This window comes from Diorhabda carinulata, chromosome 2 (assembly GCF_026250575.1).
Source record: "Diorhabda carinulata isolate Delta chromosome 2, icDioCari1.1, whole genome shotgun sequence".
Classification (NCBI taxonomy): domain Eukaryota; kingdom Metazoa; phylum Arthropoda; class Insecta; order Coleoptera; family Chrysomelidae; genus Diorhabda; species Diorhabda carinulata.
In genome coordinates, this window is record NC_079461.1 from 15,020,643 (window position 1) to 15,092,731 (window position 72,089).

Here is a 72,089-nt window from a genome sequence, read left to right on the forward strand (position 1 = left end):
GCTTTCCTCTTAGGTATTTTCACGAACCAGTAAAAGGTCAACGCAAACATTTTCTTTTACATTTAGTTCAAGGCATCATTTCCTAGCATAATCTAACAAAAGTCGGACTTAGAAAAATGTGTCTGTAGTAGAGTTAAGTGCTTTTTCTAAATTCTTAACCAAATGCAGGTTTTTTCGTAACGAGTAAAAACAATGTCATGTTCTCTTAAAACAGTTGCATTCCCGAAATAGACTCCGAATACAATCGTATCCGTGGAAATTTGAGGCAACCGATAACAATGTGAGGCAAATAGCACTTTTGATTCCATTTTTATTAGTTGCTCAAGAGACTTCGCCTTGTTACATTGCATATAAATTAATATACTCTGCCATTTGTGGGAATAATGTTTTTGGAATATATCTTAAGAAATTTTTCACTGGATTACAGACTGGAGTGTTTCTAATCATAGTGCTAAATTGTAGGGTAGGGTCAGAACGTATTTCGCGATCAAGTTATTGATGCTTTATCCTTTTTATATTCGAGTGCTCCAGTACTTCCAATATTAACGTCGCTCTTAGGTATTTTCAGTCTCCTCAATCTCTTAATCTTTAGTCTCTTCAGTCTCTTGTTCTTCAGTTTCTATAGTCATTTGTTCAGTGGGTTCATCAATCACTTGCTCTTTATTCTCTTCATTCTCTTCGTCTATTTCAGTTTTACAAATAGTTTTTTAGAAATTTTATCTGGACCAACTCTGCTGGATCCAGTCCCAGTCTTCACTGCCTATTGTTTACGGTTGTCATTTTCATTATCTAAACAAAACTTATTTTTTTAGAGCCCATTCTAATGAATAACAAAAAGATATCATTAACAAAAGGTGTTTTTTGAAGAAAAAATAAATCGATAAACCATCAACTTTGAACTGAAGATAAGACGTGAAATTGTTGTGAAATAACAAAATACGTGTATGAAAAAGTTTTCTGCATGTTCTATTTCATGCGAACTTACACTTTCTATGAAGATTTTGCAATAGATATCGAAATAAATGGAATAAAATTGTACTTACCAGGACGTTATACACAAAGGTTATGTATATTATAAAACTTCAATAGTTCTCTAAAATTGAAATAGATGGCAGAAATATCTCTTTTGAGTGAAAAATAGATGTAAGATGTACAAATGTTACAAAAACCCATTAGGCGCAAACAACAAAATAAATTGAGTTTTATGTACATGGGTATGTGCTTCAGGTCTTAAGGGGTTAAGAAATTTTTAGATAAGATTTTTATTTGGATTAAACAATAACAAGATGTTATTATTGGCAATATAAACTGTTTAAAAATAACCTTTAGGCACTCATACGTGGAAGTTCTGTTTACTAGCTTGAAATTTCTAAATACTTATTAGAGATCATCGTTTATTCATCACTCATATTGGAACAGATAGAAGATTCGCTGATAAAAACTTATTATAATATAAAAATTATTGTTATCAAATGTCGCTAATCTATCAAATTCGAGGCTCTCAGTACTAGGCTTAGAAGACCCTCTGAGAAAGACCTACATGAAAGAATCAGTCTCGAGGTTAATAGGCTTTATAAGGGGAATGAGACTGAAGAATGTTCCAAGTAATCCAGATTTAGAGGACGCAGTGGAACTTGCCACATACCACTTCCATATAATCTGTAATCAATCGTTAAGAATATGAGCATTTCAAACATGTACCATACCATACCACATTACCACGTGGTTAGCGATTTTCAGGTATTCTCAAGATTTAGAAGGAAAATTGAACATTTGAATTGACAATACCTACCATTGTTTATATTCATACAGCTAAAGAAAAGCTGTTTTTTGATTTCAAAATTTCATAGTTTGAAAATTTTTTGAAAAAAACGTATGATATAAAATAAATTTGGCTATAATCGAATATTTGTAAAAACTAACATTTTCAACACTTATATTGTATAAAAACAAAAGAGATTATATACATCCAAATAATTCACGTCCTTTTTTTACGCAATCTATCTTGTGTTGGAGCTCAACAGATATTTCAGAGGTGACTGGTAAAAGGGCAATAAAACTGCTCCGAATCCCTGAATATGGTGAAACACAGGAGCAATGCACTCTTCGACTCTAGTTTTCCGTAAATAAACAAAAGATCTTAGAAATTGTTTCTATAGACACGTTAATGGAAATGACGTTCAGTAAAAGATTAAGTTCCGTTGAATTTTCATATATTCCAGCGCTTTGAATAGTTCTATTGGCCAAACCACCAAACTCTGGTGGGAAAAGAAAAACTAGATACACTGGAAGATTTAGCATTTAACATAAAATAAAAGGAAAGTACAGTGGGAACAATTTGGACTATTTCTACTACTGTTGGAAATAGTTTAACAGAACTTAATCCATTCAAAGAAGTAATCTCTGTTAATACTTGATATAAGCAAGCAAAATTACTGTAAAAATAAAAATACAAGGGCGATAAAAACCTTTTTGCCAATATATTTTGCAAATTTTATTGTATTTTATTTCATGACGGTGAAAAAAGTCTACAATGCTTATTAAACATTGTATAGTTATTGCAGTAAAAAGACACGTTATGAGAATGTTTGGGCTTCAGAAGATTGGAACTAGAAAACTCTGGAAGGGACTCGGGACTTAGGTCCTCTGACATTGAGATTACTCTCGAAATGTCTATAGAACAACTAAAAGGTTTGAAAAAGGTGAATGGGTAGGTTAATAATCATTCTATTTAGGAAGAAAATGGTTGAATGCACCTTCTTGTTCGAAATTTCGGGATGTCTCGTTATATTCACTTATTCGTCAATATTCTGGTAGCTGAATGATGTGGTAGAGTCTTTATAATGGTGTCAAGTTTCCACTGATTCCTAATATTGGTATAACTTCATTATCACTTTTCTTAGATACAGCTGACTAGAAAATTATTTGCTTTAGAAAAACTCATTAACTCTATATGAAATATCCCACAGTATCTTATTGTAATTGTAGATTGAGTATTTCTCACAAAAAAAAATTCAACCTAATTATAAGTCGATATTCGAATATATTTCCGCCAAAGTATACGAAAGAATGGTATAGCAAGCTTTATTAAATTTTTGTAACGAAGCTTCGTTACGGTCGACAATTCATAAAAAAACAGTATTCAGAAGCGGGTTTTTTATTCTTAAATTTTATATTCCATCCATTTGTATGTGCTGTGAAAACGGAAAGAAAATATCATAATTCATTAGTAACCCTATTATATTTTCAAAGATGTCGGAAGGTTTGTTACAAGGAACAACAAAAAACGTACTTATCTCATAAGGAGCTCAAATTCAAATATCAGAGAAATGTGTTAATAATATGGAAATTATGGAAACAATCATTATTTTGACTGAACTTTGTGAAAAAAAGAAATAATGAATGATGGAATGGATGATACGAAGTATCAGTAAATTAGTTACAGGATACAGAATCATTAAGCAAGCCTGCATAGTGAGATAATTGTTATTCACAATACTCTGATATTTTGTTAGCTCAACAAAGCTTTTTCATGTTTCTTTATTAGTGAGAAAAAATCCGATTTTCCAATTTTTTCCAGCAAAAATAATATGATTGATACATTTCACCAAATGACTATTCTGTCAGTTTGCATAGACGGAAAAACGAGGATACGAAAACAATGAGGTTTATATTTTTTCATATTTTTTTTGATTATCGATTAGACCTTGACTAAGAGCGATGTCGGAAAATTCTCATGAAAAAAGCGATATGGTACACGAACAACTTGTTTTGCCCATATTCTTTGGACATCGATTGCGCGATGGTAAAAACAATTTCATATCAAAACTATCGTATTGTTAATTGATTGATAATTGGTTTCATGCAGAACTCCAAACACCTATGTGTGATGAAATTTTATCCATACACTCCTTAGCATTTAGGAAAACGGTGAGGTAGTGTCAGAAAAGGATCAGATTGGAAAACCATCCGCAGAAGAAACTAAAATTTGAGAAAACCTCCAGTAGTCTAGACAACTAACAGTAATATATATATATATATATAAGCGGTTTCTCATTGGCAAGGAAACACCAAAGTGGACTAACTTTTATATATTTTCCGAGCTTTCGAATACTTATATATTCATCGTCTGGGACTGAAATTATGTTCAAATACAATATAAGACATATGTATGAATGTATAACAATAATAAAATTTTACTTACAATGATTAATTAAGATTTCATTAAATATATACATGCTTCAGTCCTTGAAGGCCGACCCATGGCTAGATTGTTTGGTATATTATTGGTGTAATAAGAAATTCTAGCATCTTATCATCTAATCCTTCGCATAGAATAACTCACGTAATACGTTAAACTATCTTATCTTAATTATTATATCCAATTCCATTTAACTCTTAACTCTCAATTCAATAAAAGGACATTGCCGTTCTCCTCAATGCTGTGGCTGTGATTAGTTGATTAGTTTACTAATTACCGACAAATTAGAAAAATCTACTGGAAGCGCATTTCTCTCTCATATTTTCACCCTATAAATTTACATAATTTCCATATATAATCTTCAATTTAAATTATTACCCTCTCCAGATTCCTTTTACGTCTACGTTTATTGATCCACGTTGGTAGAGAAATTTCTTTAATACACGTACGTGTTCATACATCCAAGATCCGCTATGAAATCCCACTGCTGAACCACTAATTGAAATAAAATGCTTGCGTGCTTACAGTGAACGTCATCACTAATTTCCTTTAGATAGAAAATGAAGTATAGAGATGCTATAAAGGAATAACGCTCCAATTTAGGATTATTCTCTTAAGATTTGCGCTAGAGAAATCAAGATAGTGACATGAGAAGTAAATTGCGATGATTTTGTCACGATTCTAGATTTTTAATTTTGATTACATCATAAAAGAATCTGGTATGTTCTAGATTTTTACAGAGCTGAAAATATTGTTCAGCCAGACGAAAATTTATAATTATGATAGTTATAATTTCTCGAATTATCGTTCTGAAAATATTTTCGTAAGATTTGAGACGACCCCTAACATTTTTCTACATTAGAAAGATACCACATGTTGTAATTATGGATTGAGTAACGGTGTATTGGTCGAATAATTGAAAAAGTAACCTATTGAAAGACAGAATTTTATTTAAAAATAGAGTTGTGGAAAAGGATTTTAACAACTCATGGATCTGCTTAAAATTATATTATTATGGTTATTCCTGCTATATTTTGTATCTATACAGTTTATAATACACTTAAATCATACTTGGTATTATGAATCGTGATTCGAGTACTTTTATCTTTACTTCAATAATATCCTTTCAAAACTCTCTAAAAGAACTTTCAAATAAAAATATAGTTAAAATACGAAATATACATATCTGAGAAGAAAAGGAATTTTGAACTAACCATGGTTCCAAATTTCTCTAATAATTTCTAAGAGATGGAGCCTCTACATTATATCTTCAAATAATATGATATAAAAGCTGGGAAATCTTTTATGGATGGGATCTATTATTTGGTTAACACACCATATAAGATCTTGAAAGTTTGCGAGGGTCCTCTGAAAAGTTTATGACTTCAGCCTGGAGTTGGATAATTCTTACTAAAATTTCAATTACTTTAGATGTGTAATTTCTGTTTGACAATCGTATAAGTGAGTCTTGATGAGGATAACCAATGCTAGTATGAAGGAGTGATAAAGATTTTAATAAAATTCCTGAAGTGGATTTATTTCCGTAGCATAAACTTTTCTTCAAACTGTGTAATCCAAGGGATTAAAATCGCATGACCGAGGAGGCCAATGATTCGGAGCTTCTGCACCTCTACCAATCCATCTAATCAGAAAATGGTTACTCAACCAATTACGACACCTTTCTATCAAAGTGCGGTTCAGCTCCATCGTGCTTAAAAAATAGAGATATCTGCTCATTTAGCGTTAAATCTTGGAATATCTTGAAAAACTGATTGTTTAAGAAATCCAGGTACATATCACTATTAAAATTTCCAGGTAGAATGTGATAACCTATTAATTTGTTACTCAAAGTTGCTACCCAAACATCAACTTCAAATGAATGTTGGTAATGTGATACCCTTCTGACATGTGGATTATCATTACACCAGTAGTGTACATTATGGGAATTGAACCTACCTTCTCGTGTGAAAGTGGCCTCGTCCTTTCTTGTAATGTTTGACAAACAGAACGTCTGGCAAGAACTCTTGGACTTAACTGTCTGTAATGCTTTAGATGTAGCTGTTGCTCTTTAAGTATTCTCCAAGTACTTGAGGAAGACTTATTTATTTGTCTTGCTACATTCCTTACGCTAACTGTTGGATTTTGATCAACTAAATTTAAAATCATATTTTCTATATTAATGATTTTTGTTGTTCTTTGCCTTCAAGGATTTATGTTTTTAGACCCCACATTTTCAGTTTCTCGACAACGTTGTTCAATGGATCTAGATGTATTTTTACTTGGTTAGTCAATTCGAGGAAACTTTTCTGCATAACCCGTTACAGCTGCACTAGAGTTTCCCAAACACTAGCCTAAGGTAAAAACATGTCAGTGTATTCAATATTTGAGTACATAAACAAGAATTTCAGAGTTATTATTGACTCAACGCTCAACTATCAATGAATGACAGTTTTCCATTGCAAACAGAAATGCCATGTGGAATAAAAAGTTAAATATTTATGAATACACAGCTATTGGAAGCCTTAGTATGAAACTAACAACAGTTTGAGTCGCAGAACCCCAATACATGATCATCAAATTGTTTCATTTGAGAAACAAGATCCTATACTGATTATACTGAATTTTTGTGAAACGTTACAAGAAACGTAAGCCCTCAGTCCTATGGTTCTTTAAATAAAACCGTTTAATCGATGGGGTCGTTATAAATTTATCAATGCTTTATAACAGCAACGGTTATTACTTCATAATTTTCAAATCAAAATATTCAGAAAACGGTACACTGCATCGAGTTTTGTTAGGAGTAACTTTTTGCTGTAAAATTAAATGATCTTTAAGTTCACTTAAAGTTTTTGTCAATAAATATTGAAAAAGTTTTGTTTATAGCTACTTAGTATGAACCGTGTAGCTATCTACACCTTCTACGAGAGTTAGACATAAAACAAATTCATTGGATGTATCAGCTTCCAAAACATATTCGTATGAAATTTCTATACAATGTTGTATGTAGTTGTCGCAAAATCGTGAAAATCTCACACTCCGTTGATCGGCTAAAATTCACGAATTGTACTTCTAATGAATTGAACATTTACCTTATTTACTACCTAACATTGAAATTTTCATCAGACGAGAAAGTTATCGTATATGTAAATGTCTATTTTGAGAGAAAAACGGCAACTATGGTTGAGAAGGATTAAAAAGGTTGGAGCATCGCTAGGTTAAATGTATAGATTGAAAAAAAGACTATGCTTATGTATAATGATTATGGAAACAATGTTATGTTTTTTTTATCGGAAACTTGTCAGATAAACGTCGTAAACACTAAACGTAACACTAGTAGAAAACGTAACTCATATGTGCATTGTTATCCTAATAAAAATAGCAAATTTGTTTGAATCTCGCACATATAACATACATTCTTACGATCCGTCTCCGATCCGATGCACCCCGAAAGCGGATTGGTACATATTGGAGTCGGATCGGTAGTGTGTATTATATTTGTGTCCCAGCCTTTACTGACCAATTTACTTCATTTCATGTACAGAATGTTTATCTGACACTTTATCGAATAAAATGCAAACGTATACTTACTCTATCCACTAACCTTATAAAAAGGATTCTGCTTTCAATTCAATCTAAGATTCTTGGCCATCACTTGGCTACCAAGTTCTGCTCAATAATTATCTAGTCTTCCCCGACGAATCTTTCACCAGTATTAAGTGATTTTGTTTAGGGCTAGGGAAATCTTCTACTAGTTTTTTTCAAGATTCTTGTATGAACAACCATAAATAGAAAAAAAAAAACAATAACGATTATCAGTGGTAAAGCACCTTAAAATTTGAGAAGCCATCAAGTGAAAAATAGAATCAGAGAAAAGAGAAATTCCTGTCCTCATCCAGCTCTCTGAGTTCTCTTAGTTGAGATCTGAGTCACGATACCTCTTCAACAGAAGATTCAGATAATTCTGCGGGGATATTGACTTTACATCTACGGCTGCAAGACTTCACAGTGTTTGGGTGGAAGCTAAAATCGATAACAACCATGAAACTGAGGAAACCGGATGACAGCTTCGGCAGCTTCACGGAAGGCGAAGAGGAGAAAGCATGTCTCTTGCTAAAGACTCACTTTCCGAGGAGCAGCAGTTCGAACTTGATCACACTTGATCCATAGATGCAGTCTAGAGTTGGGAAACAGTGGAGCGTAGGAGAAGGGCCACAATAGGAAAGAAAAATACCACTCATCACAAATCCCTTACAACTACACCAATCAGCCTTACATCATTTTCACTCCAATCGATGGAAAAAGTTGTGGATAACTACAATAGAATAGTGATACTGAAGTGGAAACCAGTCCATAATTGTCAATATGTATATCAAACAGGCAAATATACGGACACAGCATTGATACAAATGACAAACGGTGTTCAGAATGCTGAATAAGGGAAACGTGTTTCCTTAGACATAGAAGGCGGCTTTACCAATACCGTACGTGAGGCTCTCAAAACAGCATTAAATACGTAGAAGTAGATAAGACAATCTCCAGTTGGATTTTTACACTAGAACTGCAGATATGAAAGTAATGCAAAATACTATTTCGATTACTTCTTACAGGAGGTATCCATAAGGGGAAGTTGCATCCCCATTATGTGGAGCTCAGTAGTAAACAAACTCTTAGGTGGACTGATTCTAAGACTCACACTATATATTAAACTCATATGAAACAAACATTAAAACCAGTAAAGCCACGAAAACCCTGATGGTGTGTAGAAACTTAACAGGAATGAGTTGGAGTTTTAGCTCAAAGATCTCACTGTATGTACACGGCAATCGTGAGACCAATTATCATGAAAGAGGGAGAGGTTTGGGGTACGATAATTAGTCTAAATAGCATGAAGAACAATCTTTCGAAGTTACAAATATTGGCTCGTATATGTGCAACCAAGGCAATAAAATCATGCCCAACAGCTGCACGTGCAAGTGATTCTAAATCTCCCTTCTCTCCAAATAGTATTGAAAAGCGTGGCGGAAAAAAGAATTAACAAGGAAAAACCGTCCTTGCAAAATAACTAAACCTGGAATATCCATCAGGACAAAATACCAAAGAAGTTTGAGAGAAAATTCAACTCAACACTAAGCTTTAGCAGCAGACAGAACTGGAACCAAACATTCTGAATAAGGCCGAGCCGTACCGGGGGTGCAAGGGGTGCATGGCACCCGAGGCGGCACTAACACGGGGCGGCAAAAGGCAAAATGTCTCTAAAAAAAATAACAGAACCACAACATGCAAAAAATATTTAGTCGTGAATCGCAAAGTGCCTTTTTTTGATAACAGCATTTCTCCAAAATATTTTTTTCTTATTATTACAACAATACCAAAATAGTGAGTTGAGCGTTCGGGGGAATCGGGCGGAGTAAAAAAGATAATAAATATGTAATAATAAAGAATAAGCCGCTTGCCGCAAAAACGACAGAATATATTAATAGGTACTTTTCTATCCGACTGGACTAGAAATTTACCTCATATCTCGCCTCACTTATCAAATTTCAACTAATAGGGCGGCATATTTTGTTTTTGCACCCGGGCGGCGGATACCCTAGGCTCGGCCCTGATTCTGAACGTCTGGACAATACACCAAGCATTCTTCAAGCAGAAATAAGTGCAATTGAAAAATGTGTCCAGGTTAAATCATATAGAAACTATCTCAAACAAGAGATTAGCATCCTGTCAGTTAAACAAGCAGTCATTACAGATCTAAGCTTTACTATCTTAGAATCCAAACTAGTTTGGAAATGCCTGGACATGTTAAACGAACTAGTCACGGAAAATAAAGTTATGTAATGGATTACGAGAATTGTAGGCGAAAAAAAAAATGGAGTAACCTCAGCCTTAACCTCCTCTCTTCATGCTTCATTAACAGTCAATATAGTCGGATATCAAACAATCGAAGCACGCTATACTCGACTATAATTTCTAGATTTCGTGAATTAAAACATCCTTAAATGGCTAATTTTTCAAAAATTAAAGGTGTATTTTTGAACTGGAGAATTTTAATTATATCCAGGAAAAAGCTGATATATCTCAACCTGTAATAAATATGATTTCATCGAACATGAATGAATATATTTATAGTTCTACATACCTATTTTCAGGAAAATTCAAATTAAGATGTGAAGAACACAAATATTGAAGATATTTATCATTACATTGTATTTTCTTACCCAACATATTTCAGATTATCAAAGATTTTGTCTTCGAGATTATTTTTACCTTTATGCGTCATGAATTTTACTTGGACTTCCCGATTACTTCACCAATTTGTTTTCAATCCATATTTGTTAATTTAAGATGTGTTTTTTAAATTAATTATTTCCTTCAATAAAACGCTTATATGTTTAATCATATATTTTTATTGACAAATTTGAAAGGATATGTTATATATAATAATTTTTATATTGACCAAACAATTGAATAGTCTTAATTTTTCCCTATACCTAAGTAATATCACAAAGTTCTACTACTCTATAACACTTAACAAATAGGAGTATAATAACAATTATACAAATAATTATTTACAATATTTTCATTTAAATACAATTTCTAAATTCCAAGCCAATTAGAATCAATAGGAAAACGGAAACTTCAGGGTGTAATAACTTTTTTATGACTCTCATCACAATGATAACGGTTCAAAAACATCTCAAATTTCACAATTTTTAGTAAAAGTATGATATATTTGTATTATTGAAACTAAATGAATGCTGCTGGTCTTCTTTAGAGTACAATAATCAATCTTTTTTTTTTCTGAAACCTGTAATTACATCAGATTGTTTAATACGATTCATCACTATTTACAATGATATTCTAAATTTAAAAAAAATGTTCAAGAAAATCAACAATTTTAAGGCCTATAACTAGTTCACCAATTGGATGGTGATTCACCATTGGAAAATATCATGGAGACAAACCAATGACATATTAAAATCTGTAAAATGTTTAGTAAGAGAACACAGATTTATTGGTATTTTTGAACTACTTGAATCAGGTAGCATCTACAGCTGACATGGAGAATTCTTTTACTGAAATGGTATTTGCTCTCGATTATTTTTAATATTCGTCAAATTTTGTGCATTTATGTATGCCTTCTCTAAAGACAGTGCCATATACTAAAAAATACAATGGATAGGTACCTTATAAAAAGTTGGAGTATCCAGCATTCAGAACGGACATGCGTAAAGAAAGAAAATAGAAGATTATAATATTCGAAAAATTACAAAATAAACAAAACTATTATAAAGCTTTGTACCTCAAGATTTGCTCCAAAAAAATACTTTAAATACAGACACAGAAGCAGTTGTTATTAAAAATGAGCTTTGAATCAAATATTGGTGAATCTTGAATGACAAACTCCAGAGATATTCAGATATTTAACAAATATTCCATATTGCTTTCATAAATATTTCAATATAAGTATAAGAGTAGTTTGTCGAAGATTTTATCAAAAACATGCAGCTGTAGTTACATAACAAAGTACAAAAAATATTTGATGATATTGGTGCGATGTTAAAACACGTTATAAAAATCTATACTACGCATAGAAGAAATGAAAGTCAGAGACTCAACGTCTGGTATGACATATCAAACGAAATAGTTATTGTTATGGATGGTTAAATCGCAATAATAATCGATTTATTGGTCGCTCAGATTTCCAGACTAAATAATAATAAACTTTTTTCTATAGGGACTGATAAACAAAAACATTGACGTTACTTTGAATATCTTTTACACTACTAATAGTGGAGCCACAATACAACACAACAGTAAGTTTTCCAATTTTAACTTGTCATAGCTATGTTATAAATAGTATTTTAGAGTATAATTGGATAATAAGGTCTCACCGTAGATCTTGTGGTTTATAGCAGTTAGCAGTTATCCAACTACACTGAAATTGCTATTACAAACAATGAAAATAAGAACTGATGGAACAAAATGCTTACGTCGATATACCTATTGTTGCCATGAAAACTAAAAAAACCAGAATCCTGATTACTACTGCAATCATCATAAACCATAATTTGAAAAAAAAATACGAGAAGTTCATCACATGAAGCGAATGATAACAGATATAGATGAATGAGTAGTACTCAGTAACCTCTTATGAAAATGTCAGAGCAGTACGAGGCGTTACGTTTGTATGAGGTATATCTACTTGTATTCAAACAAGACGATTTGCGTAAGATTTTTTATTAGTATACCAGAAATGAAATGCTGATGTTTGAAAGTAAGCCTTTTGTAATATCTTTGGCTCCAGAAGAAGAAAACGTATTATTATCCTACCGTCCAAGAAAATAATGGCTGAACGTTTTACTAAATATTGCTCACAGTGATAAAGTTAATTTTGTGAGTTTGATGAAGGAGAATTGATTATCTAAGTTGAATTTTCTGGAGCCATATTCATACTCTTCACATACTGTTCACACTATCACAATACCAACACTCTTAATTAAACTATCTGACACGCGTTTAGAGGTTACCTTCAATTTCTGAAGACGATAACTTGGTTATCGAAGCGCACATCTGACAATGTATTTGTGAATGTTGGTGTGATGGTAGTGTGAATAGTGTATTTCAGTAGGTATTCATCATTATTAAGTCCTCAAAATATACGAACCGAGCCTTCTTACGATATAATTAGAGAAGTGCACCAACCAAGTGTTGGATATAAAACCCTATATCCCTTGCAAATTGCATCTTATTTCAGTTGCACTGTCAAATCAATTTGAGTCAACTACTACCACTTCACCAACACTCATGATTGAACTTTTATGTCTATTGTTTACCTCAGGTCTCTGAAGACGATAATTTGTCTTTCGAAACGCACATTAGGTACTGTAATTACGTGTGTTGATATAGTTGTAGCAGTGGACAACGTATTTAGTGTGGATGTCAATAACTGTTCCAAAAATTCCAAGTTACTTGTTAGATCAGTCATTAAAAATTTGATATTTACCTAGTATATTTATCTGGTTTTTGAATTTTCCGAAGAAATTTTCAGACATACGCGTTTTTTGAAATTTAATTGAATCACACAATCGGGGGACAGATTCGAATGAAAAAATAGGTGCTTATATATGACAATGAGAATAATGAAATTACAAGATAAGCATACAACATGTAAGCCACAAGGTTCGACTTGAAGAAAAATGAAGCCCTTGCTTATTATGTTGAAATCTACATGCTCTGAAATATGATTGAAAGTTGAAAAATTAGCTTCCTGAGTTGTTAAGAGTAAGATAATGATAAAGAAATCGGCTAAAGGGATATCTAGATAATCCATGTAATTCGACCATGTATTTTGTGAAAAATGTGAAAGATATATAATATGAAGATAATGAAATTACAAAATTTATGATTGAAACAAGTTAGTTGAGATGAGAATTTTAAGGTCCCTGCTTAAATACTAAAGATATGAGCTTGTTACCTGTAAATAGTCAAAAAATTGTCAATAAGCTGAGTTCCCAGATCCAATCATCCTCTTAGTTGGAAAGTTCGAGAGAAATATGAGTTAATAAATGAATTCGCTGGTGATAATAAATTGAAATTTCACACTACCATCAGTATTGATTTAATCAAGCCGTAGTATAAACGATTCTATGAAATATTCGCTTACGATTCAAAGTTACTGCTATTGAAGTTACTGGGAGATAAATTCTTAGAAATGAGATACTTCTTTAAATCATTTTCGAAGTTTTTGAAGTCGACGGAGTTTCCAATCGATTGGTTGGAATTTGGAGAGAGTGCTAAAGTTGTGGGTTTGTTGAAGAAAGACGTAGATGGTGCAAATGGAGGGGGAAGTTGTTTTTCTCTTTCCTGCAAAAAACAAATGAATTGAAAGATATAATATATAATATATTTGAACTTATGAAAATATTGACTTTTACTCGCTTTTTTCACAAAACTTCACTTTTCACAATTTGGAGAATATGTAATTATGAAACCATATGTTTTGAAAAAACATGATAATTTAATTAATAATTGATTCAGTTTTCATTCGTTTCAAATTGTGAAAGAAATCTCAAATAACGTAAAAAGTTCTATCCACAACATTAAACTGTCCCCAAAAACTTACAGCAATCAATTGCGGTCACTTAATAAAGTCCAAAAGCTTTGAAAAGGGGTTTAACGTGTTCAGCCAAAAACTATATTAATTTGGAGAGACCGACACATTGTTTAGATAAAAGCGAAACGCCTCGCCGTAAGACAAACCAAAGCAAGATAGGCAAGCGGAGTTGTAATGTTAAATGATTGTTGTGATTTTAAAGAAATTATTATTCTAATGAACCAACCTAATCAGTACTGGTTAAGTGTATAGTTTATAACTGGACCTTTGAAATGAGAACCTGCTTTGGTTAATCGCAAATGTGTAATTCTTTATAATAATAACACACGACTTTTCCCTCTGAATATTTTCCAATTCGATGACATTAGACTGAACTAGATGTCTATTGTCTAGAAGTGAACTTGCAACTTATAATTTGAAATTAATAGTATTACGGTTATAGTAGGTACCGATCGAGGATATGACTATCTTATTAGTAGATACTACAAAACAAAACTAATAAAGCATTACAAACACACTTTTTTGACATCGATCCATTGGAATTTAATTGAGATGATATACATATCTTAAACAAAGTAGAAGATCAAACATACAAACTGTAAAACCTTATTATGGTATATCATTTTCTTCTATCACATGACTTAAAATTTTCTTCCTTAGAAACCAGTAGTAGTCACCCATCATATTTTGGTTCCTAATGACTGCATGTGAATATCTTAAGTCCTAATGGCTCTATAGAATATTTCCACTTCTTAGTCACTAACAATAATAAGAATTTCTGAAAATAATCCAAATTATGTATATAAAAAGCGAATTTTACGTGATATTTGACACCACATGGCGCAATAGGACTTTAGAACCTTTTCTATTGAGATTTTGTAATATAATTTTCATTCTTCTTGTTTACTATGTCCTAAAAATAATTTCCAGATTGCCAATCTTTTTTAGTTTAGCGAAAATCAATTTATTCAAGTCATGTCCAATAAAAAGGCCTTCTGTTAAGTGCACGTCATTGTGGATAAAATTATTCTCTGATACTCATCTAAAGAAATTGAAATTGATAACTATCAAGCCTAAAAAATGTTATGTTTGGTGATCCATTTATATTTTTAATATTTATCTAAGCAATTTCTAGCGATGATGTGAATTTATACACACGGTGAATATAATGTACGGAAATTGTTTATACTAATACTAAATACACTAAACTATTCACTTACATACATATATATTTATAATTGGATAGGGCTTCATTGTTTTTCAAAACAAATGAAAATCTCCATTAAGATCAATACATTTTTGCATGCGTTCCATTTCTAGATAATTCGGGTCCAAAATATGAACAAACCAAAAAGGCCCCACTCAGAAATTGTCTCGATAAAAAAAGTCACATCACGATGTCAATATTCTATAAAAACGGGCACCGCTTTATAACTGGCACATTCTAGGAATTGCAGCCTGCACGTTCACCAAACTCCAGATTCCATCAACATAATCGAACAGGTCCGGCTTCAATGTGAGTTAGACAGTTCGTGAAAATATTTTGTAAACTCACATTGAAGATCTATTAATATGGCTATAATCGTCCAATCACCACAAACCTGTATACGTAAGTGCATCAAGAACAGTTACAATGGTTTAAATAATTTCCTTTCATAGAAACTAAGTATGTAAGTGGTATAAATGGTTTGTTGTTTCCATCGTGGAGTGATCAAATACAGATCAAAATAATGTACATTTCTTTTTTTACATTATTTCACTCTGCTTTTTGCTTCGGGACGTCCAGATTTCGTTCCAAATCATTGAGGTTATTTTGACGAATAAAATGGAGTCTTCTCGAAGTTTCAGGTCTAAAGTTATTGTTAATATTGTCTTCGAATGTGTCTGATTTACTTGCATCATCATTAACATAACCTCTTAAATGGCAATATTTTTTTTCAATTCATTGATTGAGTGGGAATCTGTGATCCTGCGCTTTCAGGTTCGGCTTCGAATGCACGTTATATATCAGTACATTCAATTTAATTTTCACTGATATGTTGAATTCACTAAGTGTTCTTATAAATGATGAGAAATATCTTTTAATCAATATTTGGGGACACTCTTTCTTTATTTCTGCACACAACGTATCCAAGAACCTGATGTAACACACCTTTGTTAGCTTTTGATATCCTTCTATGCTTCATTCAACTAACAATAAGTAGTAGTTCCAGGTATTGATGGGTAATATAATTTTTCAATTAAATTCCAACTAATATATTTAACAGAACAATTCAATCAACGATATAGTCGCGGATTCTTTTCCTCTTTGTCTAGCATTTTCACTAGTACTTTATACATTTCAATTGTAGCGATTCGTTTTGTTGACTTCAGTTAATAATGACTAATTTCTTTAAAATTCCAACAAACCTACAACATAACTTTTTTCGCGCACGAGAAAGGCTTTTCAACTTAAATAAACACATGATTCTGACAAGCAGCAAACAGCAAATTGCAGTAGCTTTCGGTTAATTTAAGTGGAACTTTTGAACCTTACCAAGTACCCGAAATTGATTGCTAATAGTTTTCAGGGATCAGCTCATGTCATATGAGGAATTTTAACCCAAGTTTTCACATGCAAAATAGTATGTTATTTTCTATAACCTCGCTATCTCATACAAATTAAATTTGCAATTGGTCAAAACTATTCTGTTGATTGTTTTGTTCTCTATTACAACCGAATAATTCGGCATAAAAAAGAATATTAAATCAATACAAAAAAAAGTATTTGTAATTTTTCTGAAAACAGCATTTAATTCTCGATCCAAACTGAATATCTTTGAATGAAATTTCAACACGTATTTTCCAAAGCCATCTACCCGCTAGACCCGTTCCTTATCATGTAATGTACTTCAGGTCAGTATTTTGATTCAACGTGGAGTCACTTTTCTTCTTTAATAAGACAAGCTTTCAAGCTACTCCAAACGAAAGTTACTTATTTCAGACTTATCAAAGAGTTTTAACTTCCAACTGTCAACAAATATGAGAAGTTTTATTGATTGGAATATTTCTTTCATAACTCCTAGAGGGAAACTTATTTTCATTAAACTGTAGTGCAGATTTTAAAAAGATCGAAATGAAATATTCAATCTCAGTCATACGAATATTGATTGTAATTATTCACAACTTTTTCTGAACGATGAACGCGGTGACAAAGGCGAGTCTCGAAATTTTGATAATATTACAATCGTCCTTTTCCTGTTGCAAGAGCTGCTGTTATTATTTTACTGTAATATCTAAGATAATTAGTCTAGTGATCTTAGCTCCCGACTCACGAAAATTAGTTATGTTTCCGAAGAACAGTTTCTTCGGAATGTCCTACCGACAGTTTGCGATAAGCAGTGGCGTTACTAAGTGAGATTCATTTAATTCATAAGTTTCTTTAAATAAATAGAAATATGGTGTTCTTTTGACCATGGGCAAATGAAGACAAAGAAATTGCACGGTGTAGTGAGAATAATTTAAACACAAAAAACTGAATAAACGGATGGCAATAACTGAATCGTCAAGGATCGTTCGATGGCGACGAGATTATTTGCGTCAGATAAAGACGAAATACCAATAGACATAATGTATCTAGATGAAATATGGTTTGGCAGTCACGGTGCAGTAGATGTCGGTTGAGTTGACAATAGTGAAAATTGCTGTTTGAATGGGCCATGTTCAAAAGGGAAACGCATTACGATAGTACACGATGGAAGCAAAGACGGTTTCGTGCCTAAGCTTTATTAAAATCCGCTAAAAAAATTAAGAACTGTTCAGTTGATAATCAGAAAGATATGACTGCAGAATTATTTGTAAAGTGGTTTAAATAACAGCTTTTACCTAACATTCCACCACAGTCAGTGGTGTAACCCCAAATCCCCGGCAGAAGGCTCTTCATTAGGAATTGGTATTCGTCCTTAGTTAAAGTATAAAAAACTGATACTTGGATGGGGTGAACAATTAATATTAAATTGGACGCCACCAGCTTTTTAACGAACGGCGTTAAAAATTAATAAAAAAGGCGGAAAATCTGGAAACAACTTATGAACTAAATTACAAATAAAAATTAAACAATTCTAAAACTATTCCCAGACACGATTATCCAAATTAATAGTTATTACTAAGAACAGTAAAAAAAGTTTCAGCAACCAATAAATTTATTGAAAAGATAATAAATTCGCATTGACTGCGTATCCAAAAGAAGACAACGAACAAAAGCAATTATAAATTAAAAAACAAATCAGACTCATTCATATATTAAAGAGAAGGCTGGGACTTATTTATGGAAACCCGGGATGGTTGCAACTCTCAATGGATTCCCAGATGTTAGAGTTGAGTTTGAGTTTGTAGTCTGGTGATTGTATCCATGCTGTGGTAACTGCCAACCTGGCAGTTGTAGTACAGCAAATATAAAGAATAAAATCACCACAAATCTATTGAAATTGACTTTTACTTGAAGTGTAGAGAGGTAGAGGAAGGATTGGAATCAATTCGAGGTTTTATTGAATTTCTCGAATGAAGTGGAAGGTCGATAAATTAATTTCTTCAAAACCTCAAAGTAAGAATAAATAAATCCTAAGTGACTACTGGGCCACAATAGGTGAACAAAGAAAGATTCAAAAATGTTTGAAGAAAAACGTAACAAGTCGTATGACATGTTACATCCCCTCTCCTCGGAGAAACAGAAAGAAATTCAAGGAATGTTAATCTATTGATAGCAAAATGCAGTAAATCGTATAACAATATTTATAATAGAAGTATATTCCCATTACTATACATAACATGTCAACCTTAAGATTAAGGTTGATCAGTTCCAATACTAAATTATGAAATAAAACATTGGAACGGTTGACATTATCAAAATATGAGATGTTAAACACTTCCACAAAATATACGGTATGGTGAGGAGAATATAATGAAATTTAACATTTCAACGATAAGATAAGATAAGAGAATATCTATAATAATTCTCAAAAAAAAATAATAATCACTAAGTGTGATATTCGCTACAATACTAACAAGAGTTATAAATATTAGAGACCGTTAATTGTATTAGAACAACCTCGCGAGTGGTCTTGATTTGTGCCGTGCTTAACTGTCCTCATAATCAACTTTCATATCAGTCCATAACATCCAAAGTGCAGGCCCATATGGGAACCAAGACACGTTTGCTTTCAGACAACGGCGCCCCATAGGTACGATACGTTCATGGAGTTATGATCCATCATGATACACTGCCGAAATTTTGTTCCACTTAAGGATATCACAAGACTAGTATAACATCTATCAAAGAATTAGGCCTTAACAAAAAAACAAAATCTCCGTGAGCATTTCTTAACAGGAAAGCGAAAACCTCTAAAAATTCCGTCATAGGAATGCTATTGCGAGAGATGGTTGAGATAGAAACACGGCCAGAGATTAAAATAATGAAATTTATCATGCAAGTGTAAAAAATATATAGGCTCACACATCACTATGTAAAGAAATATAAAAAATGAGAATATAACAAGGCAATGCCTTTCCTACCATTCCCTACAAGATAATTGAAAAATCAGAACATAACATAATAAATTGAAAACAAACATTTCGCTACAACTAATATAGATATCGTGAAGTGCGGTATTTAAAACCACATAGATAATAGATATCTTAATAAAATACGTTTGTCAACAACAGAGAAAAACAAGATTTATGCCGTAACAAAATACTAACTGATATACTCGTATCAAAACAAAAATGAAGCGTATACTGAGAACGAAAACCTAACCAAGCAAAAAGATTATTTCTCAGTACATACGTACTAAAAAGAAAAGGGACTACTACAAAATTAACTGAATCCAAGATTTACCTATAGCCAGAAATTTCAGAAAATATTTGAGCATAAGATTTGTTCCAAACTTGTTCCAAACTTGGAAATTTGTTCTCTACTGAACAAAATTTTTGGCGATTCAAAAAAAACCCAAAAACCAAAAGATACAAAATAATGTACTCACGATACCAACCAATAAATTATTTATACACGACAACTATATACGAGGATGAATTGATATCTAGTTGAGCTCCATGCAGAAACAAAATATTGCGTTACCATACCAACTAACAATAACTTATTAGAAGTGTCAGTGTAAAGTTTGACGTCAAAAAAGTAAGTCAGAGTTACACAAATGTATGTGACCGTGAAAAATTGGACTGCAAGCTTTGAAAGAGGTACATTTTCCATTGAAGATGATGACCGATCGGGAAGGCCAGTTTCTGTGTCAGTCCCCGAAAATATGCAGTTCATGATATGATTTTATCAGACCGTCTAATAGGGCTAAAACGTATATCTGAAACACTGAATATTTTATACGAACGCGTTCATCATATAGTTCACGTCAATTTGGAAATGAGAAAAATTGCTGCATAATGGATCCCCAAATGTTTGAATGTTAACCAAAAGCGTGCAAGGGTAGAAGCGTTGCGTTCGATCTGTGCTCGATTTGAAAACGATGTAGACTTCTTGAACCGAATTATTACTATGAATGAGACTTGGGTACATTTCTACGATCCAGAAACAAAGCAACAGTTCAGCTTTTTGGGATTGATTGATTTTTTGGATAAGGGTAGAACAATAACTGGAGATTACTATTCGACATTACTGATCACTCTACGGGAAAAAATTAAAGAGAAAAGTCGCGGAAAGCTATCCAAAAGTGTTTTGTTTTTGCAGAACAACTCTCCTGCATTCAAATCTCATGTTGCCATGTAAAAATTCGTGATTTAGGGTTTGAATTACTAGAATACTCCCCTTATTTACCAGATATAGCTCTTTCCGACTATCATCTCTTTCCTCAGCTGAAAAAAAGTTTAAAAGCTCGTAAATTTTTTTCCAACTAGGAGGTAATAAAAGCTGAAGAGGTCTGGTTTGCAGAGCAAAAAGAAACAATTTTTTTGAAAGGTCTAGGGACGTTGCAGGTTCGCTGTAATAAATGTATCCAATTAAGAGGAGAATATGTTGAGTAATAAAATATTTTGACATTGAGATTTTGTTTGGTTCTATAGTAGGCTAAGAATTTTTCAATATATACTCGTATATAACCTCGCACAAAGGTAATAAAAGATAAGCGGTAAAATGTAGAAGAATACATTCTACTAGATAAAAGCAAAAAAATGTTTTTATCCACAACCTAATATTGTTGTTGCCTAAAAAATAATAAGATACACGGAATACTCGTGAAACATGTCGATACTCAACCAAAAAAATTATCACGCAAGAATAATTATTCAAAAATCTAAATGAAAAACAAATTTCTGAACTGATCAGTATCACTCTCTGATCTGATTCGCAAATTATAATTATTGCTAGATAAGTCTGCAATACCAGAATGTTGATCTGAATGATCATTATCAGGAAGATTTTCATCAATCTGAAATATGCCAGTTACCTAGGTCTTCACCAGAAAGATCTTTTAAATCATAAACTAATTTAGAGATAACTTTGGTGACAAAACAAGGGATGTACTTAGGACCAAATTTAACTAAAAATTCATTAGATTTGGATGGAAGAACATAGTTCTTTCTCCATAACCTGTCACCAACATGAAATTGCAAATCTCTCTTCTGAAAATTGTAATGTTTTGCATTTTTTCCAAATGCAGTTTTCAACTTTTTTCGATTTTCGACAAAAAGTTAAGGAAAGGTTTAAACATCATTGATCAATTGCAATATATTACCACTGTTAATTATGTTATTCGCATTTTTGGGAATTGTGTCGTAAAAATCTCCACTAAAGAGAACGTGTTGAGCAAAATTTAGGAATGCTGGGGAATACCCTGCAACGTCATGTTTTGCGGTTCTAATTACTTGTGCAACCTTGTGTAAAGAAGTATCCAAATTCTTGAGACGAATTATCATGTATAGAGCTGTAACAATTGTCTTATCTGTTCTCTCTATGTAATTTTCTTGAGGATAAGGAGAGTTATAAAAAATATTTTGCAATTTATACTGCAGTGTTAGATTCTTGATAACAGATGAAGTGAAAACAGTACCAATGTCAACAGAGAAAATCTGTGGAACACCAAAATGAAGAACTTGGTTCTCTATGAATTTCTCAATGCCTTTTGCAGTTGCATGAGGCATTGGATGGACAAGACAAAATTTAGTGAACCAGTAATCACCCAAACAAATCTGTTACCAGATTTTAATTTGGATAAGCACCTATCAAATTTGCGAAAATCCATTGCTATGGAGAATTAATATCCTTATAATGAACCATAGCACCAGTGCAGCGTTGGGTAAATTTTGGGTTTTGAAAGAAGCACAAACTGGACATTTATTAACGTAGCGATAAGAAGCACAAACTGGAAATTTATTAACGTAGCTTTATACAGATGTTTAGGCCAATAATAAAGTTCAGAGATACGATAAATAGTTTGAAATATGACCAAATGAGCACTTAATTCATTGTCATGAAATAACTTTAATATATCAATTGTGTTAGGGGTAGGAACAACGATTTTCCAATTAGATAAGTTGCTAGAAATTGAATGGATTAGACGAAAAGATATGTTGGTACAAAATATTATTGTCAATCTTAAATGTGGGGTACGAATCAGGATTCTATGAGACCATTTCTAACATAAAAGTATACCAAGCATCTGGTTCAAAAGTACCTACGTCAACAATAGAAAGTTCAGAAAAAGGATGGGATGAAGCGTCACTGATCTGTCTCGAGAGTGAAAGAAGTACATTCAACATAGAATTTTTCAACACAAAAAATTACTCCCAATAGTTCTTTTTCTGTTGTACTATACTTCCTAGGATGTTCGAGACCATCACATTCTTTATAAAGGATTGCACCAAGACCAGTATCACTAGCATGAGTCTGAATTACAAAGGGCTTAGAAAAATCAGGACTTGCAAGAATTGGGCTAGAGGTAAGACGTTTCTTGATTTTGTCAAAAGCTTTCTATGCTTCAGGAATCCAAGAAGTAGATTGGCCTTTTTTTATGTCATGAAGAAGATCAGTAATCGGGGAACATACAATAGAAAAATTTTTTATAAATTGACGGTACCAACCCAGTAGACCTATTTGAAGTTTAATCTTAGCAGGATTTTTTAAACGGGATAATTCAAAATTGCAGATACATTATCGTCATCTGTGCGAAGACCATTTTTATCAAGAACGAAACCTAAAAACCTAAAACTCGTGACAAAATTCACATTTTTTAATTGACAGTGAGATTGGCTGAATGCAGCTTAAGGTGTAATTTATTTTGAATGTAGTTAGAAAGTAAGAGTAGCGATAATAATGTCTTCTAAATAACAGAAGCAATATGACCGGAGTGGCGGATCTTTAACCATGTCCATAAGACGAGCAATAGTTTTAGGGGCGTTGACCAAACCATAAGGGTAAGTAACGAATTTAATAAATCCTACATCGTCACAGCGAAGGCAGTTTTCGGACGACAATATTCAGATAAATGTATTTGCAAGAAAGCCTTTTTAAAATCAATAGCATCAAGAAATTTGCGTCTCGGAGTTTACCAACCTGTGCTAACGGATAGGAATCAGAAATAATAACCTTGAAGGTTGAATAACTTTGAGATTCAACATCCCATCTACTTATTTTACAAGGAGTTTTTGCATATACGGAAACAAGGGATATTGTCATGTCATTAGCTTTGCATCGCCAGTATCGATCACATGCTCTACGAAGTTAGTTCGAACAATTCGGTCTTAAGGAACAAGTGTCGCAAACAAATCAATAATCAAAAATCCATGCCTACAATGAATGATTAATTGAAGGTTTAATCAGAAGCTTCAGTATTCAAAACTCTGACAATTATATAAGGACGATTACTATTTGGTTTCCTAACAAACAGAGGACAAATATAGGTAGTAACAGAATTGACAATATTCTCAGATAAAGATAAACCCACCACAGAAGTGGATAAAATCAGTGAATCAGATAAAACAGGTACAATTAAGATAATAAGAGAAACGGAACGAGAAGATAAATGCTTTTCAAGATTTTCAGAACCCGAACGACCATTTTGTTCTGTAGTGTTTTTAATACCACAACCATAACAAAAAAATACCTAGGGGAACGACAAACGTTAAAATATATTTTTCTGTAACAAAAATAAATAATTTTGAATTATCACAATTTAAAAATATATAAATGCAATCTAGGATAATTTTGTAGACTGTAGGTTTTTCCGTTGGGTGCAAATATGTGTAAATTCCAGGCATTAAGCTCACAGGCTACATATAGTTGACCATGAGAGAAGCATGGCTTTTCTCAATGCACCTGTAATGTCAGTCCTCGTGCTTTGTTGATAGTAACAGCAAAGATAAGCTTGACGGGAAATTGAACCCTATTAAATTTGAATGGAATAATGATTAGCATCTAACACAAAAATGACACCCAGCCACAAAAAATCAAATAGTTTTATACTGAATATGCAATGACGATAAAAATCACAATCAATAAAAAAAATTTCAAACAGCAGAAATTATAGTTAATTGGATTAGATATTGACGTGACCGTCGGTAATTCAGTGCCACGGTATTACAATACTCTGGGTTGGGTTGGGACTTGGAATGCTTGATGACGTTGAAGAAGTTGTATTTTTTGACAACCAATTTTTTCATTTCACGCAAGAAAAAAATTTTTGTTTCATTAAAAGTATGAGATGTTACTTCCTATACATCCCGTGTAAAAGTTTCATGATGATCTGTTAAGTAGCTTTTGAGTGGAAAGTGGAAAAGTCTCATAACTTTTCGAGAAAAGGTTAATATTCTTAGAAATATGAATTTTCAAAGGTTCGACAAATCTCAAATATGAGTACTTTTGGCCCATGTAAAACATTTGAAAAACTAGATAATAGAAGATATTTTTTCCTAGTTCTTTTTACAATAGTTAATGAAAGCTATTAAAGAAAATTTCATTTAGATCAGAGCATAGTGGTGCATTCGTTTGCAAAAGTGTTTTAAGTCGTATTTTTTTTAAATGTCCGAGAGGTGTTCCTGATTATAAAAGTGTAAGATGACACTTGATATATTCTGATGTTATTATTTAAACAATGAAAAACTGAATAAGCCACAAAAAAGGCATTTTTTGCAATGAATTAATTTTTGTATATTCTTTACAATATTTCGAATTAAAAAAGTTCCTACACTTGTTATCGAATCCTCAACCCAATAATGGTTATGAATTTTTTAAAATTCAATATCGCCAAAAATCCTAATATTCCTGAATTAAATAATATATCTAAAAAATTGAAATGATATAATTCCTAATTTTTTATCAAATATTTTAACTATCTTAAAAAGTTAACCTAAATAAATTAGAAGAATTTAATCTGTTTAAATGATAACATAAAAAGATATCATTTTACACTTTTATAATCAGGAATACCTCTTGGCCATTAAAAAAAATACGACTTAAAACAATTTTGCAAACGAATGCTCCACCCTAGGACACTAATTGGTTTTACCTGTTTTTCAATTGTTAAGGTCGCGCTCACAAGTATGTTTCGCTTTCCTTTAAGTGTCGCTAATTCTCTCCTAGTCATGCGTTGCATGGTCTCTTTGTGTCCTGAATCGTTATTATCATTCATCTTAAAAAGATTTTCAAAAATAGTAATGTTATTAAGAATTCGATTGTATAAAATTTGTGTTTTTTGAGGATGAATTGTAACATGTAATTAAAATTACTTTTTAATCAGTTTATATATTCTTTCTTATTAAAACAAAGTAATTACATTGAATGGCATTGTCAAAAGAATGTTATACATGTAGAAGTATGAAATAATGAAAGAAGATTTTATAAAAAGTATTTATTTTATCAATTCAATATATTATATTCTCTCAGTCCTCTGAATCACCGCCACACAGAGGTACGTAACTAATATTATTTCTTAACCGTAACAAGCTTTGGTTTTACAGGCTTTCTTACAATTATCTGGTTTCATAAGATCAATTTGAAATGAGGTTCTGTTCTTGAATGAAAGTACCATTCTTTATTTTGTAACCGAAATTGATAAAATCTAATGTTTTAATTTTGGGATTCAATCCATGTTTATTAATATATGTTTGAATAGAACCTTTGAGTTAATGCAAATGCAAGACATCTGATATGTACGGACTTTTTGATAAATTAATATTAGTGCCAAAGCAACGAGAAAAAATAAGTTGTCTAGCTTTATCCCCGGTGTTACCTTTTTTATACAAAATATTCCATACAATGTTACAAGTCTCTCAACTCCTTAGTACTTGCTATGGCCAAGAGAGACTAGAACATCAATATTTTCTTTTATTTTTATTACTTCTGAAGCTTTTTTTGTGCCATTGAAATAAATTAAAAGAAAGTAATTCAAATTTATGGAAAACAAATTATAGACAATGTAATTATTAAAAATATTGCACCGTTGCAGCGCATGAATCAGAAAGTGACGGCGATACTTAAAGGTGAACAACGCATACTTGTGAGCACACAAAATTAACATTTGAAAAACAAGCATAATCCATTTAAAATATTATTTACTATTATATAAAGAATTGGGAAACATATTATTCATGTTTAATTTTTTGAATATGTTTTTTATTGGTGAAAATTACCCAAATTTAAGATTTTTCAAACATTCATATTCTTAGAAATATTAACCTTATGGTGAAAAGTCATGGAACCTTTTTCATTAATTTTTCAATAAAAATATAGTTTGTTTGGTTGAAAAATATCAATTCTCTGCAATTTCTTAAACAATTTCGGTTTAAACAATATGACACGGAATTGTCCCTTGGCAACATACATTTATATCATAAGTGAGCAATTCGAAGTGGATCGCATAAAAAAATTTAGGTGGAATAGTTTTCGATATTGATGTACGCTTTCTTCTGTACTAATTGTAATGAGATAATTTTTAAAGTTTTTGTTTACCAAACAGTAGAGAATAACGATTCTTCTGTCGATCATAATAGAGAGTTAGTTCATTTCAACGATGTGAATTCTCTTGAAAAGTAACTTTAACTGAAAATTGCTCTAAAACTGAAGACAGTTGATTAAATTCCTCAAGCTTTATGCAAAGTTTTGTAGATAATCCATTATTAAAAAGAATAGGTTCCGTTTGAATAAAGTAACGGTAGTACGAAATTATCCGGAGATGATCAAGACCAAAGAATGGAATTTTGTGGAGCCATAATGTCGAAGGTTGATGTAGACTCTCATTTTCGTTGTAAAATAGACTTTTCTGATAGAATCGCGAAATGGCAAAATGGCACAGTTAGTTGCGACAATTGTAGATATCCTGACAGGTAGATTTCTAAAGAAGTACAATAAAGTAGCCAGCTGGACAGTTTATCAGCATTAAATAAATAATGTGTACAAAAAAGAATCTAGCGGTAGGGAGGAAGTGATAACTTATAACAAGCCCGTCAAATAACAATCCACTGATCTAGACATCTGAATAAATGAAATATTCCTGTTGATTACACGTATTTTTTCAATAACTTTCGAATAATTCGAATTAGAATTATGCAGTATTCACTATCGTATCAGTAATTTTGAAGATTATAAAAAATTCTCAATATATTGAAAATAATATTTTCACAAACAATTACCCGAATAGAATTTTATTTTTAAAAGTAAAATGTGAGAATTTGTTGTATTGAAATTCATAGATGGTTCAAGATGAATGATTTGATAATTCAAATATTCGGGAAGAATAGTCTTATCTTAACCTAATATAATCCAAGTGTGGACTTCGTCAGGATGACCTGATAAGATATATTTCTCTTTTAAATAAGGTGATCCTGAGAGGTTCCTTATATGGACATGATCAAGGAAACCTGATATAAGACTAATTTATTTTAAATAGGGTTATTTTGATGCGCTCCCAGCGTGGACCTCGTCAGGATTGTCCTAATAAAGTTAACATTGTGTTAATCTGATGACGTATATATGATCGAAAAATAGGGAAAGAATTTTAGTCTGGAAGTTGATAAATTTTCGGAATAAGGTAGATACATGTTTGTATACTTCCATCGACTTATGAAGTTGATTGAATCGTTTATCCTCAACTTCACGTTTTATCTCAAAATCTGTTAGAAATCAAAAATTTATTAAGTTACACTTCATTTTAAGACCACACTGTATCATGACATTAACTCTTAAAATACTTTTGTTCACAAGAGATATAATTTTGATTTACCTTTTCCATACACAAGTTATCGCATGTTTCTTTCATCTTGGTCAACTGTTTCTGTAGACTTCTATACTCTTCAAGGAACCTCTCCAGCTGGGCAGCATGATAATCATACGAATTGGCGTTTGGAGTAGTGCTAGATGTAGGGGATATTCTTTCCCTTGTTTTGTTAAACCAAATGCGATTTTCTAGGTTAGAAACATCCAGAAGAGGGGTGGCGCTCATATCAGTCGTTAACTGAAATTCAAGAATAATAACTTATTTGTGGCACATATATGGGATGTCATACTCAAAATATCAATTCAGATTTGAATCACCGCACAATTTTACAACGAATTAATCCCACAACAAGTTGGCAAATAGAATCGATATATTGTAAAAATTTATATCGAAAAAATTATTGGAAAAACTGAAATATACTATTAAAACTTGTAGTAATAGTAGTAATTTTACGATATCCAAAGCGATTTAGCCAAGAATCAATGGAGAAAAAACAAAAAAAGATACTAAGAATCACGAAAAATTCAATTCAGGAAACCAACGGAGTGATCACAGGACTATCGGTACAAGACTCCAGAAATGGGAAGTGACTCTGCTTCGAAGAAATTGGAATTAGAAAAAATAAAAAAAAATGGATTTTTGCTGGATATGCATTGGAATGGAAATATCAATGACTTCAACGAGAAAAGATCAAAGTAATCCTAAACCAGAGTTACGCAATAAATTGAAAGGAATAAGATGTCCACCGAAATTGTGAAAATCAGAAAATTGGAGTATCTAGCCATCATCAAGTAGCTGTATTTAAAAGGGTTAAGAGGTAAGCAGATTTACGAAAATATGCTTAATAAATTTGGTGATCAATGTCCTTCGAATGCGTGAAAAATTGGACTGCAATCTTCAAAAGAGGTACATTTTCCTTTGAAGATGATGATCGATCGGGAAGGCCAGTTTCTGTGTCAGTCCTCGAAAATATCGATGCAGTTCATGATATGTTTTTATCAGACCGTAGAATTGGGCTTAAATGGATCCGAAGTACTGGATATTTCATACTAACGTGTTCATCATATAGTTCACATCAATTTGGACATGAGAAAAATTGTTGCGAAACGGATCCCCAAATGTTTGACTGTTGACCAAAAGCGAGCAAGGGTAGAATCATCGCTTTGTCCAGTTTTTTGGGATTGCCATAGAGTAATCATGATTGATTTTTTGGATAAGGGTAGAACAATAACTGGAGATTACTATTCGACATAAATCTCATATTGCCATGCAAAAAATTCGTAATTTAGGGTTTGAATTACTAGAACACCCCCCCTTATTCACCAGATTTGTCTCCGACTGACGATCAACTCTTTCCTCAACTGAAAAAAAGAAGGTTGTAAATTTTCTTCCAGCAAGGAGGTAATAAAAGCTGTGGAGCAAGAAGAAACATTTTTTTTAGAGGTCTAGAGACGTTGCAGGTTCGCTGTAATAAATATATCCAATTAAGAGGAGAATATGTTGAGTAATAAAATATTTTGACATTGAAATTTTGTTTGTTTCTATAGTAGGCTAAGAATTTTTCGATATATCCTCGTAAACTCGTAGCGTAATTGATATCAACCATACTTGCATCTCTATGATAGCGATATATGGCAGCAATATGGCAGCTTTTGCCAAACGTTTGGCTTATGGGATTTGGTGGATACTAAAAACATAGCGGTGTAATATCTTTTTTCACAGTGTCTTTTTCATTACATTGTTTCATTTACAATTTTTTCTTTTGCATTGCCTTCACCAAAAAAGAAACATTATTATGAGTTCTTTTTGTTCAAAAAAACTTTGAAAGCAAATATTTACTCATAATATCAGGTTATAGTTATATAAATTTGTCGCACTGAATATTCTCTAAAAAATTTTGTACTCACCTCTTTGTTTTGATGACCTTCTTCTCGAGTCAAATTCAAATAACTATTTGATATTTTATTTACCCTGTTTCTATTCAAGCTAGCGAAGGGGTACTTGGGAGTATCAGACATTAGTCTGTCTTGACCGCCGTGAATGCTTTCTCCACCGCTACTACCTACAACAAAAGGAAGGGATAATCCCTTGATTATTTTATATATGTGGGTCCCATGTAGACGGTCATCTTTACAATGAGGTGGGATATTGCAAAGGAATCGTTCAATCCGATATGTCTTCACACAATAGTTAAGCCAATTTATGACGTTTCAGTATTAATCCAGAATAATAATTTTGTATATAAAAACGTGGCAATTAAATTTAAATAACTTCCAATGTTTGGGAATAATTGTTCACAATTGTCTTCAAATTACTGATAATTATGTGAGAAATCAATTTTTTTATAATTGTAAGAGCTGGATTCCATATTTTGGTGATAAATACCGACCTCACATGAATTGCAGAGTACTATAAATGTCTATTAAGTAAAATAACAATATAGTAATATAATAATTCTTGTATCAATATCTTTCACCTTATAAATAATAATATTTATATTTTTTTGAATATATATGTGAAACGGCGAAATATAGAGATAGACACACATGTAGTGTAGAAATCAGTGAACTTAACATAGTATAAGCGTTATTAAATATGTATTTGAAGATATCGTTTTATTGAGTTCCCACTAATTGGAGGTCCTCGCCCTTCTACAACACATGAGGACTGTACAATCACTTTTGATGATTAGTGTAATAACAACGGCCGCCTCTTTTCACAGATGAAATTTGGAAATTAGTTAACGAATTTAGGGGGTAAATAATGGAAGCAAGCAGGACAACTTTATGGAAAAGGACGAAATTTCTACAACACCGACAACAGTGCTATTATACATCATAAAAGTTGTCCTGATAATAAAACTCGTATGGAAAACCCACCGTAGACAACTGAAGAGAGGTATTACCAGACTGTTTTATGAACGAATTTATTGTATAATATTGGAATCTACATAGGCTCAATCTTTCTAAATGTCAATTACGTGGAAATAATTTGGAGAAAAATTAAAATTAATTATTGAGGATATTGATAATCAAGGTTAAAGGATATTAAAGATAGAAATTCGACACTTCGACAAAATTTCTTCACGATAACGAAAGTTTAATTTATCAAAATATATAAAGAAAGTTTCTTTTGAAAAAAAATCCCTATTGTTTTGTTTTTTTTTATATATGTACTAGTAATACCCGTCGCGGCTTCGCCCGCGGTTTATTGAACCTCGCGTAATATACATGTACTTCAGTAGGTAAAGATCGTCACAGAATTATCGGTAAATATCACACCTATTGATGTTAGACTTTTTATTGACCCACAATAAGCAATAGTAAAAGTAAATTGATAGTTTAATTCCTAATTCCTAGTAAATTAGGAATTTAATTCGTAATAGCATAATTTCTAATTGATAATTTGAATGGAAAACAAATACAGAACCATTTCCGATATTTCATGTGTGCCGCGGCGAGAGATATTGAAAAAACTGAAAACGGTTTCCTTCACATTATGAAAAATTCATTTATCTATGCAGAATTTGCTGCGTAAAACGCTGAAAATCCAATTTTATATTTAACCCTTTTTAAAGAAATCAAAACGAAATTCCTTTTTAGATATTCACACGGGACCCATTTCTAAAAATATCTAATTTCGTCTTGAAGAATTGCTGAAAATATGGTTCCGTGATAAACATTTTTGTTCACTCTTTGAACCCTTTCCAAGTCAAATTTTGAAAATCGCAGAAATTGATTTTTAGGTATTTTGTACGGAGAATGTTTTAGTAATAAACGAAGTCGATATTTCAATTAGCGGTCGAGAAAAATGAAAAAATCGAATTTGCAAACATAACCAGTTTTACTCCTTTAAAATCAAAATTTCGCAAAAGCCTTTCTTATCGCACCTCTACACACCGATACAAACATACCCTCAAAATTTAATGTCTCTATCTTTAATAGCCTTGGTTGATGAGTGAATGTCAGTCAATCAGGGCATCCTCTTTTATAGATGAAGAAGAAGATAAATTAAGATAACCTCAAATTTATCGAGAGCACATGTAGTGTATTTTTTTGCATTTCAAATCGTTTTTCACAAATTATTGAGTATTCATAGTATATAATTATGTACGAAATCAAATAGAAGCATATACAATTTTTTCAATCATGAAAGCATTGACTCATTTACAATAGGTTTTTGTTTCCTAGAATGTTCTGTCCTAACAGGTTACATCAATGGTGCTATATTTTCCAGGTCAAGAAAAGTTTTTCCATAATATACGAGAAGTTTGGCACTGAAGAGAGATCGAGAAGGGCGGGTACTGAATCTAAAAATAATGTTACTCTTGTTGATAAAAGCAATAATAAACCAGACGAATGTAATGGCTAGAATGTGGAGACAACTTTATCTATCTCAGGTCCCCCATATTCTGATATTCATGTTCGCATAATTATACCCCAAGATTTAACTACTTGGAGGAAGGCATATGAAATAGCTGAACTAGAGTTATTGAAAAAGCCTATTTTACTGATCCTTCTGAAATTATTTTGGGTTACTTTGTGGCATTGGTAGACAGCGATGTCCAATTTCTGCGTTACTATGAAAGAGGTAAATAACAATGTTGAATGTTGGAGACTATATATCGATGATCAAGCAGGAGAAGAAGACATATCCAATAATGGACAAGAACTGTTTTCAGAACATAGATTAACTAGTGTGATCAAGTTCTGTGTCTATTTTGTTCTTCAAGATATCAATTTGAGGGATTAAAGCCATCATCAGTTTTCACAATTAAAAATTATTTACAATATTATAGGGGCTCCAGAATACTGTGCTATATCATTTTCTTGAATAAAACACCACATATTTCATTGCATATTACGAATCAACTTAACTTTCCTATTACAATAATATAGGGTTGTGAATTTTCATGAAAATGGTAATAAGTTCAGTACCCAATACAATGCAAGAGAAAATCAATAATGAAGATCTGTTGCGACCAAGCATTCGAATAGTAGTGAATATTTTGAAAAATTATTTGCTCCGTTAATATTGGATGAATCTGAATAAAAATACCCACACATTACTTTTTTGGTTGTTTCAAATGGATCTCCTTTTATTTTATGTAAGTATCGAAAAGTACTACTAATATTATTAGTTCTTGAGATATTTTGATTTTTCTGTATAAAGCAACGATTATATAGCTATATCTAATCATTTAACAATTAATTGTGACTTGGCTAAGAAGAAACTGTATATTACAGATAAATTACAGAGAAAAAAACATAAAACTATCCTTTTTACTACAGTATACGTATACATCTTGATGATTAGGACAATAGGGGTTCGAAATGACCTCCAAAGACAACATATGTTCACGCTTTAAAGCGATAATTGAAAGAATCACTAACATTTCTTATAGAAAAATTTCGAGATTCATTTCGTATTCACTCCATCATATCATCCCTTGTTGAAGATATTTTATACACTTCTTCCTAAATGTGGCTCCAGAAAAATAGGATCATTTTACTGATATCTGGTGACATTGGCGGCCAATGTACTAGACCATTTCTTACTATCCATCTTCCAGGAATTTGTTCATTCAGTTCACCATTAATTTATTGATTGACGTGAGTAGGCTCATCAACATGCAAAAACCACAATCCTTTGATGTGTACGAAGTGGGAATTCTTCGAATGAAAGAGGTAATCGGTTTACTAAAAAATCTAAATATATCTCAGCATTTATATGTTTTTCAAAAAAATATGGTTCTACTATAAATTCACCAACAATACCTTTCCACACATTCAAAGACCATCTAGTTCAACTGTTTGTCACTATGCGATGTGGATTGGTTGATGAATGGTGGTGAAAGTTTGCCTGTGTTGATAAATTTCTTAAAAAGATCACCTACAAAATGCTGCGCTTTTTTCAAAATCAACTTCAATGAGAGTGCATTTTGTTTTTATCAAGGATTTTTTGTACACTGTAGTATATAGCTCGGTTCGTGGTCGCTGGAAATACTTGCACTTGTGTGTGTGTTTTCAGCCAGCAAAATATTAATTCCATTTCCGTCTGTTACAGAAGTTCTCCATCGTTGCTGCTTCTCATAATTAACTGAACTCGTGCGATTGATTCACTCCATTAATGTTTCCAAGCTTGCTTTTGTCGGTTGCCTTCTTTCAGAAAAACATTCATGGTAAACTTTTGCTCCTAGTAATGTCTTTTTATTGCATTCTACCAATATCCAGATAATATCAATCATTTCATCACTAGTGATATTCATTTTTGCCCTAGTTCAAATAACAAATATATCATGGCAAACTCATAATTAATTGTTAAATGATTCGATATAGGTACATAATCATTATTTTGCACAGAAAAGTCAATATCTGAAGAACTGATAATTACAGGTATAGGGAAAGCTTGATAAAATAAATATGTTTTTCATACTAACTGAAATATAGGGTGATCCATCTAAGAAAACTGCACAAAAGTTTCTCTTACATTTACATGGTATTGAACTTAATTAAATATTAATTATAACTTTTCAAATACAGCACATGATGAGGAATTCGAGCTAATTCCAAAAATATGTGGTGTTTCATTAAAAAAAATGTTACTTTGATATGACACAGCAATCTGGAGCACTATGTAAGACTGGAAATAATTCTAAACTGTGAAAACTAAGTATAACCCCTGAAATTTTCAAACTGAAATATGAAAGGACAAAGACAGCACTGAACTTTATCACACTAATCAATCGCCCTGTATGTACAATGTGCCATTGTGTAATGACTGTTTCACCCTATTCCATACGTTGATTTATGTGAAATTTTCAAAACGGTCTTGGTTCAATTGATTCATGTGTTCAATTTTCGGACTGATGATAGATATTGTCCGACCATGGTCTGATTGATAAATAAAATTAAAAAATTGGAAATATTCCAATATCTTTGAAAAGCAGTCTACTAAGGGTGCACAAAACAGAAAATCATACTTGACGAGTATGAAAATTGATGAGTGATGAGACTTTTTTCCAGTCTTTGTGGGTTTTTTGGTCTTAACAATTGCTCTAGTAGTGGATTTTGCTGGGTTTCTACCGTCTTGTCATGTTTGATGATCCTTTCTTCTTCTTTTACAGTAATCTAGGTCTCTTCTGATATAAAATTATAATAATTATACATCAAGTGCCTTGTACTAATTGTTAGGCTGTCTACACAGGGCAGACCTCTCAATATTTAGAAAACAAACTAAAAGATAAAAAAACGTTGCGTTAACGAGCCATGAAATATAAAAAAAACATAAATTCAATTATAAAGATTCAAAAATTCTTTGAGCGGAATCTAATACACAAAAAAAGAGAATTTTTAGAAATGGTTCACATTCATAAGAACTAAAAAGCTATAAATGATAAAAAAGACCTAAATAATTTAAGTGAATATATAGCTCAATTTTGTAAATTCTAATAAAACTACAAATAATTTGATTGATTAAGTACTGCCACATATTTGAGATGTGATTATTCTTATTAGAAAAAATTTCTATTTTGATTTTATTCTTACTTCGATGTTCATGACGTAGGTGGTCTATTGATTGATATAAATACACAAATTGTCAGTGTCAATCTCATATTGTGATAGAGACTCAAGGAAAAGTCGAAATATCAATTTTTATCTTTCTTTCAAAAATTATTCAAAAAACTAATTTTAAAAAAGAAGAGACCTAAAATCAAGAATATTAATAAGCAACAATATATCAAAAGGTCTAAGAAATAAGAAATTAAAAAAATTTATTTATTCTCTTTTCGTTTCGTTGTTTGTTTTTCCTAAGTGAATTCACAATATCGCGGCGGCACAATTTTGATTTTAACTCTGAAGTAATTCAACACATCAAATTCTTTTTTTAAAGTTCTAAAATTTACTCATAATATCCTAATATTCTATTTTGATTCATTTAGCTTACTTTAGTCGCTAAGCTGGAATTTCTGGAACTTTTAGTGATATTCATACTGAACACATTTTTTACATTACCACTACACCAACACTTTCTCTCTTACTCTTACTATCTTCAGAGACTGATGGTTAGGTATATATACCAATCTATTCCAAATTTACTATTTAGGGAACACTCCGCTACTTTCAGGTATATCCCGGCTGATTCTATTTATTGTATCCAACATAAGATGGCCGGTCTCCATTTCCTGGTACATCGTTTATTTCACTTTTCTCTTACCATCGAGAGGTACAATAAGAAAAAGACCTGTATTGAGGATGTAGCTGTACTCAACGGTTAAGATGAAAGAAATGTAAATATGTTAAGGATTGGAAGGAGTATTTAACAGAGCAGATTTTAGATTGGTTTATAAATCTATAAATACATTATAACAATTGTTGGGCAATCGTAAAGATGAAATATCAAATTTGGAAAAAAATGGTATATACGAAATTAGCTGTTGTGATTTTGGCGGGAAGTATATTGGGAAGACTAAGAGATCTGTTTTGTCTGGTTTAAAGAGCACATGGCTCATTTAAATTATGGACGCATCGAAAAATCGAGTATTGCTGATCATACTGCCAGGCATTATCAGGACATTAGTATTAATAATGTAAAATTGTTAAAAAATGTATCCAATAATGAATGGTTGGTTGTATTTGAAAGCACTGAATGTGCTAAATGTCAGAGTAGTCCACTCCTCCAAGGAGGTTTTCTCGCTGGAATTAATTTTTGCCGAAGAAGGTTTATTGGTAGGGAAATTCAGTATAAAACAGGTCAATCGAGCCATATTAGGTTTTAGTTTACCTCCAATCTATGAAGACGATAACTTGGTTATCGAAACACACGTCAGATAGTGTATTTGTGAGTATTGGTGTAGTGGTGGTGTAAACAGTGTGCGTAGTCCGCTAATCGCAATAATTAATTGAAATAAGTATCACAATTTCTACGTGAAATTAGATATTCTTTGCACAAATACATACTTCTGAACTTAATTGAGCTTTTTACATTTTACACATTTGAGGTTTTGAAGTATGATCACACAAAAAGATGAATTTTCGTGCTTTATTATCCTGTTTAGTCTTTTGCTATTGAAATTGTGCGAATGAACATTTTCAACTAAACTATAAGTATACACCTTTGGTTATTTTACTTAAAAGGGCCGATCGTTTCATTACAATCATCACACATTTAACATTCTATCCTCAGATTTTTTGTGGATATCATCGAAATACCAAAACAACTAACTGTGTTTCCACGGATACGCTCAATTAATTTTCCGACTTCGTTACCATTCAAGAAGTAACTGAATACTGGTTCCATCAGTAAAGTAAAGCCGTTTTGAATTATGTTCCTTCTGTTCAATCTGACGCAGCCATGTATCATAATTTATAACTTTTGCAACTAAGTTGGGCTTTTCTTGTGTTCTAATTTCAGACGATGTTGAGTTCATCCAGATTCCAAGAAAATTCGTTATTAAGAAAATGTTATTCAAACAAAAATGAATATATAATTAGAAGATACTTTACAAAATTTATCTGTGAATTTTTACAATAAAGCAGAACAATATTTTTCAAGAAACTTTAGCAAAAATACGAAAATGCAACCTAAAACACTTCAATCAAATATTCCTTTCCCTCGACATAAAGAGTATTTTATTATTAATATTCTAGAATGATTCGAGCCTATTGTTTATTAAGTTAAAACACAAACGTATTTGGAACGTCTTAATGAAGCACTCGTTGCAATTAGTCACATATGCAAAGCAACTTTGAAAAGTTTTGAAAGCTAGTTCTTTATGAACCGAAGCGTTTTGAAGGAATACTCATAGATGATTTGACAGAATATATTTGAAAAATCTGAATTTTACTTTCAAATCGGCGTCGCTTGATTTTTAAATATTTTTTATCAGTTAAATTTAGAAAGTATTGATGCTCATAGGCTTGTAAGAAATATTTACTCACTACTTCATTGTAAGTACATAATTTCTCACCAATATAATTTCAATAATCCAAGTCTTGAATAACTAATAGAGTTTAACGGAAATTTAGGATTCGAATCAAAAAAATTTCTTGGTTTGTTGGTTAAATTATTAAAGAATATGTAATATTATAGAATTTAAAAATCATCTTTAAATGCAAACTGTATTGCTTCCAGACGAAAGAATAATATTTCAGTAGAAAGTAACTAGAATGAGAAATTGAATTTTAACGCATTTTAAAGTACTTTGACACGCTCAAACGTTTATCAAGTTTAATCAACATATAGTAGAGAACTTTAAAACAATAAACTTCAATATTTTTAGAATATTTGTAATGGAGATCTGAGTCTCAACAATGGAGAATATTTCGTTTTTGAGTTAAATATTTTTTGTGCATTTCCAGTCAATCTATGAACAACTCTTAGTAAAACCCGTTGTGTGAAAATCATCTCTACTCACCATATCTACTATCTGTCAACAAGGGCGCTTGACTATCATTACTTCTGTACCTCGTGGATTGTAATAATTCTTTTTTCCTCGGTAACGTACAAAATATTTCGTTTATATCCGACGCACTTCCACTATCACTTGCAGCTCTAGATGCACTATACTGTTTCATTTCAAACGATTTACTTTTTGGCGAACTTTCTATTAAGTCTGGAAAATGTTTTTCCGCACCTTCTGTTACCCGAGACAGTTCTTTTGTGGAATAAACGGAAGATGCAGTCGGTGAAAAGTATCTTCTTATCGTCGATGATGGTGTTGAGTAGATTGGGAAGCTGGTTGGTGTTGAAGTAGGTGTCGGATACTGATTATATGTACCACATGTCGAAGTGCAGTTTTTGTTGATATTGTCTCTAGGAGAAAATCAATATAAGATTATTTGTTCAAACACAAAAATTAGTATCTATAAATAAGGACGAAAAAAAAAACACTCGAGTCCTTAAAAATATACTTTACAGACCCATGTTTTGCAAGAAGCTGAGGATGATTGATATTTCTCTTCACAGGCACATCAAAATCATCATCAAAATTTAAAGATTTATCTATATCGTCCTGTACTCGGAGCTAAATGAATCTAATTGAGATTATGAAATTTGCCATAATTGGAGAAAAAAATTAATGGCTTTTATTGGAAAATTCTCAGCGCATTTTTTACAAAAAAACTCGCTAAAAATTATTAGCGTTCTGTCCGTCCGCCCGTCTGTCTGTAGCAGGGATACCTCCTCACAGGAAGCATGTAGCGAATTTGAGTTTTTTGCATTTAATTTCTATATAGTTGTATGTAGTCAATCGACATAATACACTAATAAACATTAAATGACAATAGACGTTAATTGGCTTCAATGGACGTCAAGACAAAATCATTAAATAAATAGAAATGTTGATATTGTTCTTGTTTCATTTTTCATGGAAACTTCGTTTCATAAATCAAGATTTTCGTTATAATTTACTGATTGCTAACGGTAAAAGGGCGCTATGTTTCATGCGTCGAGACTGCGACGATTTTGTCACTTTTCATATTCTGGATGTGTAATAAGCATTCAGAATTGATTATTTTCACTTGTATGAAAATATTGTACTGCTTTACTAAGTTTTTAAGGAGTTTGGGTATTTCGATAATGAAAATTGACTATTGAAGAGTGTTCTTCAGTTATCGGATTACTTGAAGTGTATCTTAGTGTTACTTCAAAGATGCTTGATCAGTTCCAGGAAATTGAAACTGTTTCTGACGGACAGGGAACTGATAGACTCAAAGTAACAACAACAAATAGCCGATGATCGTTACTCGTGTCTTATATCTCTTAGAAATTCTCGTAATAACTGTAGAATTCTGGGAAAATACTTCTAATGCTAGGAAGTTTCTGTATCGATCTCACCAATAAGGAAATCGTACGGAAATATATGTACTGATTTGATTGGATAGAAACCTGAAATTACAGGTATATAGGAATTAAAGGGTGGTCAATATACTGCCACAATATTTATAACGCTTTAGAGACCCAGTTAATTTTCATTAATGCTAATGCGGAATCATATTAAGCTCAGGTAGTTTTAGAATAAATAAAAATTAATAATTTTTCCACATCTACCGCTTCCACCCAGATACTCAGATATGTATCCCCATTGTTTGAAAACATCCCAAGAAGATGTATTGCATAGATAAGTGCAAATGAATGAATTTAATCAATAGCACTAAGCTATGTACAACTATTTAGTAATATCCGAGGAGGGGGATAAAACTCTGTATCAGATATTTCTTAAATATGAAGGTTTTTTTTTATCTTCATAAAATAATGAAATTACCAACGTATCGATCGAATTTCGCTTCTTTTCAAAATATTTCTGAACAGACATGAATTGTATCACATCCCGCAATAAATATAAAAAAACATATAAAGATTATCTATATTCAATTGTCAAAATTTAAATGTTGGTTAATGAGAAATAAGTAATTATCAATTCAGATTATCCATAGTTGAATTGAAATTAATAACAATAAGTTTGTTCCAACCTGCTAGTCGGGACCGTCCTTGGAACGGTTATCAGAATCGTTTATGGATATTTCCTGCGCAATTTCCTCCTATGCACGGAAACGGTTCCCAAACGATACCTAAGTCTGTTGGAACAGAAAATAAAAACGTTCGTGAAATGGTTACTATCTGATTGGAACACGTAATCTCTATTGCGCAGAATCGTCACTGTACCAAGGAAGGTTTTTTGATGGGTTTGAACGAATCTTTTTGCTCAAATGACTTAGTTTTTTTACCAGTAATTGATTTTTTATTTCTATATGAATGAACTATTTCAAAAATATCTCTTTTTATCAAGTTTTCCTTTACTTTTCTTGTGTCTATGTAACGTAATAAATTCGATACTAGCCATATTAAAAATTATAAATCCAAATTTTACACACTTCTCAAAGACTCTTGATAGTAGAATTAAAGTACCTTGAGATAAGGTAGATGATTTGACACTTCGCCTGGATACACAAACTATTTGGGTAAATTTTACAACCGAAAATATCAAGTCTGCCTTTAACTCAACCTTCCTAGATTGTTTTTTCTTCATATTTTAAAAAATCAATCATGACCAAGTTTTCCTCATTCTCTTATACCAAAAGTAGATGACATAAGACAAAAATCATCATCGAGTTATACTGGAAAAAGTACAATGAGATATATGACAATGGTTATGAATATTTGATTAACATCTTAATGTAACGCTTAAATTGATAAAAATGTGAACAAAAGTTGTCACTATATTATTAAAAGGAGTTTGGTGGTTTATAAAATTTTTGTTTATCTTGTCTTTCCCCAATGGAGCATGAGTTTAAAAATCTTCAGAATCAAGTTGATTTGTCTTTTTTACACTATTGCTGATTTAGTTAATAGTATATTATGCAACAAGTAAGAAAAGTTCAACTTTTTGATTAGTAAAACCAAAATAATACTAAAGTGTCCTCTTAACTGTTGAATAATATTATTTAAAATTGTAATTGATTTTGAAATTTTTATAATTTTGTATGGTTAAACCCGGAACGTCATTTCTTTTTATTAAATTTTCTGTTATGTTCATTTTAAATGTTGAGGGTTGATGGGGTATATTTCCTATCTCCATTTCTGTAAGGGATTCGAGTAGTTTTTTTCAATGGAGTTGACAATTCTATTAGCAACGTAAATTTTATTTTAAGTATACTCTTCGACTTATTCTCCTGCCACGGTACTGGATTGCCATCCTCCATTGCGCTTTAAGGTTAATATGTCCCCTTCTGCATTTACTAAAATTTTTAATTTAAAAATAATGCAATTGTCTTAGCCATACTACCGATTTGGTAAGCCTAGCCCTCTAGTACATTTTGCGTGTTGGTAATTTAAAAAAAAAAACGTTTGTCTGGCAAATCAATCGATGGAAAAGAGGCATATTTTTTATATACCTCATAAAATTCTCCCGTTACAGTGAACGAACTTTCTTGTTTTCATGATAATCTAATTTCAAAAGTGAAGCTGAATTTAAATCCTCTAAATTATCGATTCCTAACTCTCACAACTCCTCTCTATGACATGCCCCTCACGCTAATAGATTTTTAATGATTATTTGAATCATTATTAGTAGATATTCCTTGTCTGGAGCTTCGTTTAAAAATCTATGCTATTGGTCTGCTGTCAACATGTTTGATTTTTTTGGGGACGTAATTGTAGGACTTTCTTTTTGAAAATAAACGTATTTTCTGATACGTGGATATATCAATGTTATTTTTTATACTGATAGTACTTCGCAATAATGAATATTGTGACCAAAGTGTAGACGCCTTTAAAGTTTTCGACAACTATTCAAAGTATACCAAAAGTACAGTTTCCGATGAAGATTTTTTTTTGTATTTTTTCTCCATTCCCTAAATTTCTCGTATGTTACTTTTGCTGCTATTTTCGATATCTCTGGCGGAGTATTATCAAAAACGTCACTACTGTCAGTATCCATATTATTTATTATAAATTGTTATAACTATGTCTTACTAAAATAATATTCAATGGAAATTGCAATTTTTCTCAAACTAGAATGAAAACTATCTTAAGAATTTCTATAATCTGACATTTGTGTCAAATATTTGAAGTTGATAATAGACAACTAAGTTTTCGTCGATATTTATTGATTCTCCATATAAATATTTCTCACAGTATAAGCAATATGTGGTTTTGAAATTAAGTTAGCTATGAGAAATACGTCACTTTTCATAGCAGTTGTAGAAAAAAATTTTTGATACATAGTGGAATAATTTTACTAAATAAACCCAAAATAAAAAATATACGAGTGAATTATAGAAAATGAATGTATGTACTCTCAACAATAAATATCATATATATACAGAGTTATAATAAAGTAATGCACAAAATTTATAAGAGGTACAACGTTATTGTTTGAAAAAAAAAATTCAAAACCACGTTGCACAAGAAAAACCTGAGAGAATTTATAGAAAGAAATAATTTGATTTTCAATTCATGAAAGAAAACTACACAATAAAGAAAATTGATACTTTTATCCATCGTTGTTTCAATGAAACAACTGGCTCCTTCAACCCAAAGACAAAGGATAGAAATTCTAATGACTATGAAGCATGTACTTTATTTAACGAAATACATTTTCAGAGACCTCCAATTGCTAGAAGTACAGTAAGTAGAATTGTTGCAAAATTTAATTTCATTCACTAAATTCATTGATTCAATTCATTTATTCATCTATTGGTTCTTATTTCTTGAGGGATAGTTTGGACATATTCTTATAGCAGTGCTTCCGGACCTATTTGCTGCATTTCTGGATGCAACTTATGAGTTGGAATTTCTAGAACCGTTGGTGATACTCATAGTGAGCAAACTGTTCACACGACCACAATACCAACACTCACACTTACACAGTCTGACGCGCGCTTCGATAACCAAGTTATCGTCTTCAGAGATTGAAGGTGATCTAAAACCTAATAACTTGACTATCACGAAGAGGCAATTGCTTACAGCCCACTTGTTCTATCGAAAAAGGCGTCAGACAGTGTAATTGTAAATGTTGTAAGGCAGTTAATCGATAGTGTCCGTCGACAATGAAAGAGATTAGGGCAACAAGGCTACAAGGCACATTTTTCAAAAATTTGAATTACGCACTAAATACATTCATTTGTGATTACACTATATACTTGAATTTATAAATCGTGTACAAGTGCATTCGTCAAAAGAAAAGTACATTTTGATAACACTGAAAACGGTGAACTAGTAGGACTTTGACTCCGACAACAGTGAATTAGACAAGGACTACGTTGGAGTCTAGAGTAGTGAAGATTCTTTTTCAGATTTTTTTTATTGAATGCAAATCTAATTATTGCGGAATAGCAGAGTTAGTTCCATAAAACATATTATTTTGTGGAAATGAACATTTAAACATAATCAAAATAATGGATTTTGTTATTATCAGTACTTCTCATTTATACTTATAGCCTCTATTTTTTTATAAGATAATTCAGAAATCAAAGCGAGTATCGACAATAAAGGGTAATCTTACAAAAGGAGCACGTCTGACGCCAGAAAAGAATGCTTCATCTAGATGAAGCGACATGTGGGCCAGAGTTACCTATCCAAAAACGGAAAGAACGCAGAAGCTAGAGCGTTAGGTCCTGTTTGTGAATGCAAAAAGAAATGCTGGTTTCTATTACAAGAGTGCGAAGTATTCAATGCTTTCTGGAATCTTGGCGATCAGAACAAACAAAATATTCTCTTCTTTAGCAAAATGGAATCTGTGCCAAAAAAGATAACATATCCAGAGAAAACCAAAAAATCCCTGTGATTTCTTAAGATAGATGTTTTTAATTAATGGAGAATTAATGGAATCAATATCCAAGTATTCTGCAAAATTCTTGTTATGTTCTCAACCGGTTGAGTTATTAAGTACTACGAAATCAGATAATAATGGATTATATAATAAGATTCCAAAAGTACACGAAAGTACACCAGTCTTTATAGTCTAATAAACAATCCAAACGAAATATATTTGTATCATTATTTCTGAATTCCGAGCTTATAAAAGGACTATTGCATTGAATGATTAAAGGAAGGCATACAACCAGCGAAGGAAAATAAATACAGAAATAATTTCTGTGCCGAATTTGATATTCTAAATATTCAGTAAACTCTACCTGTTCCTAATCATACTGGACATGCTTTCTGGGTATATTCATTTACCATCAGGCACTGATTTTGCAGAGGTTGAAGAATACAAGACTAGTATACCGCAGATGCAAAATCGATGAGAGTGAAAACTCCCCAAATAACTGTTATTAAAGAGAATGACATTTGATGACAATTTGTAACAAACGGTACAAGCCCATAATTTACAAAAAATTAAGCTGTTATTGTTTTATACAGATACATGAAATACAAAGAAAATATACACTTACGACAGGCACTAATTTTAATTGAAACTTTGGAAGTTTGATATGGTAACACTATTTACTCGTACATGACATATAGCTTTATGGACCCAAGCTCAATGACTACCGATTTATATTGTTTCTATTTATCTATCATTTACTTTTTACATTGATAGAAATTGATTTTCATCAAGGTGCTCATAATTTAATTCAATAAAGTAGCGACAAAAACTCTTGTCTCTTTAAACACTATACGGTATTAGTCGGAGGTAGGAAATTTTCTAAATTCCACTGAAGCGGATATCTCCCTATTGAAATAACTTCTAACAAAATCCTAGCAACCCACCTAACAACCCGTAGACAAAACAAAACCGAATATCAACTTTATAATACTCCTGATCTCCTAGTCTGTTTTTGTTGGTCAAATTGCTCCAACTCACCCTAAGGTCACTAAATTAGTTGTCGTATATTGTTGGTTTTGGATCTAATTGCGATGTTTTTGTTGCAAGTTTGATCGCCGGAGGGAGCTACTACAATTTATTGACCATGTTGGTGCCGACAATAAAAATTTCGTCGGTGTAAAATGCGTTTTTTAGGAATGAATATTAACTTTTTTTTCTAATGAGTAATACGTGAAAAATATAAACAGGGAATCCATATTTGTTCATGTTTTATTTCGTTAGATGTGGTTTCTTTATATACAAATATTCCTACTACCATTGTGAAAAATATATTTATAAAAAATGGGACAAAATAAGTATATTTACAGAAATATATCAAATCGAATTTATAAAAGCTTCAAAAGTCACAATTACAATGAAGTACTTAAAATATAACAATGAAATATACAAACAAATTGATGGTATAGTCTATTTCAGAAAGGTATAGAGTAATAAAATGGGGAATTCCGTCCAGTTCAACTCAATTTCGGTGTAGGCCATAGATGTAGGTCTTGAAATAGTATTGTTTGTGATATTTAAATTTCAAGTAAAAGTATGTTTTCTGGCCTGAAGTGTCAATATCGAAATATTGTGTAGGGATTACTTAGGTAGTAGATTATACAGTTACGTTTTGCGTTTAACAGGTACTGTTTAACCTTCTATTAGTGCCTCCGCCTAATACCAACCCTATTTAGGAATCGGCTTAAACATGCGCCGTAAGGGCAATTGTGCCATACCCAAAATTTTTAGACCTTTATAAGTATATTTGTTTAGTTTAATGGATCAGTATTTGCTGTTAAGCCTTAAATAGTGTTCACAGTTTTATAAGATTGGTAATAAAATGGCGACATTTACACCAACGAGAAGATGTTCCAATAATTCTGCACTATCAGTGAATGGAAAACTTATTATTTTAAATGTACACCATTGCATAAAATACGGTTACCCGAAATTTACTGTACAAGAAACTGTCGACCGATGTTCCCGAATGACTGGAGTTGGAAAGTCCACCGTTTTAAAATTATTTTGGGGGGAGAAAGATAGCAGGCCAAGTGGAACCTCCCAAGAAAAGTCCAGGCAGACCAGACAAGTCCTTGATGAAGTCACCAAAAGTGTAATTCGAAGAAAAGTTCACTCTTTTTTTTTTGAAGAAATACCCACCCTAGATAAGATTTTAATGGAGCTTGGCCAGGATAACAGTATTCCGTTGATAACTAAAAAACTTTTATGGACCACTTTGAGAAATATGGATTTGGCCTGGGAAAAGCATAACCGTAAAGCACTTTTATTGGAAACCGATGGAATTGCTTTTATCTTGATGAGACGTGGATTAATGTAGGTTATACAGCACCAAAAATGTGGCAGGACAAAAATATAAACAGTGCTCACCAAGCTTTCATGGAAGGCCTGTCAACGGATATTAAGGTGCCTTCAGGTAAAAGGAAAAGACTAATAATCGTCCATATTGAAAGCAAAGAGGGATTTTTAAAAGAAGGATTGCTAACCTTTCAGTCGATCCATACGGGAGATTACCACGAGGTAAGGATGGATTCGGATGTTTTTGAAGACTATTTTGGTGAAATGATAAAATATCTTCCGGCTGATTCAGTAGTAGTTATGATAACGCAAGTTATTATTCTCGACGCATAGAGAAGTGTCCAACTTCATCTTGGAGAAAACGAGAAATTATTGACTGGTTAATCACAAAAAGTATTGAATTTGAAGATAATTTAATAAAAAAGAACTATTAGCTGTAGCAAATTTACACAAACATCGTTTTATGAAATACGCCGTGGAAGATATAGCAGAAAAACATAGTGTAACTGTGCTGCGCACACCGCCATATCACTGAGAACTAAATCCTATAGAACTTATATGAGCGCAAGTGAAAGGATTTGTAGCAAGACACAACACGACATTCAAAATGAATGACGTTAAGCTACTGTTTGATCAAGCCATTAAGGAGGTGACACCAGAGAACTGGCGAAAATCAGTCCAGCATGTCATTAAAGAAGAGGAGTAAATGTGGGATCTTGACTACTTGATCGATCGGAGGGGCGACCTCATAAGACGAAGAATATTATGATTTTTATAATTTAATTTCTGTATAATGTATTTTTTGTATAAGGTTCAATAAAAAATAAGTGTACCTAATATTATGTACATAATGACTAATTTTCATTCCGTTAAAATAAAATTCTTTCCTTTTTACGAGTATCCTACCTGCACGCCTTTGGCACACTATTTTCAGTGTTTGTTTGTTGTTGTTTGTACTACCTGCACTTGATAAAAAGAAATAATTTTACAATGAAATTAATGCCAAACTATGAAAGTGGCTGTGGTCCCTTAGCATACCTAATGAGGTTTTATTACTCTTATTCTTTCTGAAATAAACTATAATTCTATAGGAGCTTCCATTTCAAGTATTATAGCAGAATTAGTAATCGAAGATCTCGAGGAAACTTGATTTAAATATTCCATCATTTTTCCGATATGTAGATCATTGCATTACTGCCGTACCAGAGAATCAATTCTTATCATAAAAAACTTCTCACAATCGAGGTCGAGCAAAATAATAGGATTATTTTTCTTGATGTCACATTATATAAAATTAACAGTAACATAAGAACAGAATGGTATACAAAACCAACTTGGTCCTCAACTTTGTCACAAAAAAGATCAATGATAATGAGTTTGGCTGATAGATCTATCCAACTATCTGATCCTGAATTGCTTAGCTATTCGAAAAGCAAAAACTGCATTGAAAAAAAAATAATTATCCGGAAAAAATGATGAATAACATATTCAAGAGAAGGATAAACAGATACTACAATCAATATTATTTCAATAAATGTGATATTATCATGAATGACATAATACATTATCCAAATATTTCACTAAATTGAAATCTAAAACACCAAAAAACAAAAGAAGTAATATTATATATCAAGTGCCTTGTAGTAATTGCGACGCTGTCTACATAGGGCAGACATCTCATTATTTAGAAAATACACCAAGAGGTCATCAATATGATAAAACATAGAACTGCATTAACCAACCATGAAATGTCAAAAACATATAAATTCAATTATAAAGATTCAAAAATTCTTGAACAGAATCTAATACACGAAAAAGAAATTTTTTAGAAATAGTTCACATTCATAAGAACGAAAAAGCTATGAATGATAAAAAAGACCTAAATAATTTTAGTAAAATTTATAGCTCTATTTTGTGAATTCTAATAAAACTATAAATGAATTAATTGACTACAGCTATATGTTTGAGATTAAAGCACTAGGAGGAAATTAATTTTTCTTATTAGAACAAAATTCTAGTTTGATTCTACTCTTATTTTGATATTCATGATGAAGGTGATCTATTGATTTGCGATTTTGTACTTTTACACTCTAATTGGGTTCTACCTATCTGATATCCTCCAACACTGCATGCAACATTTTTTGGTCACCCTCTTCCTCTTGTACCTCTTTCAGCTTCTTTGGGGGAAGGTACAAGCTTTGCAAAATTTATTTCCTAGCATCTTTCTAGTATGCCCTACCGATCTATATTTAGTTGATAAGTATTTGAGCAAATCCATGATTTCTTCGCTAGTGCTACTTCTTGAAAGTCCTTCATTTGTTTTTTCATAGTCCAACAATTTCATTCGATAGTTACCTTTCTCTTATGATCGGTTTTGTATAATCAGTTATTTAACAACTTTAATTCTTTTGGCTATGTTTTCATTTTTCGAGAACGTTCTCCATTTTTATTTGACACTGCTGCTGCTGGGTGTTAAGCATATCTTCTGTCCTTTTTCACTTTAATATCCATGTATCCCTTTTTACCAACCACCTTCTGTCTTAGTACCAGTTACTTTGTTTTCTCTGGGTTTATTTTTAGGCCATAACCTATTGCAGCCTCATCTAGCTTGCAGAATGCTCTCTTTACTTCTTAGTTCCGTTCATTGAAACCAAATCGTATGCATAATTGGTTTATGCTGATAAATAAGCTAATTAGTATCTTCATATCTATAAACTTTTTTATATATTGATTTTCTTAAGAATAAAACACCTTCACCTCAAACTCGGTAGTCGTATTGTAGATTGAAAACTCTGCATGTATATATAACAAACAATATTAGAATCTTATAAAAACATGAAAACTGGGGATTGACAGGATTTGTGCTTTTTCAGACGCATGAAAAAGGTGGTACACGTAACAGCTTCACATTCAGAAGAGTCTCAAAGTAATACAGCTGCTAGACCAGCGAATGGTGGAAAGACTCAATGTTACCAAGAAAGAATATTACTGAGAAAACACCAGTGTTTCCAACTCGTATATTTCCATTTTCTATTGTGTTAATCAGTACATTTTATGAGAATTTTCCCATTCAGTTGATTCAAAAGTCCACAATAATCCTCAGCGTCTTGTCAGTCTAGAGGCTATACACTAAAAATTAGATTTCTGTAGTCTCAAATTCCAACAACAGTTATACCTTCTTTCTAAAACGCTCCAATTGCTCCAAATGCAGTATTTGTTCTGTCTAGAGGCCAAATGTTCATGCAATATTGAATGTATACGAGTGGAATCGATGCGCAAGTATACAATAATCTCGGCCAGTGCTGTTGGTTCAATATACGTTTAAAGTCATAGAAACAACAGGTTTTGAGCACGTTCACCATCAAAAATGTCGAAAACTCTCGTATAAAAATCAACTGAACACCACACGTGTTCATGAAGTCGTAGTATCAAAGAAAACCAAAACGACGAACCTAATAGTTATTTCTCCCAGAACTCATCAGATCAGTTATTATGTATACCTTCTGAATTTCGATGCATTTTTATTAAAAAGTGAGCAAACGTAATCTGGTCAAATTTGTTCCATCGAAGTATTGAACTTAACATAATATCCCAGAAGAAACTTTTTATAGAAAAACGAAATAGATTATCTAAAATTACTCCAATCTATACCAAAGAAGATAGAATATACTAGTCTCTATTTAAAGATAAATACAAGTAACGCAGTATGGCCAGTCAGGCCACAATAAGGCCTCAAAGGTAGTCGAGTGAAGCCGAGCAACAGTCAAACTTAGTTCAATCTCGTCGAAAAGCCGCATAGTCTAACCGCATCTCAGTTATAGCAGAAGCTCTACTTTTGTGTACCTCTTAACAATTAGACCACTCTCGTCTTATCAATCAAGATCATGATCAATCACTGCTTTATACGGGACGAATATAATACAGAATGCGTATCCTTTAATATAAATATATTAGATAAAACAGTCGATAATTTTGCTTGGAAATATGTTTCTAATATTTATGCTAGGAAGCGGAAAAATAAAATATTGTCATCATTTATTGGTAGATGGAACTCTATTAGAAAGAGTCAAAAAAAATATGTCAGGTCAAATAAGCTCAAAAAATGTGAGTACAGCATGATTCTACAGAAAATACAGCATTCAAAAAATGTGTATACTATCTTGTAGGACACATTGAAGCGCAAGCAACCTTCAATGAAATTTCTCGAAAATAGTTAATTTCAGGATAAAAGCATAACCAAAAGTTTTTATGAATAATCGCCCCATTTACGATTTATACTATAAAGCAAACCGTTTTACTAGAAAATTGAAAAAACCTATTTCCACGACCTTTGAACTCATATAATAATTCGGATTTTCTCATTTTTATGATAATGTATTCACAAAGACTCCTTCAAAAATTAGATTCTTGGAAGTTTATATGAATAAATGTTTATGTTTACCGGATAGATATATCTATCCGTTAAACATAAACATTACGCCTGCATAGGTATACCTATGCACGCGTATACCTAAATGATAAATTTTGTTACAATTAGAAAACGTATAGTTAAACCCTTGAAAAAAATAGCATTAATCACGAAAAAAAAATATGAAAAAACAATACGAGAATATTGCTACGATTTTATGTCCTATATTATCAAAACCAAAAAATACAAGTGGAAATATAACATATGCTTAGCAATGATATTATGGATGAAAATATGATAAGTCATTTCTGGACCAATGTTGTAGTATATAAAGTTCTGAAGCTGATGCTCAACTACAACAATAGGTCTTCTCATTTGAGAAACTTGAAGCAATAATTACGTAGTTGGGAAGAATGAGCGAAGAAAAGTCAGAACCAAATAAGACCCAAATTTCATCAAATTGCGTTGTACAAAAATGTGAAAAGTTACACAAGACGTGAATAATATTTCGCACTTCCTTTAAAATGTACTCAGATGCTACAATTTTCATATAAACAAATTGTTTTCCTTCACTCTATCCACCTGAACAAATGAATGGTACTAATAAGACCCAAAAAATTGTCTTACAATCATCTTCTTGTTGTTCTCATTTTTAAAATCAGGATTATGTGATAGGAAAATTGCAATGAATTTTCTGTATTCTTATATCCTTTTAAAAAAAAGTATGCTGACTACCTATATATTATCTGAACCATCTAATTCAGACAAAGCTGCTTCCAATATATCTGAGATAAAGTATATATTACCTCATTCTAATTTCAATTTAATATTTATGTCTTCTATCAACGTACGTCAATATTAACAGATAATTTTTGTCTCCAACTGGAATACAATCTATCGATTACAAAGAATACATTGACAAGTAGAGACGGTTCTCCTGAAAATTGAATCATATAGTCTTATTTTGACGCAATTAAGTGATACGAGGCTACTATAGTGATGAAATCTGTTCTTACAAACATCAGTTGTGCCATTATGTGCATTTTGTGGATTTATATCTTTGATATATTTGATTTGCGTAGCTGTACACTCATTTTCTTGAAAATATGTTACTCGTGTATTTTGCTGGATTGAAAATAACCTGGAATAAAAATAATAAAGTTCAAGTTCTCCTCACTATGTGCTTCCTACTCGGTACTATGAAGTACGCTGAGTGTTCACCATAATATTCATCTGGAAAAATGTATTGAGTTACAAGCCTTCCTAAAACGCCTGTCTGAACTGAATGAATTTTTTAGAGATACAACATCATCCTGTTCAAAGTATATCATTTGTATTTTATACAGGTTATATCAATAATATTTCATGAGGATATAAAAGATTACAACGGAGCTCTTATAGTCAATATACCTGTCACAAAAATAAAACATCTAGATCATTCACCATAATGTCAGGTGAATTCCATGGATATTGGTAAAATATCTAAGCAACCACCCCATGTCACAACAAACTCGATGTTTCTAAAAAACAAGAATGGTAGGAGTACCATAGAAAAAGTTGACTCTATTAAGGTGGTTGCTAGGTGCAATCAAAGTGGTTTCTGAAATGAAAGATCCTCACTCTGGGCGTCAAACATTTGATAACAACAAGGACGAAATATTGTGGAGGCAATTAAACAATAAACTGAATCACATAAAGTGCTGCCAATACAACTACTACAAATCCTACTTATAGTATGACGGGTGAAGAAAATCCACATCTAAATTCTTGTAGTCGTATTACTATTGATATGATTATCATAATGAGAAAAATATGATTTTTCATTATATTGTTCTTTTCTTGATAGTTGTAAATAAAGGATAGTATTTCATTTGCGAGTTATCACTCGTTCGGATCAGTTATAGAAACAGCTATCAGCACTCGACCATTGAATATTATATTATTTTTTATAGATTCAATGTAGGTAGACTAGGTAGATACTGATTTCGACTTAGTGTACCATAAAACATCATATTTGTCCACTTTCTTACTAAGTAAATCAGTAATTTTCTATTGAGGGAATAGCCCTACAAAAAAATATATTTTTCTACAAAATAAGGAGATTTTTCTGACAGAAGAAGAAAATACCAAATAACACGGCTAAAGGAAAACTAAACATTGAAAGGAAGCAATAAAAAACACCATATTCAAATTTTCCAATGTAAAAAATCGAAACAAACAAACCTTCGGAGCCAGATGACTTCAAATAATGTTATAAAAATGATTATTCGTGAAAAACCTCTCGATGGTTTAGGTCTGAGCGAAAGCAAATGAAACTTTCGGAAGAAACAATGGTATAAACAAGGAGTGAATACTCTGGTTCAGGAGTAACTGAAATATACGGTATAGCCAAAAGCATATATAAAACAAAGGAATAAGATTCATCTTTGAAATTGTGTATTTCTTATACAGTGTACAATAAGGTGTATATGGAGGAAACACAAAATATTAAAATACACACACACACACACAATTGGCGAGCTCCATTCAAAACCTTTTTTGGGAAACTATGAGCGATTATCCCCGAGAAGAGTGACAACAATGAGAATGAAGAATGAATCAAAAAATTAGAGATTTCGAAATAACCGTATTAATTATAAAACAGACTAAAATAGATTGCAAACACATAATGAAGCAATGAGTTGTTGATATACACAGGACTAAAACTATTGGTTGAAGTTAATATGACATCAATAACGGAATAAGTCTTCAATGACTTTCGAAGAGTATGGGTTTACCATTTCCAAAAAAATGTACAATGAACTATAAAGCTATAAGATCATAACAAAAATAATATAGATAGAATCCTTTAAATATATTTTGAAATGGAAGCGGTGATACATACTGCTTCTTAATGAATATTTAACAAATGTTATTAAATATTAACTGGCAATGTTACTAACCAACCGGCATGTTAAATATTTGACAAACTAACTCCATGCAATGTAAAAGAAATCCTTGAATGATGTGTATCGAAAACGTGATAATAATAAAAATGTATTCAAACTTTATTTAATCCAAATCTGACAGGAAATGAAAATCTCAACTAAAATCCGAAAACTATACTCCTTCAGCAAACAACTCTTCAATATGATAGAATCATCCTATGCGAAGCTAGATTTTTCAATATGCAAGTATTAATCAAATCTGTGTTGGTGCCATATTACCATTGGCCAAAGAAACAAAAGCTGATAACAGCGAAACAACAAATGTTCTTGGAGTAACCGAGATAAAAGTACTCATAGTTAAAAACATCTCACTATACAGTTTGCGAGACAAAAAAGGACACAGACATAAGGCAATATGAAGAATGGTTAGGTTAGCTTTTTAGATATATCTCCAAAAAGGTTGGTAGGATCATGCATAATGTCTATATGCCTGTGATATCAAGAAAAAGATATGTGGCCGCACCGAAAAATCAAACGCATACCTTAAAAAGATTCAAGCATGAGTAAGGGTCAAAAAAAAAGAAGGTCGCTCTTATTAGAATTAAGACTAGGAATCTGCAATATTTTGACAATGTAATAAAAAGGAACCAATACGTTCTTTCAAAGAAAATTCTCCAAGATAAAGTACATGAAGCGGAAGTCAAATTTCTCTGCCAAATAAATTGAGAACGTGGTTCAATCTACAAATTACTCAGCTGCTGATGAAGTTCAAGAAGTAAATATGCTAATAATAAAATTTATTCAAAGTATGATAGATGATGATAGATAATGGATATATAAATAGATAGATAGATAGATAGATAGATAATGATAGATAATAGAGTAAAAAAATTTATTTGAACTGAATGAAATGAAACATACCTAGTCTCCTGAATAGTCCTCCTCGGTATATGCAAATCATCCGGATCCAACAAATCTTCCGGTGAATTCCAACCTTGCTCCACACTACTACCTTCTTTAACTATCAACGGACTGATTTTTTTAATACCACCAATTGGTCCGTCAACGTTAGTATCTTCTTCATCTTCCACTTCTTGATCAGTGTCACCACCAGGAATTACTCGATACTCACCGTTACGGCGATCAGTAACCACAGCTATCTCTTCATTTACATTAACACCACCATTAACCTTGATTCCCTTGTGATTCATCTCTATCTTCTCATAATTGTCTTCACGTCGACACTCACGAGTCCTCCATTTAACGGTTTGTTTCTTCTTTATAGTATATATACACACAGATATAGCACACGAAATGAATACGAATACAATGCCAGTTACAACACTAGCTATTAGGAGTTTATGGGAGAGACCTGTCTCTGGAGGTTTCTTTGATACTGCTAATGTAACGCTGGCTTCGGCTTTACCCGCTTTATTCTCCGCTAGGCAAATATAAGTCCCTGCATCTTGAAGATCTGCACTGAAGATGGTCAACTCGCTCGAACTGTTATTCAGTTGGACGATGTAGAGTTTTTTACCACCTGGAAAAACTTTTTTTATGTTGATTTGACAAGGATATTGAGAGGAGATCTATTTAAAAATAAAATTGATTACCTGTATTAGCAGTCCCAGATAAGTTCGCTATTACCTTGTTCTTCATTAACCAACGAACGTTCGGCTCAGGAATACCAGCTATACTACATGTCATTGTAATATTTTTGCCTTCCACTCCATGAGCACTGCTGCTGTATGCAAATATTTCTGGTACACATGCGTATTCATCCAAATCCAGTTTGTCCCAAGATTTCATATACAAACGCTTAGGACTATGACAAACCGGTGGAACGCCAAAAGGAACATTTTGTCGCATCATCCAAACTCTAAGGGGCCTTAGAGTGCATGTACAGTTCCATGGGTTCCCTTCTAGCTCAAGACCATGAAGACTTTGTAAACTTGTGAAAGATTCAGACGTCACATCTACTAATTTATTGTTATCTAATTTTAACCATTCCAATGACTTTCCTAGACCTGCGAAGGCTCTTGGTTCTATTAAACTAAGTTTACATTCAGATATTTCTAACCTTATCAATTGAGGAATATGTAAAAATGCATCATTAAATATCTTTTGTATCGGGTTTCCATTAATTTTCAATTCTCTCAATTCAGTAATCGAATCAAATGTGTGTGAAGGAACATTGGTTAATAAGTTGTAACTCAAATCAAGTTCTACCAAATTAATCAAATGTTTGAACGCGTATCTTTCTAAAGTTTTCAATCGACATTTTGCCAAAAATATTTTTTGTAAATTGACAAGACCTGCTTTATTGAACTCTTCATGTTTGATACTCGTCAGATTGTTTCCTGTAAGATCCAAGATCTGTGTACCGGCTTCTAGTTGTAGGGGAACGTATGAAAGATTTGCGTTCCAGCATAATACGGACTCCTTTCCACTTTTCCATTTGCACTCGCATAATCGTGGACAACCCGCTTTCGAGAGATGTATAATGTAGTAACAAAATATTATTACTAGCTTTAAGCTTGTTGGCATGATGGCTGTTTTTTTAACTGTTCTTATTGTCATCGTTTTCTTCATCTTCAGTCTCCATTGTGAATTTATACTGTGGCGTTGAGGTGGTCTTGTTGCGTTATTGTGGTCTTAATCTGAAACAATGATATGTGGTAAGTGGTAAAAGTAATTTTTCTAATTATTGAGTATTGCATTTAGAGTATAGCTATTAATTTTCTATACATTAATTGATATTTGTGAATTCAAGTTCCTTCTCCTTATCCTTTGAGATATCAATTTGAAAATTTTAGAATAATAGCCATTATTAGTCTTCACATTTTTTAATTACTTATAAACTTACAGGTTATTCCATAATGCTGTGTCATATCATAGCTGAAGTAAAACACCCTATATTTTATTGCATCTTTGGATTCAGTTTGACTTCCCCCTTACAATAATACAGGGCGATGATATGCTCTGATGATATGAGTGTTTAGAAAGTTATACCCAATTATACATAAAAATCGTAACAAGTTCAATATTCTGTACAATATAAGGATGAAATGTGTTGCTGCCATTTATTTATTTCAGTAATAATCATCTGATACAGGGTGAATCAAAACACCAATAGATTATTTTCTCGGTTTTTCCAAGCGGATCTTTCTGTATTTTATGTGAGTGTGAAGCATTCCTTATATTATTAGTTCTTGAGATATTTTGTTTTTTTTTGTACAAAACAATAACATTCCGAAATTCATTCCAATTCTCTCTATCAAATTATTTCTTGTTGTTGAAGGTATTTTTTTACTTAATCCTTAATGCCCGGAAAAATGAGTCCATTTTATTGAAATCTGGTGATCTTGATGGCCTCAGTACTGGACCATTTCTTCCTATCCATCTCTCAGGAAATAAGTAATCCAGATCACCATCCTTTGATGTGTAAAAAGTGGGAATTCTTCCAATAAAACCGGTGATTAGTTTGCTAGAAAAACTAAATACATATCATTATTTCAATTGTCCTACTACATATTCATCTACAATACCTCCACAAACATCCAACGACCATCTGGTTTGACTGTATGTCTCTATGTGATATGAATCAGTTGATAAATAATAGTAAAAGTTTTGCCTATTAAACAACCGTTTTTATTGTACGTGTATTTATCTCCAGTCAATTATTCTTGCAAGTAGATGTAGTAATGGTGTATTCTGTTTTGGTAAAAGATTCTTTACACATCATAGGTAGTAGCTTATTTCTTGTTCGCTGGAAATGCTATTTAAACTTGTGTGTTGGTTTTTAGTAACTTCTAGCAAAACCTCCCAATTCCATTTTTTTCTGTCGCAGAAGTTTTCATAAGTAACAGAACCCATGCGATTATACCCGTTAATGGTATAATCGTACTGATGTAATAAATAAATAATAAAACACAACCATTTAACAATTAATTGTTGAATGATTGGATATAGATACATAATCATTGTTTTGCAAAGAAAAATCGAATCAAAGTATCTCAATAACTAATAATATTAGGTAAAGAAAATGCTTGAGAAAAATATGTTAATGGTAATTTTTAATACTCACATACTCGTTTGACAAAAGAAAACTGAGAAAATAATATATTAGTACTTTTATACACCCTGTATCGGATTGGATGAATATTAACGAATTTAAAAATTCCAAAATTTTCACAACTATTTGAATGCTTTGAAAGCACCTGATCTTTATTCTTGAATATCTCTTACATTGTACAGGTTATTGCACTTGATACGATTTTTATGGAAAATTGATTATAACTTTTTGAATACCTCCTAAAACACATGTTATCCCTATACTATTGTGATGGGAAAATCAAGCTGATTCCAAAAATTCAATAAACTGTAGGGTGTCATGTCATCAATCTATAAATTTAAACGGTTTAAAGCCTTAGAAATGCAAGCACATACGCTGGAAACACTGGAAACTTTAAACTTTATGAGTGTCTTATTTCGTATATCAAATAATGATATCATAGATTTCTAGGAAACCTTTTAATAGGAAAATCGAAAGGTCAACGTTCTATTAAGAAGGCTCCGTACTTGATTAGTTCATCGAACTTTGAAGAAAATGGCAACATGAAATAGGAAATTAAAAATTTATATTTGGTTTCCCATCACCATATGCATTGAGTTGAAGTTGAATTTGGCCACGTTTTGATAAAAATAATTCGAAAAATACAATTTGGATGTATAACCACTACTACTGTGAATGGAAAAACCATTTGTAGGCCTCAAAGTCCATGGAGCTAAATCAACTTCACCATCTTTCATAGTCAGCTCATTGAGTGCTCTAAACTTGGAATTGGAAATTTTGAACTGAATTGAATTTGAAAAAGCCAATTTTCGACAGAATTGAATTAAAATGATATGATATTTTTGCAACTTGGATTTATGAAACTGATTTAATAACTGAATCTGCCACATGAAATATGGTTTCTTTTCAATATATAAGTCTTCATAATAATCTATAAAATTATAATGAGGATTATATATTTTTTTGTGTTTTTCAAATCCATACATTGTTTGTTATACTTTCTCTAGTTTCCAGTTATATCAACTGCTTCTCTGGAGTAGTCAAAGAAAACTCTTGGTAAGAATGTTGATAATAGAATTGATAAGTGGAATGATCTATGAGAATCATTCTAGTGAATAGACTAAAACTCTTTCTTAGGTTGACGTTAAAATATGTTCTACCTTCATAAATTGTATTGAATTACTAACTAGCTCACGGCTTCAGCCAGGCAAAATATTGTCATGAATTTTACTCTAAAAGCATATTTTAACACGTAAAATTACTTTAACATAAGCTAGGTATTAAGAACTATGCTTATGCTTATTGTGCTTTAAGAATGTTAACGATAATATTAGTAATAAACAGTAACATCAAAATTCGCTAAAAAATATGAATCGTCTCTTGAAAACTCACTTTATTTATTAGAATTGAAGTGTCTCGGCTAAGATCATTAACAGTGATGATACAATTATTAATTTTAATTATGACATGAACAAACTGTTTGGATTACATATATTAAAAATTTTGTATTATATAGATTAATGTATGGATTTGACTTGTTAGTATGTGGTTGACTTTAAGTGGTATTTTGTAGTGCTAAAGAATCAGAAGTGGCCCTCAAATATCCGTGAATCGTTCGAGTATATCCGATACGTAGTCTGCGTACAACCACTAACTCTCTACGACTCATGAGAAGTAGGTTTTGAAGTAGATGAACCGTTGAACTTAATGTAGCTTAGTGTTGCAAGTTGGCCAGTGATTTGCTCATCGGTCGCGTATTGAACGTCTTATGCTAGTTATGAGATCTTTGTATTTAGTCATTGTAGAGGCTAACCATCGAGGCTTCTTTTGCAATTTGATCTGCAAGTTTATTTCCATGTATTCCAGTGTGAGACAGCTTCCAGATTAAAGTAATGGTAACACCAGAGATTGCAAGAAGGTCAATAGAGTCATGAATATTCTGAATAATAGAATGTACTGGATATATTTGTGTTTGTGCTTATAGCTGATGGTTTGTCGTAAGGGGATAGGGAGCTCAAGGATTGGAGGATTCCATATAAATTCCCTTGTGCAGACGCAAGCGAAAGATGGTAGACGATGTCGTTAGATTGTTTGATGTGAATTGACCACGGCACAACCTACGCCGCTCAGATTCAGATGCATTATTATATTGTGTGGAATTGACAATATTTAGAAATCGTTTTTTTTTTAATATATCGCTGAGTACTTCATGTTTAGAAGATAAGTAAATATGTTTTAAATTTTGTTGGTCGGTTTTTTCAAGAAGGAGGTAGGGATCTGTTACATATAGGTTTTTATTGGTTATGAGAGGTGATAGGATTGCAGAGAGTGATTGAAGTTTAGAAGCAAGATTAGTGGTGTCAGATGAACGATTTATCAAAGAATAAACTGGATTATCAGGTTGTGCAGAAAAATTTGCACAGTATGACATAAGAAGTATTTGTAGTCTCAGTCATAGGGGAGGTTCATTGGATTCACGATAGAAGCTTTCAGAAGGACTGGATTTAAGGACTCCAAAGCAAATTCTTAGAGCTGTAGTGTGAAGAGAATTGAGAGTTTTTAAATCAGATTAGCTTACTGACATTTAAATAAAGCTTGATATTTGTAAATCTATAGTAGGGTTTTTCATAAGCTCCCCATTGAAGGTTAGCTAATGTTTTTAAAATGTTTGTCGTTGCCACAAAATTCTTTTTTATTTCTTTGATATGATCTTTCCAGGTTAACCTGATATTAAAGGTAAGACCAAAATTCTTACAGAGTTACATGAAGATATTCATTATTTAACTGTATTCGAGAAAGTATGTTAGATATTGATGCTTTACTGAATTTAATGATTTTTAATTTGGCGGTTGAAAAGTGACAACCAATTGAAAGGAATTCCTGACTAAGTTGATTCATAGCTTCTTGAATTAAGTTACATTTTGTTTGGTTATTTTTACCGCGGCAAAAGATGATTAGATTATCTACGTATGAATAGGGGGTTACTTGGAGAGCAACAAAGAAATGTTACCTTGAAAGTTGTACTTTATCAAAGGCACTTTTAATATCAAGTGCAATAGCTACATTATCCTGTTTTTTGAGGATTTGCAATAAATATCTGTAGAGAGGCAGGATGTCCATATTAATACGGTGTGGTCAGAATTTCGACTTAGCTAGATTGATCATTTTATGTTTTTCTAAGTGCCAAAGTATTCTTTCATTAATCATCATTTCCAATATACATGTTAAAGAGATAGGACGATGTGAGTTGAGATTTGTTGATGGCATATTATTTTATTTGAAATATGGGCGGACTGGAAAATCAAGTATTGCTGATCACGCTGCCAGTCATAATCACGACATAAATATTAATAATCTAAGATTGTTGAAAAATGTATCCAATAATAAATTGCTGGATGGATTGAAAGCATTGAAATTGTCAGATGTAAGAGTAGCTTCAATAGGGACAAAGGGACAATTTCTTACAGCCCACTCTATAGTTTAGTGGCCAAGGAATGAATGTGAAAATTTCCGCCAAGGAAGATTTCCCGCTGGAATTAATATTCGAGAGAAAAGGTTTATAGGTGGGAAAATTCAGTATAAAACAGAAGAGTCAAGTCATTAAGTTTTAGTTTACCTTCAGCCTCTGAAGACGATAACTTGGTTATTGAAACGCACGTCAGACAGTGTAATCGTGAGTGTTGGTGTAGTGGTGGTGTGAATAGTGTATTTAGTATGATTTGTGAGTACTTGAAGATGGAAGCTCAGATTGGATATAAGGGGTGTTGAGGTCTGGTGTTTGCATCTTTAATGCTAAAGGCTAAGAAGTAATTTTGGTATCAGGACAATTGGTTGTTATATGACCACTTAGCTTGCATATGAAACATTCCATTTTATCAATCTAAGAAAGATTCGATAATTATTGTTCTCGAAAGGAATTATTGATGAAATTTGTGGCTCGAGGTTTTCCGAAGATGGTATGATGTGAACTTATCTTCAGAAGGCCAAAATATGATTGTATTCATCTACAGGAATGCCTGCTCTTAGAAAAGATATTGATGATGTTAGCTGTAATACAAAATCTTCCAGTGCAGAATTGATTAGTTCATTAGGAATTGATGGGCATACATTTCAAGAAACAGATCGGTTTGCTGGGTACACTAATCTTCTTATATTTTATTCCATACCTCCAACTTTTATGGTCAAGTGATTGGTGATCATTTGGTCAATTCTGCTTAAATAAATGCAACTTGTAACATTGAATATTCTTGATGCGAATTATGTATACCTTGTGTATATAGTGGGAATGGGAAAGTGTTGTTAATACTTTCTTGGGAAATGTATTATATCATCAGTCATTGTAAGTTGGCTTCTGATTTTAGTCAAAAATAGCTTCTTGTGTAACACTAATGACAGAGCTCGTGTGCCTTATTTGTTAGCAGACCAAAATACACGATAGTGTGAAATTGGTTGTCTGTTAAAAGACTGAACCAACGAGTATAGGAGAAGTGGTTTGCTCATCTGTTTTTAGTATCACAGCGAAGTAATTTGTTATTAGTGTTTACAAATTACATCAAAGTAACACGAATCCTAATTCACTCGTTCGAGCCCAGTGGCATACCCCTATAAAAAATTTATATGTAAATTATTATGATTTTGGTTCGGTTGTTTATATAAAAAGTATTGATGTTCTTTTAAAAGTTTTGTCTATCTATAGTTTTTTAACTAATTAACTAGATAAATTAATAAAATCAGAAATAACTCCTTTAGTCTACCATACTGTAATGATATTTCATTATAATAACTTCTCTATCCCCTGGATTGTAAGGAACAAATAACACTTTGTTGTTGTCGTCTTTCATTGATTTAGTTTTCCACTGATCTTTGTCTTTCGTTGTTCATTTTTTAACTTTCCCAAAAATGTTTATGGATGCGATTCTATTTTTTGGTATCTATTTGTTCCATTTCGTTTGGTTTTGTAATTGGTGTATGGAGAACCATTAAGACTACTCTATCTATCTCAAATGATTTGAATTTTTTACATTTTTATACGTTGATTGTATGTCCGTATTGTAGATTTCGTTAATGCTTGGTATTGAAAATAGTTTTTATTTCTTGATTTTAGGTTGTAGGTCAATAAAATGTATGCAGCTGTGAGTGTTAGTCTTTGCTTGCCACCGGTTATGAATTAATATTTGTTTCTTGTATATTTTTCATGTTTTTCTTATGTACAGTGTCTGTCGCAGTGCCTGTTATTATAGGGTTATCTGGTCAGTACTGTCTTAGGCAGTGGTGTTATGGCAAATTTAGCAGTGCTGGAACGCTGAAACTGACTTTGATGGTGACTTTGATGGCGCTGACCGGTGACATGGAGACGTGTTGGCTGCGCAGCAACGTTAGCGCCCCGCCGGCTGCAAAAGCTAGTTCGAGTATATTTAGTCTACCTTCTTTGAACCTTACTTACTTTAATATTAAAGTCATTACATATTATATTCAATACTGCTCTTTTGAGACAACAATGAGCTTTGTATGAAGTAGCCCGTATTTAAATAATACCGTAATTCATAACTGAAAATTATTTTGTGTTACTAAGTCGTATGAAGCCATTGTACTTTATATTTATCACTGTTCTGTAAACTACAACTTAATTTCATATTGAATTAAGACAAAAATGAAAAAATAAAACAAAGCTGATAGTAAAAAGCATGGTTTATTAATATGAATCATACAAAGGACATTTATAAAATCTTAACATATGGGTTTTCCTCGTCCAGTGATGGTTTCGCCTGGCGTGTTCTCGTGTCGTCTACGCTACGGTGCCTTCTCATCCACGCTTTGACATAAGGTTCCACTTTCCAGTCTTTGATATTTGGCCATGATGTTTTATAAACATAAGACTCGAAACGTGTTTTGTCAAAATTCTTGACCTCAAATCAGTGATTATTTGATTCATGAGGTTGAACCCTCGTTCACATTCTGATGAACAACATGGTATCAATTTCGTGCAGTTAAAGAAAGGTGTAACGTCCTTAGGTACTCTTGAGCTATTCTTAGTATAATCTCTAAAGGAGTTTAAATTTTTTTTTTGTTGAGCTTAAACTTTTTACAGAGATTTTCAATTTCTTTCTCACCAAACAGTACTGATTTTTCAGCCGGCCACTGATCAGTTTCCAGGACTTTTAAGTCTGACAATAGTGAGTCATTTTCTACCTTACTGGCTGAGGTACCATCCGTTGACGCTGATGTTGATTCATGACTGGATTTGGTAGAAAATATTCTTCTATTATGATTGTTTATTACACTGGTTATAAGTTGGCTATGGTTGATGACCTTGATCTTCTGGTTGTTTGTGAGGGGAACATTGTTAAAATGGCCATCTTTCTCAGCCACATAAGCTTCAAGAGACTTGGTTCTAGGTTTTTCTTTGAGGTGTTCAAAAAACTGTATACTTCTTCAGATTAACTTATCTGCATAAACAACAGTAGTTTCTCGATTTTGCAAAAATTCTGACAGCATTGAAAGTTCTGCCAAAATATCGTACATAATGGGAAGATTTAGTAGGAACTGAGATAAAGAAAACTGCTTGGAGAGAACGCTGTTCATAGCTCTTTCTGTTGAAGTTCTGTCTGCCTCTACTTTAGCCTTTTCAAAATGGTTGTATAGAGCAGAGTATCCATATCACACTGAAGAAACAGCTCGGAAAGAACTTGCTACCCATCTAGTTCCCAGAATCTTTCCTATTTTCTGTATTTCTTGTTCTAGCTTTGAGGCACATTTAGCTAGTTCACGCTGATTTTTTGGTAATTTACTATAAATAAAGTATATTTTATCCATAAAAATCTGAAAATGATTTACGAATCCAACTTAATCGATTGCATCACTTAATGCTAGCTCAAGCCTTCAAGGTTCATGCAATGCCAGACAATAATGCCTGGATACATTTTACTCAGCCTCTCTGCAACGCCTGATTTTTTTCCTAACATTACGGTGACACCATCACTCGCAAATCAAATCTAGTTCTGCTTCAGTTAATTGTCGAATCCGTGGTTTTTCAAAAAATTCAGTCTACGACGACTTTCGACGTTTGTTTACTCAGTTCTATTAGGGCTAAGAATAAAAAGTGCGGTGGATGCTCTTTGCTGAATTTGCCGAACTTTGAATAGACGATTAGAGTGGACTTTGCACCAAGAGTAGTTGACTCGTCTATAAGAATTGAAATCTTTCCAGAAATTTGTAAAATTTCGTTAGTAATCTTCTTTTTCATTTCTTCCGAAATGTGGTCAATAATTTCTGCAGCCATATTCCTCGATCGTAAACCAACTTCAATGGCGATACTATTCAGCTTTTGCAGTTCTAAAAACTCAAAATGGTCGGAATAGGGCCTATTTTTCTTGGCTAAATAATAAGCCGTTCTGAACACAGTTTTTGTTGTCTTAAGATGTGTAGAATTCATTGAATCAGATTTGGCTACTTCAGTGATTCGTTCTGCTGCTTTGTGGCTGTACGATGTTTCATGGTCAAAAATCTTTTTTATCAGTGACGTTAGTTGAGCAGTCTTAGTTTTACTATTAAAGGTAACTAAGTACGAACGCCATTCATTACATATGCTTGACCGTTCTATCTTATAGGTATCTAAATGTGAAACATTTTCACATGTGATGCAGCCAAGTTTCCCATCTTTGTAATCAAGCCACGGAAAAGCTTCTTTTTTCGCACCTACATTTCTTGGGTGCAAAAATAGGCCACTTTAAACCGGCTGTAATGGTTGCTTCCTCTATACAAAGACGTCTGTCAAAATTAAGCAAAGGATCGGGTTGCGAAATATCATCATAGGCATTACCTTTATTTGACACTGGTACGGGAAGAGGTAACTGGTAGTACACTCTGTATTACCTCGTCATTTGAAGAAGGAGAAGAATCAGGTTCAGGTCCTATTTTCCCTCGGATGAAAATTGAGGTTAAAGTTTTTTGTTTTTTCCTATTAGGTTCCATTACATTGCTTAACCAAACTCAATAGGACCATTAGTCATCTGGCATGGATTCTAAGCCTTCAAAGATTTCATGCATTTTTGTTATCGATATCTTTTGTATTTATTTCGATTCTTGAGGGGGCGTCGATGTTGGTATTTGATTTCCCATTTCATTTACAACTTTGTAGTCATATTCTTAGTAGTAGTCTTATCAGCTCAGAGTTTGGTTCTTCAAGATAAAATATGTATTAAAGAGATTTATATTCTTCAGCTCTAATGGCATTTAGGAATGCCTTCTTCAGCCATATCTACTTAGTGGAAATTGCTCGCCAAATCTGGGGTGGTAAAATAATACGAGTATAGTATGTTGTACGGTTTATTAGGTATTGGATATCGATCGTCTATTATTTTTTCGTTTATTTTGCGGTAATCGACAACGATGAGCAATTTGATTTTTCATGATGATTTCTTAGGGACTATTCATATAGATGAAGAACATAGAAATTGGCTTGGTCTAATTATACCTTAATCAAGCAAAATGGATATTGAGCTTCTAACTTCTTTCTTGTGGTGTTTAACTTGATTAGCAAATCTGAGAGGTGAGTCTGGTGTATGAAAGATATGTGAATATTTCCTGTAGAGACGAATGATGTTTTTTTTCTTCCTTAGGTAGTCTTTCTGAATTAGAGATGCTTTTCTTCAAGTTTGGCCCTTGTGTCATCAAAAATATGTGACCGAGTTTGATTTTCGTGCATTCTATTGGTTCGGTAATAGCTTATCTGAGGTGAAATTTCCCATTTCCGTTCAAGATAGTCGGTTTTGTCCATTAGAAAGGCTTTCTTTTGTCACTGCACCTTGTATTTTTTGCCTAGGTATGAGCATGGTTCCTTGACTATCTTTTGTTTCTAAATCGAATTGGCTGGTATATTTTGGTTCGAGTTCGTCTAAGTAAATTTTTTTAAGAAAGAGAGTGTAACTCTATTATATTCTGTCAATAGTTCTAGGAGAAAATCTCATGTGCTCTTCGTACTGGATGTCGTACATTGTCGAATTATTTGGTGATTGATCCATTTCTTAGCTTTCTTCGTCGTCGTATTGTTCGGTGTTGAAGAATTTTTCTGTGATATATTTGGGCTGGGATTGATGAGGTATTTGATTTTAATTGGGTGATGTGTGGTTTTTGGCAGATGTTGATTTACTTATAGGAGGAGTTGGTCTTTGTTTTTACCCTGTCCCCGGGATGACCAGACGTGCGGTTGATTGGGTGTCTCAAATAGTTGTCCTGTTTCAGGTCTTGGTTGGTTGAATATGAGCCTTTGGAAATTTTCGTTGTTTGTGGAAATGCTAGACGTCGTTGAAAATAAGAAGCTGGTTGTTTCTGAAGGAAAACAATCGTTCTGAAATTGATGATTGAGGTGGACTTTTACCCTTTTGTGAACATCAGATGTTTTTTTCTTGAATATATATGCATCGCGATTTCTTAATCATTCGGTCGTCGCATTTCCCTTATAGTTGAGCCTGAAAGTTCTTGTCCTGCTAGGACTGTTGTTGATGTCTGTTGTCTAATGAAATTTTGCTTCTTCTTATTTTCAAGTTTTCTAAGTGTGAACTTCAATATAGTTGGTGATACTATTTAGAAGTCCCGTTACTTTCCCATTGAACGGCATAGGTGATTCTTGTAGACCCTTTTTATGTTAACCAAATCTCTAGTGAGAGAATTTTCATTTCTCTGGTCTCCGAAATTTTGAATCAAGACTTCTTTCACAGCTTCTCATGTTTTGCATCCATAAACAGAAATTATTTCTTTGGCTCGACTAGTTAATTCACTTAAAATACTATGAAAAAGGATTTTGTTCTGAATTTCCGCTGCATTATTCTGACTATGATCATGATCTATCGGGACGATGCATAAATTCTTCACGTCAAATAGAGCCATTGAAGTGTTATCTCTGGTTTCTGTCTTGTTATTACGATTTGATTGAATCGTTAATACCTAAGTTACTAAGATAGTTGGATAATTCTAAATCTTCGCTACTTTTGTTAAAGTCTGCTACGCTTAGCAAGCGTGTCGTTAATACTAAGCTTTCAGTCAGAGGGCAGAGGAGTTTGATATAAATAAAATGACTTACAAGATACAGAATATGCTGGGTGCATTTCTGAATCTTTTCTATATTCCTGGATAAGCTATCTTGATATGTATATCTGGAGTTTGTTTTTTCGATGATAGTGAACGCTTAAAAACGACGAACATCCTCAAGGACTCTTCCACTATCCTGCTGACAGTGCCAAATATGACTCGTCTCTTCAAAAATTAATTTTTTTAAAACCACTTTTATTAACTACGACTTTAAGAACACATTAAAACGTATATACAATTAACAATATAACGAAACTAAGATTAAAGTCAGATTGAAGTGTATAATGTTGGTTTGTTTTATTTATATCAAAAATATTGATTACTCTACATCGAATGTTACATAGAAAGTTTGGTCTACCTATAATTTTTCCACTTAGATAAATGAACAAAATTAAAAATATTTTCTTTTATCTGTAATCTGTAATCATATTTCATTATTATTTCTTTTAGAATATGTTGGGTTAGCAAAGACGGCGACCGATATAATTTGTTTATTCTATCATGAAGAGATACTGATATATTCTGTTGAGTCTATTTTTAAGAGGTCTTAAGAGCTCTTAACAGGTTCAATATTGACCATTAACATTTTGAATGCATTGTTATTAAAAAAAAGTACAGGAAATTGAGGAGTTAACAGGTTGTCCTTTCGAAAATACATATGTGTATCATGTGTGTGTATATCCTAATTAATTTGAGGTTAATGACAAAGTTTAGTTCTCACCATATTTTGACTCTACCAAATTTCCATAAACTCTTCGCTAAAAAATATTCGATATCTGACTTTCTCCTTGTAGAAATAAACAAATCATTCGAAAGGGATATAAATAACTGCAATAAAGCGGATTCTCGCTGCAAATTCGGTCTAATGTCCTACAGAAAATCGAAACACGATATAGGCGGATCCGAAGCCAGATATTCTTCAGTCGTGTTAATAAGATTCATGGACTCAAATTCAAGGCAGTGGTCGGAGAAAGCAAGACTATAATTCATTGGTGAAGCTGTGGTAGTAAACTTTTTCAATTATTTGAGAAACATTCGTCATGAAAATTAATAAAAAATATTCACATACATTCAAATATGTCGTGACTTGTTAAGAGTTTTATTTTATGGAGAATAAAATTGCCTCACGCTTTTTCTTGCTTTGTTTATTGACGACGTAGTACGTTTTCATAATAAATAGTGAGTAGTTCAATGAATATGAAATTCGTGCATCATTAAGTTCAAAGCAGCCATAACAGCAAGAAAAATAAATGACATTGAAAGTAAAGACAGCAGTCGACAATTATTTGACTATTTTGAGCTCTCAAAAAATATAACAAATGGCCATATAGAATTTTTAGGTGAGATCTATAAGAGTTGTTGGATAATTCCACATGAATGAACCGACGTTCAAGCGAAATGTAAAATGAATATGTTTAAACAACTCTGCCCGAATCGGTGCAAAGAGATCGATTCAAACAAAATGTTTTGTTATGTACCGGGAGTAAGTATGAAAGTTTATTAGTATACTTCGAAATTATTCCAAATGGTCGAGCTATCAATGCAGTGGTATATAGTCGACAGCTGATACAAATGTTCTTGGTTGGCTCGAAGAAATATCTACGTTTAGTTAACCGAAATCGGATTATCATATAACAAGACAATGCTAAATTATATACTGCGAAAGTTACTCGCAGTAAGATCGAAGAAGTTGATGGTATGGTGCTTCTATCACATCCAGCAATTACTGAACCTTGTACTGTCAGAATATTATTTCTTCAGATCCATGTACCAGGATTTTTTTCATTATTTATTTCAGTCAAACTCTGCGATACTTGTCTTATAAGCATGTACGGTCTCGTTTTGCTACCTATATTTTATTATGATAAATGAAGAAGCGAACTCATTTACTGGACCTTTTATATAAAAATAAACTCTAATTTTAAATGGCAACTTTCCTCATTCTAAAATTTAGTGGAAACGTTTGTAATAGATGACCATCAAACAAATACTGATCAACATGGCGTCTTCTAATATGAAATATAACCTTTATAGTTTATAAATATCTTAATATGGTAATATTATTCAAATAACTGCATCTACAGGCTAGTTGAGAACTTTTTCAAGTTAGACTAAACAAACTATATCGGAACCTCTTTAGGTTAGAATAGAAAAACATATTATCGGATGCTGTTTTTTCTAATCCAGCAAAACCAAAGAAGTATCTAGGAAACATGAATTCCAGAATATTAGACTAAACAAATTTTATATAATGCGCATTTTGTTGATTTAGCCAGGTAGAATATTCGATGATGAGTCATCAATATTCTTTATATAAAGTAACCAAACTAAAATTATACAGCTCATTCTGACTTTGGTCTTAATTTTCTTATATTGTAAGTTATCTATATTTCTGAAAATCTTGTACAAAGTGTTGATAATAAAAGTGTCTACAGAAAAAGTGAGTTTTCTAGAAACAATTTGGCGCCGTCAATGGAATAGTCCTTAGAGATCCTCGTTGTTTCAAGCATTTATCCTCTATCACCGACAAAACCAGTTCCAGAGGTAGCTATCAAGATAGTTGTTCAACCCGAACCATGAAGAAGATTCAGTAACTTAGTAACTCAAGTATTAACGATGATCATCGCTTACTTTAATGAAAATCCAAATGAACTATTTGAATTCATGAAGATTTCGACTTTACCATTGAACTCTCATTATAACCAAAATACTATCTACGAGTAGTAGATACTCAAAGTAAAATTCTTTTTAATGGTATTATGAGTAAATCAACTGCTAGAGACAAATAAGTAATTTCTATTCATGGTTTGTGAAACATAGTAAGCTGTGAAAGATGTCATCATTTAGTATTTCGGAAACCAAAGAAATGAAAATTCCCTTACTATGCAATCACCTATGCAGTTTGATGAGAAAGTAATTGCACTTCTAAATTGTATAACCAATTTTATTACAATTCTCCTAGAACAAAACGAAGACGAAGAAAACTTCTACGAAATGGAACAATCACCATTTGACTTATCACTCGACAATGAACAAAAAATCCAGTACGAAGAACAAATAAAATTGCCTCCTCAAACCTCAAATAGAATTGCACTTTTTCTGGAAAAGAAGTACTTCAATGTATCGCTTCTGCCCCTCCTTTGAAACTACTAATTGTAACAGCTTCTACCAAATAACTTCTTAATCCCAAAACTAGCTTTCACTTCACTTTTATCTTTACTTCAATCTTCCAAACATAGAGTCACAATCCCTCAATTTCCAGAGTTTTAGTCTCTCTAAAAACTGAAGTTATCTTTTTTCAAATTCCACAAAAAACTCGATGGCCTTATTGGTTTTGAAAATAAAAAAGTGTTCTATACTGAACTAAACTTCAAATCAATCTTTACCCCGAAACATTCAACCAATCCAATAAAATGTAATGAAATAAACAAATGCAATTT

At 32.3% G+C, this 72,089-nt stretch overlaps 1 protein-coding gene across 4 annotated transcripts; it reads right to left on the reverse strand.

Moving 5' to 3' along the window:
• Positions 1 to 10,587: 10,587 nt before the first annotated feature.
• On the reverse strand, positions 10,588 to 57,142 carry LOC130890698 (uncharacterized). 4 transcript variants are annotated; one of them, XR_009058777.1, is made up of 7 exons: positions 56,102 to 57,124; positions 55,410 to 56,028; positions 38,943 to 39,340; positions 30,433 to 30,587; positions 28,532 to 28,762; positions 13,677 to 14,065; positions 10,588 to 11,006 (listed from the first exon to the last, which is right to left on the reverse strand). XR_009058777.1 is itself a non-coding variant. In XM_057794927.1 (6 exons), the coding sequence occupies exons 1-6, from the start codon at positions 57,078 to 57,080 to the stop codon at positions 13,862 to 13,864; spliced, it is 2,586 nt and encodes an 861-aa protein (XP_057650910.1). In that variant the 5' UTR covers positions 57,081 to 57,142; the 3' UTR covers positions 13,670 to 13,861. The 4 variants fall into 4 exon arrangements, 2 of the variants coding, with proteins under 2 accessions (XP_057650910.1, XP_057650909.1); XR_009058776.1 differs by having other exon boundaries at positions 10,678 to 11,006; positions 55,410 to 56,037; XM_057794927.1 differs by lacking the exon at positions 10,588 to 11,006 and having other exon boundaries at positions 13,670 to 14,065; positions 56,102 to 57,142.
• Positions 57,143 to 72,089: the final 14,947 nt, after the last annotated feature.

Coding starts and splice junctions, on each gene's coding strand:
- LOC130890698 (XM_057794926.1), bottom strand. CDS start 57,080: ATGAAGAAAACGATGACAATAAGAACAGTTAAAAAAACAGCCATCATG. Junction 39,341..55,409: donor AGGACTATTCAGGAGACTAG/GTATGTTTCATT, acceptor ATTTTCTCCTAG/AGACAATATCAACAAAAACT. Junction 28,763..30,432: donor AAGGTCATCAAAACAAAGAG/GTGAGTACAAAA, acceptor CTTGAATTTCAG/TTAACGACTGATATGAGCGC.